The 71,725-nt window shown below is 46.0% G+C and overlaps 2 protein-coding genes across 3 annotated transcripts; one reads left to right on the forward strand and one right to left on the reverse strand.

Moving 5' to 3' along the window:
• Nucleotides 1-6,105: 6,105 nt before the first annotated feature.
• On the reverse strand, nt 6,106-17,364 carry NABP1 (nucleic acid binding protein 1). 2 transcript variants are annotated; one of them, XM_054972906.1, is made up of 7 exons: nt 16,847-17,364; nt 16,328-16,466; nt 13,872-13,943; nt 11,182-11,254; nt 10,919-10,985; nt 9,549-9,620; nt 6,106-9,321 (listed from the first exon to the last, which is right to left on the reverse strand). In XM_054972906.1, exons 1-7 carry the CDS (start codon nt 16,929-16,931, stop codon nt 9,206-9,208), a joined length of 624 nt encoding a protein of 207 aa, XP_054828881.1. In that variant the 5' UTR covers nt 16,932-17,364; the 3' UTR covers nt 6,106-9,205. The 2 variants fall into 2 exon arrangements, with proteins under 2 accessions (XP_054828881.1, XP_054828880.1); XM_054972905.1 differs by having other exon boundaries at nt 9,231-9,620.
• Nucleotides 17,365-27,146: 9,782 nt separating this feature from the next.
• LOC129325059 (testis-specific serine/threonine-protein kinase 6-like) lies at nt 27,147-27,980 on the forward strand. The gene has a single exon (XM_054972567.1). It carries the CDS (start codon nt 27,147-27,149, stop codon nt 27,978-27,980), a length of 834 nt encoding a protein of 277 aa, XP_054828542.1.
• Nucleotides 27,981-71,725: the final 43,745 nt, after the last annotated feature.

Raw genomic sequence — 71,725 nt, forward strand, 5'->3', positions numbered from 1 at the left:
ACCTCAATAAAAACCTGGTTATTTAAAAGCACAACTCACTACTAAGGATGCAGCCCCAAGAAAGCATCAGTTCCATGGCAGGAGAAGGGAGTGTTTTTAGATGTCAAGTCCCTTCCAGATACTGACAACTAGCCTGATTTTGTGAATAAGCCCGGGGGGACTCGGGTTCAAACATCATGTCAGACGCAAATCAAGCAGCTACAACAGTCCTGAATATGTTATTTGCACTTTTCCACCCAGTTCCTAGTGCCTTTCAATCTTTTCTGCTGTACCATAATGGCTAAGTGGTTGGGCTGTGAGTTCAAATACCACCACTGCCCTGAGCTCAGTAGGCGGACTTGGGTAAGTCACTCCTCTCAGCCCCAGCTCCCCAGCTGGATTGTGGGGATAATAATAACTCTATGTTCACCACTCTGAGAGGGCACTAATCTGCATAGAAGGGTGGTTATGTAAGCATACTGTTATTGTTGTTGTTACCAGGGCTTTTTTTCAGCTGGAACGTGGTGGAACGGAGTTCCGGAACCTCTTGAAAATGGTCACATGGCTGGTGGCCCCACCCCCTGATCTCCAGACAGAGGGGAGTTGAGATTGCCCTCCACGCTGCTCAGCAGTGCGGAGGGCAATCTAAACTCCCCTCTGTTGGGAGATCAGAGGGTGGGGCCACCGGCCATGTGACCATTTTCTCCAAGGGCAACCCACTGAGTTCCACCACCTCTTTTCCCAGAAAAAAAGCCCTGCTTTAGGCTGACCCTGCACTGGGCCGGGGGTTGAACTAGGTGGTCCGTTAGGCCCCTTCCAACTCTAGGATTCTAACCATGGCAGTCAGTGTACACAGAAACGTACATAACTGTAGCAGGGATCCACTGTAATTTAGGCTCATGTACAGCCTTCTCTCCAGGATGAAGATAAGCCAACATCGGTTTTTCCTCCTTCAGCTGAAACCAGATTTTGCACGGATTGATTGGCGCATCATTTTCTAATCGTGCAACAATTTCTCCTCAGAACGGGACTCTGCAGAGCAGCAGTTAGCTGGCGTTCACTTCACACCCCATCCATCAAAAGCCCATTCCCAAGGGAAACCAAAGGCAAGTCATGGTATTAAACCGAGACTACTTGGTTAAGGTGTCAAGTCATTTAACATGGGCAATTCCAACAGCAGCACCCGTTCAGTTTGAAAATGGCCAAACAACCACACTGACAGGTTAGAATAGTTGCCACCGTTTTTCACTTCCGCTCTTACCAACCTTGCTTGGAGTTCCCCCCCCCCCCCCGCCCCGCCCTGGGACGTAAATCATTGGTGCAACTGGTGTGTCTATTCATTGTTCGTTCCTTCTATAACTCCATTAAGGATGCCATCTTTCTTTTCTGCCTTTAATGACTGCTTAAGAGGCTATTTTCTAACATGAGTAAATAAATACAACTTTCTCTGGCAGGAAGAAATGCTGGGCTATTCAAAGTTGTGTTTACATGGGGGGGGGCAGCAGTAACCCCTCTCTCAGTAATAACAAGCTCCGGCCACTAGAGGGAGTGGCCACCTTAATGTTTGGCGGCACTGCTGTGGGCAGGTATTTTTTCATTTTCATGAGTGCATATAACTACTCGTTTTCATTGTCTGCCTTAAATGTTTGAAATTACGCACCCCATGATACAAATCCAGGGAAATGCAATTCTTAATGCCTTTCCATCCCCTCAAGACTACAGGAAATCACAGATATACTTCATCCTGCACTTCTAAACATTGCCGGGAGGGGCAGGGGCGGGAATCATTTGTGACAAGGCCGGTAAGCCCCAGAGGATGCCCATAGCAAAAAGATGAGCCCAAGTCATGGGTAGAAGCCCCTGACTAGCAATTCACTTAAGAACTATCCTCAACTAATAGTAATATTTGATTTATATATCACCCTTCAGGACAACTTGCCACACTCAGAGCAGTTTACAAAATGTGTTAATATTATTACTAGACTAGCAACGAAGCCCATTGTGTGAAAAAATACAACAGGCTCTAGAAAACTGTTGCTGGTCATTTTTTTAAATATTTTATGAAACGTAACAATCAGTAGAGTTTACTCCGAGGGAACCGCCTTCAGGATTACAGCCAGGCTTTTTTAGGAAAGGGAGAATAAACTCTATAGGATCCAGTGGGGACCCCTCCCATGTGTGGACAGGCATCCAACGGCGCTAGGACTTCCACCTTCTCCTCAGCGACCCTCAGGTGAGGCACAGGGAGGAGCACTTAGCCTGTCAATTCGGCGGGCTCCCTCCTGGCCATGCGCCTGACCAGAGACTAATCTGTATTCTACTCTTCTTCTCCTCAGTGGCCTCCCACTCTGGCCTGGGGGCCACCCTAAAGCTCCCGCTTGCTGCCAGTTTGGTGGCAAACTGAGAGCCAGTTTGGTGTAGTGGTTAAGAGCGGCAGGACTCTAATCTGGAGAGCCGGGTTTGATTCCCCAGTCCTCTGCTTGACGCCAGCTGGGTGACCTTGGGCTAGTCACAGCTTCTAGGAGCTCTCTCAGCCCCACCCACCTCACAGGGTGTTTGTTGTTGTGGAGATGACATACTTTTAAACCATTCTGAGTGGGTGTTAAGTCATCCTGAAGGGCAGTATATAAATAGAATGTTATTGTTATTACAAGGGGGCCTGGTGAATCGACAGCTTTAGTATTCCTCCCAGCAGTAAGCGGGCATTTTGCAGCAGCCCCCAAGCCAGAGGAGGAGGGCACTGAGGGGAGGCATGGGGAGCAGTGCTTAAACCATCCATTTGGTGCGCCCCCTCCCAGCAGCAAGCAGCCACTTTGCAGCATCCTCAAGGCCAGTGTGCGCCTCTGTGAGGATAAAAAGTGAGTCGTCACCAATACAGCTCGTCTTTTATATAGTATGATAAGAGGGATAGGAAGTGGTATTGTGTAGTGGTTAGAACACTATTTATGACTTGGGAGTCCCAGGTTTGAACTCTTCACTTTGCCACAGATGCTTGCTCAGGCCAGTCATTCTTTGTCCACTCTATGCACCCACCAGGCCACTTTTCTCCAAGGAAGTAAACAACTCACTACCCATTCATATTTCTATGGCAAAACTGATTCAGACATCCTGAAGTCATACTGAAATTTCCCAGATTAAGCGTACCAACTCAGTTTATAAAAAACAGGAGTGCAGTTTCCCCGCGAGAACCTTCTCAACTAAAACTGACACACTTTGAAAGATACTCCCCCACAGAGAGGAATTTTCTACACGCGGTCCTGGGCCATGTTTGGCTAGTCCAGAGAGGAAAAGAGGCTAACTATCCAACCTCTGCAGCTCCTATGATGTTTTTGCTTAGCAAAGGAGTAGCTGAGGAAAGGGAAGAGTTCTTCAAAGGTGTGAAAGTCCACCTCTGTTTATATGTGTACCTGTTGTTAAGTCACAACTGACTTAAGGTGACCCCAGTAAGGGGTTTTCAAGTGGTGGCTTGCCATTGCCTTCCTCTGCAGAGTCTTCCTTGGTGGTCACCTGTACAAGGTCCGACTCTGCTTAGCTTCCAAGGCCTGACACCATCAGACCACTTAGACCATGCCTGTTTGTTTCTCTTGGACACTTAAGAAAATGGTTCTACTCAGCCGGGAGTCTGTTTTTAGTTCAGAGCAGATGGCTACTTCCACCCCTTCTGGCTCCAAGAGAGGATCGCCTATGTTGCTGGGGAAGATGGAAAGGCTGTCCATCACGACAGTCCTTTGGGAACCACAAGCACAGGTGTGCCCTTACTCCTCCTTCCGGAATAGCCCGCTGCAGGCTCTGGCTTCACGTTAATGACCAGCTCTCTTTAAACGGGATGGCTTCACCTGCTTTACAAGGCAGCTGTTGCTCCACGTGGCAAGAAAGCACTCCCGTGTGCTTAGCGTCGACCTGTTATGCAAGTCATTCCATCCATCCCATGATTGCCAGAAGCACTCTGCATTGCCGGGCAAAAAAGTCACGAGCCACACTGCAATTTAGTCTGGCTTAATTGTACAAGGCCTGACAGTGACACTGAGAATGTGCAACGTGAACCAGCTCCTCCAGTGCAGCAACACACAGCTGTACACATACACACGAAGCAGCCTTATACTTAAATCTTTCAAGGTCAGTGTTGTCTATTCCAACTAGGGTTGCCAATTTCCAAGTAGTGGCTGGAGATCTCCTGGAATTGCAACTGATCTCCAGACCAGAGATCCGTTCCCCTGGAGAAAATGGCTGCTCTGGAGAATGGATTCTAGGGCATTATACCCTGTTGAAGGCCTTCCTCTTCCCAAACCCTGCCCTCTCTAGGGTCCTCCCTCCATATCTCCAGGAATTTCCCAACTTGGACCTGGCAACCCGAACTCCCAACAGGCAGCAGCTCTCCAGGGGCCTCCGGTGGAAGCCTTTCATATCACCCACTGCTGGTTTTTTTATCTGGAGATGCCACAGATTCCACTTGGAACCTTCTGCACGTCATAGCGAAGGCTCTACCACTAAGCTGCAACTCTACCTTCCTTCCACCCAGCGTGCGGCTATCCAACAATTCCTCCAAGAAGTTAAAAGATGGCACCCACGATTCCCCCTTCATTTCAGACTCACAAGTCTGCTAGGTAAGCTAGGCTGAGATAGGCAGGCAGCCCAAGGTTACCCAGCCAAGTTCATGGCAGATTGGATGTGGGTCCCGAGAGCTCCTAGTTTGATACTCTAGCCCAGTCGCACTTGATGGCTCTGAAGGTATCTGGGCCTCTTCTGAGCACCCATCTCTCAACTAGGGCATCGAGGCCTGAAGTTAAGTATGGGGCACCCCCTCCTCAAAACTCTACATCTTACAAAGGAAGCCTGGCTCTCAAAAGCTCACATCTTGGGAAACCTGTTGGTCTTTGCAGGATACCGGCCTCAACTTTTGCTCCTCTACCGCAGGCCAACATAGCTACATACTTGAATCCAACTCGAAACAGCCACTGCTAGAGGGAATGGAAGACATCTAAGCTCTGAGCTGCTGGCCCCATACAACGGAGCTTATTATAAAAGGTATCAAACTCTCCCGCGACCATTATTCAACATTAGTCAGTCAACAATAAGTCAGTATATGTTGTAATTTATTATCTGTGATATAAAACAGAGTGCTCTTGTGCAACAAATAGTCATTTCCCTTAAAAGGATATCCTCATCTAAATTCTCCATCTCAAAGTCACAATATAAACGAATACATTCCTATACAAAAGTTCTTGTGGCTGCAAATAATTGGATTTTGCAGCTACAAGAACATTTGTAGATGAATGTATTTATTCTCTTTTTATATTTATTATTGTGACTTTGAGATACAGAATTTAGATAAGGACATTATTGCACAACAGCACTTCATGTATCACAGACAGTAGATTACAGCATATACAGACTTACTGTTGACTCTTTTAATGTTTAATTATGGTCACAGGAGGGTTTGATACCCTTTATAATAAAGCTTTATTCATACCCGTTGCCCATGTTATGGCGGGCAGCGACGGTCCTCACAGCCCTTCCTCCACGCGACAAACAGTAATGGAGATACAACTTTATATGCGGTTACACTCCGGTCATTTAGAAGTTATACCTAACATATGTAATAATATACTTTATTTTATGTATGTGTTTGGTGTGCATACTGTTTCCAGGTGGCTTCTTTGGTTTGCTGGTCACTGTAGGCACGGTCCTCCGTGAGCCACAGCATATATACCACTGATGTAGCCATGACACCACACGGACTTTGTAGGGAACCACAGCACAAAAGGCGACCAGTAAAGGTATATAAATACTTACCTTGTTGTGTATTTACTGGAATAAGAGGAACAATCTACATGCTATCTAAATCTGTCTACATGCCCATCTAAATCTCTCAAATTTTGAAGTTCTAAGCAAAAATAGTAAAATTTGATTTATATACCGTTCTTCAGGAAAATTTAACACCCACTCAGAGCAGTTTCCAAAGTGTGTTATTATCCCCACAATAATCGCCCTCTGAGGTGGGTGGAGCTCAGAGAGCTCTGAGAGAGCTGTGACTGACCCACGGTCACCCAGCTGGCTTCCGGTGGAGGAGTGGGGAATCAAACCTGGTTCTCCAGATTAGAGTCCTGCCGCTCTTAACCATAACACCAAACTGGCTAACTCTATCTGCCTGCAAACAGCAGCCATTTTCTGCCTGAACCCAGTTCAAGCCCTATTCCATGGCTCTAGAGCATGTCGATTCTTAGGACCCGCCTATCAAGACAGAGGAATTCCACCCAAAACTCGACCCACCTAGCCAGAGCTTCATAAATAGTATGACAAAATGAGCTGAACACCCTGCGTGCAGTTGTATTCCACGCCGGCTCGGACTTTTGCCCTTCAGGAAACAAAACAAAGTGATTAATCAAGCAGCAATAAGAAAACAGAAATAACACATTAGAGCATATTTCTTACCAAAAGCCACTAGGACTTAGGACCTCTGACAACCAGGTATGACTGAGGCAGTCCTTAAGCGACTCCACACAAAACCGACACGCTTATCTAGAAAATCTCTATCAAAGACCTGCAACGAGCAATTTGGTTACCTCATCCATATACAAGAGTTTTGACACCTACAGCGCACGGGCAAGTCATGTTTTGTGAGAAGCCTGCTATTACGGCTTCTTGAGCATCCCACCGAGGAAGACAGGTTAATTCTCATTTGACCCTCACCCACAGATTAGCAGAATTACCACAGAAATTGCTGTTGAAAATAGTTTGTCTGAAGACGGCTTCCTTTTTCCGCAGCTATTACTGCTGGAGTCGTGTTTGAAAAGGCTTTATTCTGCAACTTTGGTTTTTCCCCTTTGTAGCCAACCCAAGGGCTTTTAGCATCTAAATAAAATATGTGCCCAACGCAGAAGTCCCATAACTGGAAGAGTCTACGCTCGACCACGGTGCGATTGTTTCAGCAAACGTTCTTCCCAGTTCTGTTAGCCCTGTGAATTACTGCTCAAGGTAACAAGTTATTCCAGACATTCTTAATAACAGAGACGATAAAAGTTCCTAGATAACAGAAGAGATCCAGACACCACCAAAAGTGCTCTAGGGCATACACAGCCTGAGCTATATTAAGAGAACTGCTGCAACATCCAGCTTAGCTTTGAAATATGACTTGGGAGTTCACACAAAGCATCAAACATGAAAAGTCAGTCCCAAAGCTGCTCAGAATTGCAGCAGCAAAGATAAGACTCCCAGCCAAACCCCCTCCCCTGTCCTCTTTAACAGCTATGCAAGGAGAAGGGGAACCAGGCAAATAGTTTCCTCTGTTCTGCTAGTCTGAAGAGACAGTTTTGGAAGTTATGCTTTCCACAAATACCACTTACCTAAAGCATGAGTATAGCATTTTGCGGGAGCAGAACGGAAGTCTATGCGTTATTCAAATTGGTTCAGGCAAAAATAAACATTCCACTGAAGGCGGCGGTATTTTTTTTCCTCAAGATGAGACCCACAAGCGTCAATTCCCAAGTCGTAGGCAGCCCAGATCTGCTTGTGTTGACTCATGGTGGGTGCCCCCTCATCAACAAATCCTTTCCACACAAGGCACACTATAACTGCTTGAATCTTAAACCAAAGCGTGCTGCTTTAAAAAATTTAAACATGACCAAAACAAACACAGCAGGAAAAGCAGCTTTCTAAAGCATGTAAAGGAAGAACCATCAATAGCATAAATAAATAAATCAATGGGATACATTTCCGAACAAGTACAATCAGGCCTGACACCAAAGAAAGACGGGAGGAAGGCATCCCAAGTCCAATTTCACTGAAGGCAACCTTGTCAAAGGAAAAAAGTATGATCTGTTATTTTTAAATATGGCTAGTGCAACTTTTATTTATGAGGTCCGCTTTGAGGAAAACCGTAACAAAAATAAACAGGAGGGGGACAGTCGTTTTACAATATTTCAGTGGATTCCAAATGTGATTCCCTAACAACATGAAACTTAATTCTGAAGATTATTTGGGGCAAAGACCCAGGAATGTGTTACATTGCCAAAAAACTACAATTGTCTTACAAAGAGAGAAAATCTTCGGAGATTGGAACTATTCCTCTTTTTTAATATACTTTGTAGCTTGAAAACAATCTGCAGTAATGGCAGAAAAGTTGCATTTTCAGCAATCGTAGCATTGGTTAGTCCTGTAATTGAAACCAAGAGTGAGTCAAACGGGCACTTGAGAGTTCAGTTGGATAGGCTGGGAGGTGCGGTGGGTTCAGTTTTCTTTGCACTGACCATTTTCTTGGCAGCTCCTCCCTTGAGCACACCTGGGCCCGGTTTAAACAAACAGCAGAATAAAACGGTAACGTTTGTCTCTTTCACTGCAGATGTGAGTTTTACCTGTGCCATCCTAAGTAGAGTTAGCCTCTTCTAAGGGCTTAGAAGAATAATCCTGCTGAGGATTGCACTGGAAGAGTCCAAAATGCTCTCCCTATTGTGAAACAGACTATTGTGCAAAGGGGAAAAGCTAGCCTGCCAGAATGTTCAGCTTCTGTACCACGGGTTGGGTTTCTCCACCCCTGGCACAGGGCAACACGCAGATTTCCAACTTTCACCTAGAAATGATACGGTCCAGTTACAGCTGCACCACAACTGACGATGACTGTATAACTTGCCCATTGTACTACCCTTAACAATTTCAATGAGACTCCCACTGATGTCATAAATATTCTGAAGAGGGGGATCAGAACTCGGCTCAGAAGCACAGTCAGGATTTATCTGAACTTTCCTAACCATGTTTAGTATTTCTTGCCCTCTGAACTCTGTTTCTCAAGGGTTACAAAAGGAAGCCGTTACTAGAGAGTATTTCACATTGGACCATGGAAGGAGCAACAAGCATGTTTCGGCAAGAGAAATTCGGCTTTCTCCAGTCAAACGAAGCCATCCCCCAAACCGGAGAACTTATCACTCTCCTCCACGCTTGCCGCACTAGATTACCCTTCAGCATTTGTTGCCTGGTTACTTTAACAACTCTGGACAATTCAGGAGGAGATGTGGGCCATTTATTTTGTTTGAGGGGCTCCCATTAGCCACATGGGGGTCGAAGGACCAGGAAAGAGAAATCTTAAGGCTGTACGGCTGGGATAAGCAAAAATGGAACCAAAAAACAACGCACACCAAAACAAGCGCCCAACCAAATTCAGCTTTCGTTTCAGAAAACAACTTCTAATTTTCAACCAAGAACCTCTGATTTTTTTATACTAGGACCCCCTGCTTTAAGACATTTCCCTCCTTCGAACGTAACACATTAGCAGCTTCTCTGCGTTTTCTTGCAGGGTGGGAGAGGAGGGCCACGACAGAATCCTTCTCTCCATATAACAGAAAGCAGGAACTGGAAGGAAGGACAAACCGTTTTCAGTTACGATAAATAAAAGTGCCGTAAGTGTTCAGGTCGCGCGTACAGCTGAGATGGAAAGCGAGGCGTCTGGCCTGGTCATCTTTTGGAAGCTCTGCGGGGATCCCTCCCGTTACTTATTGGGCCTTGAAGGGGGCGTGGGTTATTGGACCGCACCGGTGTGGATGAAGAAGCGCGGTCCCGTCCGCCGGCCCTCCCTGTACCTGCATAGGAGGCGGTGTGATTGTACGCCACCGGTAATCCGCTCAACTCAGATCCTGTTTGTAAGCCATTTGCTAAAAAAGAAAAAGAAGGAACCGAGAAAGCGAACATCAGAACACCTTCGCGTACAATTCTTAGCTTCCTCTTTCTCAACTAGGGAACATTTCGCACCAGGGCAATTAGAGGCTGGCGAGAGATCAGCAGAGACCTGAAATCCCAGAAGGCCGTTTGCTTTTTTCAAACGCTCACGTGAGAGTTGCCAGCTCACGGCAAAAACAAGTTGCCGCATGCCACAGAGAGTTTGGCTTCTCTTCAACAAATTCAAAAGGTACTGATTTATAAACTGGAACAGGTGTCCAAAGGAAAACCAACACAAAATCATTTCGTTAGCCAGTAATTTACTCAATGAGCACACAGCCAAGTGGGCAGCCGAATAGCCGAAGCGTTCACCCAGCACCGTGGAGGGAATTTCACCTCAGCTTTGTTCTGACTTGGTGTCTGGGAAAGCGTAATATTCTCCCGACAGAGAAGTTTGTTGCTACCCTGAACCATCTTCCGGCAGAGCAGCAAATTCACTGGGGATGTTAACATGTGGCAAAACGGTTCTAACTTCTTAGCCACTTCTTCCCTACCAATCAAGATCCTAAACCATCATTTAAGCACAGTTTCAAACCCTGACTTTAGATCCAGAGGAGTCAGCCGTGTTAGTCTGTAGCAGCAAATAGAAAAGAGTCCAGTAGCACCTTTAAGACTAACCAACTTGACTGTAGCATAAGCTTTCCCTGACTTTGCAGATGAAAAAAGCAAACAGGTTATCTCATAAAGCACCCCATGTGAGTGTACTAGTACAGCAGGAGAGAGGCAGACCAAAGGGCTACCTGACTCATTTTCACCACAAGCAAGCTAGGATTTGTTTGTGACATCCAAACGCTGCTGACGTCTGTTAGCTTTCATTAAAAACCGGAAAAGGCTGCACACTGGAATGCCAAATATTTTTCGTGGCTGGCTAGAACACCAAACAATCCTTAAAAAACTGTTCCTGGGCATATTGGGCTTGGTTCCATGGAACCCTGCAGAAGGAAAATAGCTGCTAATGTTGCTCTAAAAATTAGCGTTAAAAGAAGCTCATAAAAACGGAAAGGTTTTATCACTCCACCTGCCTAAAGGAAAGAAATCTTGGCATTTATAATCCAGACCCATGCATATTTAGAATAGCGCTGTGCCCCGTGGCATTTATTCCTAAGCATGGTTTCACATTTCTCACACTAGCAGAAGGTAAAGAACGATCCGTGAGCAGAAGACACGGAACACAGCTTGGATCCAACCAGGGACATTCCCGACTGTTTCCACAGATGAAAAATGAAAGACTTACCAGTTGGTCCAAAAGTGCAAGTACTGATATTAGTTGGCAGAAGGGAATTGCTCGGTTCACTTTGCCCCTTTAGAGAAATGGAGAGACACGCACAAATTAAAATAACCAACTCCTCAAGGAGCATACGGTTCCCCAAACATCTATGAAAGGTGCCCAAATGATCTTCGTCGCCAGTCCTTATTTAAACACCCACTTATTTAAAGCTACATCTCCCAACTCATATGCCCCCCCTTCTAATCAGAGTCTCTGAGAAACGAGCGTACCGCTTTATTGGACTGCCCAAGATCGGAGTTGGGTTCGCTAAAGTTGGGCACTTCAGAGTACACCATACAGAACCTGTGCAGATAAAAACACGATTGTCAGACACAGCAAACAGCCTTGACCACGGATTCTTGTCTCATTGCGTTTCTGGAGACAGCACATTCTTTTTAGCTCCAAAAGTCTGGGGGAAACGCAAGCATGTTTGGCTCCATCGTGGCTCCCAGCAGAACTCTAAACAAGTCTAAAATCCCAAAATGGTCATTTGACCCCTCTAGCAACTGAAGCCACAAGATACCAAGGGGGGGGGGGTATCCACTGATGGCAAATTTAGCTTGGATCCAACTCCAAATTCGTACCTAAGCCTGTGATACTATGAAGTAATATACTATTACTATATGAAGTAATATTACTAAGCAAGTATTTTCAGCAATGGTTTTAATGCAATGTCTCTCAGGGATGCTCAGTAGTACAAGCTTAGAATTTCACGCCAGATTACATTTGGGCATGATGTAAAAATACATGTGTATGAAGTTCTTATCACTGCTTTGTTTAATATATATTAATTTTACACCATTCAGTGGTAGAGGATGAAGTTATCTCTTAACCAGCCACTTTCTAGACCAGTTTCAATACGCAATTAAACCGAGCTTCTTAACGCAATCATGAAGTTATGAGAAATTGGGGTGGAGCTGGGTTAGATGTTAGCTTTCAGTTGTGATATCAGACATGGTGATCCTGTATTTATTTACATACTACATCAATTTCATCATAGCTTTAATGAAACTGTGAAAAGTTTAGGATTAGGTTTTGGTGGTAATAATATGGTTAATTAAAGTACAAAACCCCAAAGGATGGGAAACAAACCTGGTTCTTAAATTTTTGAGCAGGCTCCAAGCCAAAGAGAATTTGGGTCAGATTTTAATAATCATCCTTCCTCTATGACTGTCCCAGAACAGCTAATGTTACTAATCCAGAAGGAACATCTTTGCCCGTATCAGTAGACGCCACCACCCATCATTCTTCCTTCATGTAATGCTGTCGCAGATGCCTTGTTTCCTTAGCCGTTCTTTTCCAGGCCTACATGAACGAAGAACTCTGCATACTTCTACCTTGCTCAGCATTCCATACTGCCTACCGTAACTTTTTTTAAAAAACCAAAAAACAGGAAGAGCCGGTAATTTGGGAAACTTGCACTAATTTCCCACAACCCTAAACTGTGTCACCAGGAAAGTACAAATTCTGCAGCAGAAATATCATTCCGGGATCCTACGAAACCTTGCCTATTGGGATATCAAACCATTTCATTACCAAAAAAGGTATATTACTCTTCCAAGGAATTCATGAAGCTAAAAACTTGCTCTCGCTCCCCCAAAACATTGAGTGAAGTAGTTCTCTAGATAGTCATCATCTTTTTCTTCTCCTCACTTCCCCCCAAACACTTCCCCCCCCCCCACATTTGAGGTAAAGCAAGGAGGCACAGTTACTTTGTATCAAAGGGGCCATAGCATCGAAATCGCAGGAGGTCATAGCCCCTCTCTAAACTGCCTTGGTCAGGCCACACCTGGAGTATTGTGTGCAGTTCTGGAGGCCTCTATTCAAAAAGGATGTGGACAAAATCGAGAGGGTGCAGAGGAGAGCAACGAGGATGATCAGGGGTCTGGAGACTGAGCCCTACGAGGAAAGGCTGAGGGCCTGGGGAATGTTTGGTTTGGAGGAGGTTGAGGGGGGACATGATTGCTCTCTTTAAATATTTGAAAGGCTGTCATTTGGGCAAGGAGCTGTTCCAGTTGGCAGCAGAGGGTAGGACCTGAAGCAACGGGCTTAAATTACATGCACAAAGGTACCGGCTGGATATTAGGAAGAACATTTTCACGGTCAGAGTAGTTCAAAAGTGGAATCAGCTGCCTAGGGAGGTGGTGAGCTCCCCCTCACTGGCAGTTTTCAAGAAGAGGCTGGATGAATACTTGTCAGAGATGCTTTAGGCTGATCCTGCACTGGGCAGGGGGTTGGACTAGATGGTCTGTATGGCCCCTTCCAACTCTGTGATTCTACATGTGATGTAATTTCTGCAGGGGCTATTCACTTGTGCAAGTCACTATCAGAACACGCGTTTGTGGATGGACACCCAAAGTGGACCTCTTACGTTCGCTAGCTGACTGATTCCACCCAAAGCACATGCTTAGTAAAGCCAGCCAACTGCTCTGCCTGCAGTCTGTGGATACGCATTATTATGACCCACTAGACAGAGGGGGAAATTTACCTTTACACCCCTAGTAGAGGCTGGCTCCTCCAGAGTAGCGTGGAAACTCGCACTGTGGCTGCCTCTACCGTGCCTAGCCTGCGGATAAATAGAGGACTTCAGTTCTTAATGCTGCAAGTCCTTCAATCGTGATAATGTGTTAACCCAGTGACAGCTGGTACATCTAGTCTTACCTGTTTAGGAATGTATTAAGGCAAGGAACCTGGGCAAGACAGGACCAAATTGTCCCTTCCATCCAAGTGGGACTCCCATTTATTTGAGCCATTTGACGCTGACAACCTAAACTCCTAGGGGCACGGATATTAAACCCCCTTAAGCCAGTTAAAGAGACTGTGGGATTCACGTTTCTTCAGGCCTGCCCAAAGACCCCCGTCGATACCTACCAGTTCAGCCTCCAAGATGCAAAGCGTCAGTGTAAAACAAGATACTCACTCGCCAATTTTTTGAAGGTCGCCTCCCCTTCCGGTGTAAAGCGTAAGGCATCCTTTCCACAGAGACGCATACCTAAGCAAAAGAGCACCGGTAGCGTTAGAAGGGAAACGGAACAGCGGACAGGTGAAAAAGCGGGTCCCAGCCAAAGTTCAGCTCATCTGTATCCCATTGATCGAAACAGGAAAGTTTGGCGCACAATTAATTCTCTGCCACTGAAATCAATTCTCTGCCACTGAAATCAATCAGGTTCTCTGCGACTTTGGATGGATCGTGTCTTAAACACAACAAAATAATTTACCCATCAGTCAGCAGATAATGGAGTAACTCCGCTACTCAGCTCAGAAGTTATTCAAAATGTTCTTTTAATCAGCAATAATTCACATAATTCACATAACAGAATATCCTTCCCTTGCATCTGATGAAGAGAACTGTGATTCTCGAAAGCTTATGCTACAATAAAGTTGGTTAGTCTTAAAGGTGCTACTGGACTCTTTTTGATTTTGCTACTACAGACTAACACGGCTAACTCCTCTGGATCCACTTCCCTGGACCTAGGAATCTATACAACACAAAAGACAAGACATATTCCCCACCCTCATGCTTACAACATCAGCCATCTGACTTTTTAAAGTGGGGAAACTGAAAGTAATGAATTTGCTAATGAGACAGGCAAGAAAATATATTTCACAATTGTTTTCCGAAAACAAACACGGCAACTCAGGTGATTTGCTTGTGTTCCTTTGCATTTGTCACAAATGAAGCTACAGCGCACTGTAAGAGAACATAATGCTTGCCCTGCCAATTGCAAGTTCTGTGTCTCTTATAAAGCACATCAGATTCTTGGTTTTGCTTAAAGACAGTCAACTAGAGGAGGAGGTAGAAATCTGATTGCTTCTGAAAAAAATGACCTCTTAAAGATTACTACATGATACCCGAACCTCAGTCATCTAAAATACCGTATTTCAAAAGAAGCATACAATACAGTGAGGCACATCACTTCTTTAAGTTATATAAAACCTAAATTGCTTTACTATATAAAAAGACTCAGCTATTTCTGCAGATTTTACTGTACAAGACAAATGTTCGAACAGTTGGGTAGAACGGGCATTGCGTTTTCACCTTAGTAATGGACCACACATAAAGCGAATGAAAACATTACGGTTTTTAGGCATATCTGTAAAATATTTCGAAGTGTGCATGCCACCAAGCTGCCTACAAAACTTCCACAATCATGCACGTAAACTGCAAACTCATCATGGGAACTTAAGTTAGCTGCTGCAATTTGAAGTGTCCACACAAGGCCAAAGTAGATGATACAACTGAAAGCCATTTCATTAGTATCGCTGATAGACAGGAGGAGGGGGAACGAAGCAGAGCAGCTCTCACACACCCCCACTTTTCTTCCTGGTGGGAAATCAATCTGGCAATAACCTTGCCAGGAGAAAAAACGGCCAGCAGAGGAGAGAGGGGAAAAAACGGTCTCTTCCCCTTTTGCCAGCAGTGGGGTGCAGTGGTTGGTGTCAAGACTAGGATCTCAGAGATCCAGGTTCAAGCCGCCACTCTCCCATGGAAGCTGGCTAGGTGACTTTGAGCCATCAGTCTCTTACAGCCTAACCTACTCCACAGGGTTGTTTTGAGAATAAAACGGAGCAGGGGAGAAAATTGTCACCTGCTTTGGGCCCCAATGGGGAGAATGGTGGGGTATAAATGAAGTTAAAGGGGAAGGAGCTGAAATTCCCACTTCGGCCCAGTGGAGATCTGCGCTTACTGACTCAAAATAACTCAGCAAAGAAAAGGAAACTGACAGAGGAAGTTCTTTTTTTAAAAAAAAACCCACCTCATTGTAAAGAAATGAGTCATGGATCACACAAGCCAGGCATGTTGGATACAGACCTGTCTCTGGAAATTCAAGTTGGCCAAACCGGCACCAGCCCCAAGTCTCTGGGGCAGACCAAATTTTCAGCACACAAGACCACTAATGTCTCTGGCCCTAGATCCCTATACTAAATCAGCCCCGTAGGCCCATCAAGTCTATTCAGACTGGCGGCTGCTCTCCAGGGTCTTTCACATCCCCTACTGCTTTGTCCTTTTTAAAATGAAGATGATGGAGATTGAACCCAGGACCGTCTGCATGCCAAGCAGAGGCTCTTCCATTGAGCCACAGCCCCTCCCCAACATTTGCAGAAGCAGTTTGTGTTATGATAAATGTGTAAGCTTTCAAGGTGACACAGGACTCTTGTTCTTGCGGCCTGGAACCAGTTTGGCTCTGTCAGTGCCCGACGAAGGTGGCCTGTTCTTAATATTCTCCTTCTTCCTCATAAGAAATTCCTTTCAGAAAAAGAAGCAAGTCAAGGCAGACTTCATTTCCCCCCAAGGCACAAGGGGAGTCAACAGGAATATTCATCAGCGGCTTGAGGAGGCCAGGGTTGAGGCCAAGCCACCCCACTGGAACATACCCTTTGGTCAGCCGAATGATATCCCCCGGCTGGATGAGGCTGCCGAGTTCGTCCCACACCGAGATGGTGACGCTGCCCGTCTTGTCAGCCACTTTGCACGACCTCACCTCGTGCCCGTCTTTGGTCTTGGTGACCCGCCCTGCACAGGAAAATCCAAAGCGGGAGAGAGAACATGAACGGGTCTAGAACAGCATCAACCTAGCAGGCAGCTTGCTTGCTTTCCTTTTCTTCCCTTCCTTCTTTTTTTGGAAGAAAAAGTTTGCTGCCAACTAAAACTGGGGAGCAAAATTGTTTTTAAAAAAAATACATGAGAAATGCAAGTGTCTAGAACAGGTGGAGGGCAATTGAAACCTGCTCTCTGCTCCCAATTCAGAAGAAGAGAGGAAGGCAAGGTAGGTGGCTCCGTCCCACCCCACCTCTGCCAAGCCACCACGTGTCACCAACTCTTTACACACCACGTTACTCCCAAGGAAACCTGGAAAGGAAAGCGGGAGGGGTAGCTGCCACGGGCCCACTTACCAATCTCCAGCACTATAAAGACGACATTTAAATTTTTCAGTCCGGGCTTTATGTCTTTTATGAAGTGGTACGTTTCATTGGCCATGGTGCTGCGGCTTCCTCGGGAGGAGGAAGGCGCAGGTGCTGCGGGAGGGGAGGGGCGGGCAGAGCCAGACAAAAGCAAGCAGGGACGACCCGCTAGGTACGTTGGAAGGGGCTGGAGCGGGACCGAGGCAGGCAGGGCGGGCAAGTGGAGTCTTAGGGGAGGGCACGCGCGCCTCCTTGCGAGTAAGGCCTGCGCAGGAGGGCTTCGGGGAGACTCAGCCAGGGAAGGAACCGGCCCCTTCCAGGTCCTTCCCCGGGCAGCTCTCTGGTTCTTATTCTTTGACAGCGCCCTTGGGGGGCTTCCTGGCTGGCTGGCTGGGCCCCCCGGTGCCTGCTTTCCCCTCCTCTCCCCCCTTGCTTAAGAGCAGCAGCAGCACCGCCGCTTCCACACGTGCTCCCCAAACACACACGTACGTCCACCGATTCCAACTGTGCCCCCACTCTCTAAGCCGAGCATGTGCTGCGCTCTGCTTTTATACCGGGAGGGCCTGACCATTCCTCGGAATCGGGAGGGGGGGCAAGAGGAAAGCTTTTAGGGAGGGGAAGGGGGGCCGGGAAAGCCAAAGGCGGGCGCGGCACGTCTCGGCCTCCCGCTGCAACTCCGCCTCCCGTCCTGCCCCCCCTCGCCCTTGAACTGCGCCCGCTTTTAGGCATGGGAAGGTCGGAGGTGGAGCCCCCGCCCCCCGGAGTCCGAATGGACGCGCCCTTTGGAACGCGGAGACATCAGAATGGAACTGAATGTGACAAAGTGCCCCGTGAGAGGCGCTGATTGGCTGGCCGGCCTCCTTTTGTCCTATGACCGAGAATGTGGACTCGCCTCCCTTTTCCCCTCTCCGGGGCAGGTCGGCGCCCGTCTCGCCAGGCGGGGAGGGCTACTGCGGACTCTTTAAATGGTCGCAGGAGACCCGGGCCAGAGGGGCGGCTCTTTCTTCGCTGGACTCGCACTCTCTCCCACCCACCCTTTTCCAAAGGAGCGTGAGAAAAGGCACCTCTTATTTCCTCTGCGCCCACCCTCCGTTTACTGCAGGCTCCTACCTTTTCCCGCTCCTACTCTCGAGAAGAGTAAGCTCCGGAGCCAGTAACACCTTAAAAACCAACCGATGGTCGTTAAGGCGTCGCTGGACCCGAATCTTGCTCTTATGCTACAAAATCGAAAAGAGTCCAGTAGCACCTTCAAGACTAAACTTTACTGTAGCATAAGCTTTCGAGAACCACAGTTCTCTTCGTCAGATCTGACGAAGAGAACTGTGGTTCTCGAAAGCTTATGCTACAATAAAGTTGGTTAGTCTTCAAGGTGCTACTGGACTCTTCAATTTTGCTACTACAGACTAACACGGCTAACTCCTCTGGATCTTTTACTACAGACCAACATCTACCCACCTGAAACTAGATTTCCAAGGAGGAGCTTTCAAGAGTCAAAGCTCCCTTCGTCAGGTACAAAGGGGTGGAAAGGAAGGGAGTTTTTGAGATGGGAAAGCTCACGCCCTGGAAATCTAGTTGGACTCTAAGGGGCCACTGAATTCTGGAATCTTGCTCTTCTACTGGAGACCAATGTGGCTACCCACCTGAAACTATCCCAGGAAGCGGCAGTCAAAGATGGAAGGCGGGATTTGAGTCCAGTGGCAGCTTAGAGACCAACAAGATTTTCAGGGTATAAGTTTTTGAGAGTCAAAGCTTCCTTTGTCAGAAACAGAAACTTTAAAGGGAACTTTACCATGGGAGATTTCTGAAGCGGGGAGTTGATTTGCAAGTTAGGAACAATGGCGACACACACATGCATCCAATGAATCAGGATTTTTTTCACACTACAGATGCTAATTTTCTGCACTTCACACCCCTGCTCGATCAAGCCTGGATTATTGTTTGTTTTCTAGTTTGTTTATGTTATTTATAGTCCGCTTTTCTCACTGAGACTAAAGGCAGATTACACAGTGTGAGATTAGTACAATAAATAATGCAATAGGATATATAAACGTGAATTTGCAAAGACATAACATCAGTTGAAACCCAATACGGAGTTGAGAAAATGCTGGAGCAGAGCATAAGCAATTCTAAGACTGCTATATTTGCTTCTCCACATGACATTTGCGAGCAAAAGATTGAAAAAATGGCATGTATGCACTGAGGGTTTTTTTTAAATGAGAGATGATTTTTCTGATGCAATTGTCAAAAAAATGTAGCTGTACTATTCTCATTGACTCATTGACCCACACTCCAAATAACAATCAAACTTGGGGAATGTGTGATTGATGTGCGACCCATGACTGTGCTCATTGGGAAGTATGCCCCACAGAAGCCAACCAGACTTTCTCCCAAATAAATGGTTGGCTTTCCGCAAACAGTGCAAAACCGAATGATTCAGAAAGGCTTTTTTCTCAGATAGGAGGGCTGTATTGTAGGGAGGGGGGTCTCAGATGTTTCACTAATGAGTTAGGAACCACAAACTTCACCATTATGTTGCCTTACATATTATCTGTTGCTTTAAATATGTACTCCTATATACTCTCTGTGCTTCATGTGGTTTAATGTCAGTCCTAGAATTGATTCTGTTCTGTTTCAGCAATTCTTCAACCCCATACTGGATCCTTGCTAAGGCTATGTCTTTGTAAACTTGTATTCATTTACCCTATGGTATTGTTTATGGAAATGTTCTTGACACTGTATGGAAATGCCTACCTTTGGCCTTGCTATTGATTGTACTAATCCCACACTATATTATCCACCTTGAGTCTCAGTGAGAAAAGTGGACTATAAATAAATAAATAAATAAATGTGCATGAATACCACAGATTTTGCTAAATAGAAAACTGCAGGAGGAATGGGGGCTCTGGCCCAGTGAGTTTATGTCTGGGTATGTCCAGACTCGTACTAACTCAGCTGCATTCTGAGTATACCAAAACAGGTAACGTTGCCAACCTCCAGGTGGTGGCTGGAGATCTCCCAGGATTACAACTGATCTCCAGGCCATAGAGATCAGTTCGCCTGGAGAAAATGACTGTTTTGGAGGGTGGACTCTATGGCATTATACCTTGCTGATGTCCCTCTGCACCCCAAACCCCACCCTCTCCAGGCTCCACCTCCAAAATCTCCAGGAATTTCCCAACCTGGAGCTGGCAACCCTGACAACAGGTCACCTAAAAATGAGAGTCCCTTCACAAGTATTCTGCACATACAGCTTCTGAGCATGGGCAAAGTGCTCAGATATCTGCAGGGCCTGAGAGAACCTTAAAGAGTTCAGTGTGAGGAAGGGGAGAATAAGCAAGGGGCAGCCGTCACTCATCCTAAAAGCCTGACAAGGAGATGAGGAAAGTAGACAGACGATAAATTTGTGTGGTTGTCGCTGCAAGTAGCTGGAGTCCAAGCCCACGCATTTCTGGGAAAATCAGCCTGAGCAGAACAGGAAATACGATGTGTCATTGAACCCAAAGTGCTGAGTTGTTAACCTGAGTAACCCAGCTCCAAACCCACGTGCTGCCTTTAAGGAGGAACCTCTGGATTCTAACAGTGAAACGCGGAGCAGAGTCAAGACTACGGTTGCCAACTTCAGGTTGGGAAATGCCAAGGGATTTGGGGGGTGGAGCCTGAAGAGGGCAGGGTTTGGGGAAGGGAGGGACCTCAATAGGGTACAATGCCCACCCTCCAAAGCAACCAATTTCTCCAGAGGAACGGATCTCTGTTGCCTGGAGATTAGTTGTAATTCTGGGAGATCTGCAGCCAACACCTAGAGGTTGGCAACCTTAGAACTTAACACCCCTTGAAGTGAGTGAGCTTAAATTGGGTAACATTCTTTAGGACAACATTGCAGATAATTGTGAGCTGGCTTTTTATCTAGGGGATGCTCAGGGGGGGTCCTTTTTTCTGTTGGGAACTCTTTTGAAGTGAAGCATCACAGAGATGTTCACTTCCATCGTGAAGGTGCTGGAAATTCTTTACTGCTTACTGCAAAAAACTAAGGTTCATCCGGGAGCAGGGATGGCTATTAAGGCTGCTTGAACGCTTGGTCTTTTCCTCTACTATTCATCACCACACGTTCACACTCATTTACAATTAGTTGTATCCTTCTAAGCAGGGTTGCCAACTCCCCCAGTGGGAGATCAGGGCCCTGTACTTATCTTGGTGTGTTTCTGCTCACATGAGCAGCACATGCATGCTCCCACGGAAGTCCTGGAAGTGACATCACTGATGTCCTGGAAGTGACATCATTGTGCGGGTCAAGGGACGGCCTGGAAGCGCTCCTGCTCTCACCAAGGGGCCAATCAGGCCACTGCAGGGTATGATTTGGCCCAAATTGGGCCGCTGTGGGCGCAGGAGCACACCGTGCCACCCAAGGGCACACGGTGCACCCCAGGGGCACACCCCAGGAAGCACGCCCTGCCCCAGCCAGCCAGGTAAGGGGAATGGCACCCCTACTTCTAAGTCCATTGAAGTCAATGGGTTTAGAAAGGTGTAACTCTACTTTGGACTGCATTGTTCTTTATTTAGAGAATTTATTTATTCTTTATTTAGAGAATATTTATTTAGAGAATGTCTGTGCTTTTTCTCCATAGATCTATGTAAGCCTGTTCAGTAGGCTAAAAAAATACAGCAACATTATAAAAAAAACAAACTTTCAAAAATTGCCAGTGCTAAAACCAGCAAGAAAACAGGACTGGCTTTTATTCCATACAGTGTTTCTGCAAAGACATTGCAATGCTCCCATTTCCGCAGGTGTTCTCCCAGTTTTTCAAAGTGCCAGTTTGTAGCAATTGTGACAGCTTCTTTTGTGATTGTAACACAATCCTTTCAGGTGCAAATTGATATCACTCTGGTGTCAAAAGAACACAGGGGCCCAACTGAATCAGTAAGAACCACTCAAACTAGGTCAATGAATATCCTCAAATTGTCAGCCGTTTTGCAACAATTTGTGCACTAAAAGCCAAGTATCTTCCCTGAAATATGTTTGTGGCAGATTTTACTTCTATCCCTGTTCAAGGTCTTCAGTGTAGCTGGCCCATGAAAGATACCCACAGCCTCCAAGGAAGAATTCAAACTCAAGAATTCAAACTCTGGATTTTTGGTAGCACAAGTGGGACTATAACTAGGGTGGTGGAGAGTGCCCTCAAGTCATAGCTGACATATGGCAACCCCTGGTGAGGTTTCCATGGCAAGAGACAACCAGAGGTGGTTTGCCATTGCCTGCCTCTGCAATCCTGGACTTTGTTGGAGGTCTCCCATCCAATTACTAACCAGGGCCAACCCTGCTTAGCTTCTGAGATCTGATAAAATCAGGCTCACCTGGGCTGTCCAGGTCAGGGCATAAACAGGTACTTATTTTTATTTGTTTCTTCACTTGTGGTTTAACCAAGAGATCACAAAGAGAAGTTTGCATTGGAATGTTAAACTAATCTAGAAGGGACTTTCTTTGCTCAGGTAGGAAAACACACAAGAGTCTTTCTACTCGAGACACCTGGGTGCATGTTCAAGTGCTGGGGGACACAATGTTAGCCGGGAAAGCATAGTTTTAAAAGACAGAGCCAGTGGAAATCACTCCAGAGAGGAAGGATTTTCTTACAGCTCTCTGCTGCCTCTGGCATGCCAGACTGTCTCCCCTTCCAGAGCTTTTACTCTGCCACCCTCGCTGCTTAAAACTTTGAATTAACTGAGCCTCGACAGGGCAAAGTCTCTGGAAAGGGAGACGCCAGATGCAGCAGAAGGCTGTGAATCTCCCCCCTCCCCCGAGCAATCTCTGCCGGCTCTGTCTTTTAAAACTACACTTCCTGGCTAACATTTCATGTCCTGACATGTGAAGAACACACGTCAGAAGTCTTGCGTAGAGAGACTCACACTGCCACTGCCAAGCTGAGGACCTCAGGCCAAAATTCTACCTTTCTGTTATTTAAATAATTTAAATTTTTAAAATTCTTACTGTGCTTTGGGCATTCGCACATACAGATTTCCTCCTGTACTTCAGACCAACATGGGTCTCAGCCCAGAAGGGCTGCCAACTGCCTGGAGAAAGAATGTCCTGTCCCTTTGATAGAGGCTTAAGTGGATGTGATTTACCTTCATGCCATGAGCAGTTTTGGAGGCCCATTTCCCCACATCAATCCTCTGTTAAAGAGGCAGGCCATTTTTTCCCCAGGCCTTTTGGGAACCCTACCCTACAGCCCAGAAATTTGACTCAGCGATTTAAGCAGGGTAACTTGCCGAATCCTGTATTTCTGCTATGCTGACGATCTATAAAAAGAAAATTAGAAGCAGAGTCATACCCATGTATTAGGATATGAAGACCTACTCCTGAGACTTTGGATAGCTACTGGCAGGCAGAATAGACAATATTGGGTTAAGTGGATGAAATATAGGACTCAGCAAAAGGTAACGTCATCTGTCCTCAGGAATCTTCCCTCCCTTTATGATTGTTCAAAGCATTTCAAATCCATGAGCTCGGTAAGCCTTACATCAGCTCTGTGTGATAGGCCAGCATGTAGCAGACTTGCCGAAGGCCACCCAGAAAATTCTTGCCTGGGGTAAGATTTGAACTGGGATCTCTGTGAGCTTCTGGCGCAGAATTTGCTGCCTGCAACCGGTCTTCTGCTTTTCCGGCCTGATAGTTTATTCTCCTGGGAACCAACAGTATGAGGAACCTGTGGCATCCAAAAGCTTGCAACACAACATTTATTGTAATACTTCCTTGGGTTCTTATACTATATCCAGATGCACCGGGCTTTAGAGCCATGATTCTCAAACGTTTTGAAGTGGGACTGGTTTCTTGGTTTCTAAGCTCACTGTCCTTTTCGTCCCCAGCTTGCAAAATATCTCCCGGCTATTTTGCCCCTCCCTGACATCAAATGTTATTTATTTATTTGCTTTATTTATACCTCACCTTTCACCCCAAAGAGGACACAAAGCAGCTCACATCGTTCTCTTCCATTTCATCCTCGCAACAAACTAGTGCGGTAGGCTAGGCTGAGAGTGTGTATTTATTATTATTTACTATTACTATTTTGTACTGTCAAAGGCTTTCACGGCCGGAGAACGATGGTTGTTGTGGGTTTTCCGGACTGTATTGCCGTGGTCTTGGCATTGTAGTTCCTGACGTTTCGCCAGCAGCTGTGGCTGGCATCTTCAGAGGTGTAGCACCAAAAGACAGAGATCTCTGCCTTTTTACTATTACTATTACTATTTTATTCAGTTTTTAGCCTGCCCTTCCCACGAACGGGCTCACGACAGGTTACATCAAAAATAAATACATTTTAAAATCACAATAAAGTCATAATACCCATAAAATATACAGCCTGCAGTCCCCGAGATGGCAGGTCCTCAACATGAATATCCACCTGTTTATAGTAAACAGGGAGGGAAGGGAAGGAGAGGGCAACATTCAAGTTGGACTGGTTCATATGAGAGGCCAAGATGATAACGCAGGAGGCTGGTAGGGAGGCTCACGAGACAGCACAGTGAGACTGGTCCAAAGTCACCTAGCGAGCTTTCAGGGAAGAAAGGGGATTCGAACCTGGGTCAAATCAGATCCTAGTCTGACACCCTAATCGCTACACTGCTCTGGCTTTCAATGCAGGAGTAAAATGCAGGAATCTCACATCAGTTAGTGCATAGAAAATTGTTTCCTAGCCAGTATCTAACTGCCTTACTGGATCACGTGTCATTAGATGGATATAACCTCCATGGAAATCAGAGGAACTTAGGCCGTTTCCAGACGGCCCCCCACCTCGCGAAACGTCGCGCGTCGTCGCGCGTCGTTGCGCAGAAAACGCGAAATATCGCGTTTTCTCAGGCGAGTTTTGCGCGACGTCGCGCAAAACTCGCGCGAGAAAACGCAATATTTCGTGTTTTCTGCGCAACGATGCGCGATGACGCGCGATGTTTCGCGAGGCGGGGGGCCGTCTGAAAACGGCCTTAGTTTCCTTAAATGAATTTACGAGTAGAGATTAAATCAAGTTTCTTCCACAGCTGACGTAGGGCACAGTCTGCTCTCTTAAGTTATATATCAGATTAACGACTGTGGTTTCCCCTGAAGAATGCTAGGAACTCTGGAGATGGTGCAGAGATTCTCTGATAGAGATCTGTCCCTTTTCCCACTCAGCTCCCATACACACTACATTTCTCATGGCTCCTAGAACAACCAATTAACTCTTAACATGATTTAAGTAAATATTGTAGAGATACGTTCAGTCAGCAGGGTTGTGAGCAGGGCTTTTTTTCAGCTGGAACGCGGTGGAACGGAGTTCCGGCACCTCTTGGAAATGGTCACATGGCTGGTGGCCCCGCCCCCTGCTCTCCAGACAGAGGGGAGTTGAGATTGCCCTCTGCAGTGGTGCGGAGGGCAATCTCAACTCCCCTCTGTCTGGAGATTAGGGGGCGGAGCCACCGGCCATGTGACCATTTTCTCCAAGGGCAACCCACTGAGTTCCACCACCTCCTTTCCCAGAAAAAAAGCCCTGGTTGTGAGTAACAATTTGTGAATAAGAATATGACAGTTTAAAGGCCAAATGTCCTACAAATGTCGTCTTGTATCCACAGTGTTCATGAAAATATGTGTAGTGATTTTTATGTTTATGATACATTTATATGTCACTCTTGAACAGTGCGTCCCTAAATCTCTGCCTTGAATGAAGTGTTTTTACAGGAATGAATATCAACCGTGTCTTTTTAAACTAGCCTTCCCAGCTAACATCGCCTCTCCCGACACATGTTCTTCCCATGTCAGATGTCTCGTGTAGAATATGCTAGCTCTATAAAAGAGCTAGCATATTCTATTGTGAAGTGCTAGGAGTGGGGAAAGAAGGGAGAAAAAATGTTAACTCCTCAAAAAGAAAAAAAGGCACGTTTTTCTTCAAACATTTTCTTCAAACAAAGGTATGGCTTCATGCATTCTTAGAACCTAACTCCTATTCTTCTCAGGAAATTTAAATTAAATAAAGAATTAAGCTGTTCTGGAGGAAATTATTGTTTCTTCCTTTGAAACAGGTAAGATTTTTAAAATGTATTTTGAATTATGATGAAGAGCTGTGATTTTAAAAATGTTTTTTAAGATGTTTTTAAAAAATTATTTGTGAAATTTCCTGCAGAACTAATTAAAGGTTTTACTTTTACCTGTTAGAAGTTTGACCTTGAGGCCCTTCGGAGACATTTTTTAAGTTTTCCATGTTGTCAGGATGATCATTTTGCTGCGATAAAGCCGGCCGCCTTTATAAATAGTCCACGTTTGAATAAATTGTGATGCTAATGTATATATTAGCATAAAAGATTTCAAATCCTCCATCTTCTTGCTGAATTAAGGACCTATTTATATAACCTAGACTGCCTAAACTCCATAGAATGTGACATTCCCGGCATAAATTGGTTTTGTAGTTTCAAATAATCTGGAAAGCTGTTCCTAAAGCATTTCCAAGTAAAACAAAATCCTTATAGGACTTCCTGAAATATCTAATAAACCAACAAACAAAATGCTTTACAGGATACAAGGCCTGGTTTCACACTGACCATGGGAGACTTAACTTTGGACTGCGGGTCACATGACGGAATGCTTCTCCATGAGAAAGAACATCACATTCCTACATAGACAATTAGCAGGAAGAAAATTATAATCCTTTTCCTTGACTTAACTGTGAAGGGAATTGCTTGTTGGCCAGAAGACCAATATCTTTCAATCTCCCGGTGTGGCCTGGAGATCTCTCAGAATTACAACTGACTACAAAACTCAGTTTCCTCTGGAGAAAATGGTGTCTTTGGAGGGTCACTTTATGGTATTATGCCCCCCTCTCTCCAAACTCAACCCTCCCCAAGTTCCACTCCTCAATTCTCCAAGAATTTCTCAACTCAGACCTGTCAGTCCTGAAGACAATTCATATATGAGCCCACAGTTGGAATCTAGTAGTACAGCCTAGTTTCCGCAATAAGAATTGGAGTTAATAGTAACTGAAAGGACTTGAAATTAGTGAAGGGACATCAACATTTACCATGGGGGAAGCTAACCTGAAATTATTAGCTCAGTTCCCCAAGGGATTAGTTGCCTGACACCACTGCTTATGCGCAGGGACGCATAACACATGACACTCCCAGCACTTCACAATACTTATTTGAGTAGTGATGACCTCGAAGCCAAGACTTCAGTGGGCACATGGGGAGTTAAAGTCTGGAGATGCCGATCATAATGGGTTGAAGCACTGAGTCCCAAGAAGAAAAAAACCTAAAGATCTGTCACCCTTACCAGGTCACCATGTCAAAGGGTTCCAGGGGAGACAAGCTACTAAGTGACCTAGGTTACAAGCTGGGCCAAACCCTAGGTGAAGGCAGTTATTCCAAGGTCAGGGTAGCCACCTCTGCTAAGTACAAAGGCCCGCTAGCAATAAAAATGGTGGACCGACGTCGAGCACCTCGAGACTTTGTCGAGAAGTTTCTGCCACGAGAGCTCTCTATCTTGCGAGGGATTCGGCACCCGCACATTATAAAAGTCTACGAGTTCATTGAGGTATACAATGGGACACTTTACATTGTGATGGAAGCAGCATCAACAGACCTGTTGCAACTGATACAGCAATCTGGGAAACTGCCCTGCGCTCCGGAAGCACGGGACATCTTTGCCCAGGTCGTGGGTGCCGTGCGCTACCTCCACGACAGGCACCTGGTGCACCGCGATCTCAAATGTGAAAATGTGTTGCTCACTTCTGATGGCCGTAGAGCAAAACTGACTGATTTCGGCTTCGGCAAGGAGTCCCGTGGATACCCAGAATTGAGTACCACCTACTGTGGGTCCGCTGCCTATGCCTCCCCTGAGGTGCTTATGGGCATCCCCTATGATCCCAAGAAATATGACGTGTGGAGCCTGGGCGTCATGCTTTATGTGATGATTACAGGATGCATGCCCTTCGATGACACGAATATCCATAATATGCCCTGCCGCCAGAAGAGAGGGCCCACGTTCCCTGAAGATCTGCCCAATTTACCAGAACCCTGCAAAACTCTTGTGAATCAGCTGCTCCAATTCAATCCAGAATCCCGACCCTGTGCGGGACTAGTAGCAAAGAACAGCTGGCTGAAGGGGGACACATAAGTGGGACGGCTTTCCCTAGTCCTCCTGTATCATTGGTACAACGAGGACATATACCAGCAGCCGTCGCTTCAAAGAGGAACACGTTAATAGAACAATGAAAATGTATAGTTGCTGGGGAAAGGTTTCTCAGATGTTGATCGTGGGAAGTAAGTAGGCAAACTAGTTTTGCGGGGGGAAAGACTACTTCGACACAAATTCCTCTGAAATTAAGCAACTTACTTCTAAGCAAATGGATTTAAGTTTGGGGTGCCTATGAGATCTTTTAAACCTTCCCTTCTTGTCTTGGCTGTGATTTTATTATTTCTCACTTGTTTGGAGCAAAAGGCATGTTTTTTATAGATGGGGATTACGCAACTTTTGTTTGTTTTTGACCAACATAGGAATGTTGTTCAGCAGTTTCTGTTTTGGCACTCCGGCGTTGCTGGATGGGACAGCACTCTACTTGTAATAACACACCTGATAACATGGTCACCGTTTTGTGAGACTGGAGAAACGTGTATATTTTATAGCTCTGGTACACACAAACATGTACTCTCAAAAAAGGAATCCCCGCTCTGCCATGGAATCTCGCTGGGTGACTTTGGGCCCGTCACACACTCTCAGCCTAACCTACCTCACAGGTCTGTTGAGAGGATAAAATGAAGGGGAGAATTATGTAAGCCACTTTCGGTTCCCATTGAGGAGAAAGGCCTGACATAAATGAAGTAAATAAACAAACACAAATGCATCGCCTCAAAAATCTGGCTTTGCAATCGCACACACGGAAGCTGGAAAATATGCATGTTGCCCTATTCACATAAAATGGAGATTGCGTGTATTAAAGAGGATTCTGCATCGTGCGATATCGCCTTATACACAATTGGACCACCCAAATCATAACCGGTGATCAGAGCTTGAGAGAGGAAAGCATCCTATAGCAAAAGAAAATCCCAGAGGATTCTAAAAGGCAGAATCAAGTTATATAGGAAGCCAGCCATACTGGAAGCAGCACAGGAAACAGACTTTGCGTGCTGCCCCTGATACCATGCCTCAACAGTTGTGTGACCCTAAGCAGCAACTTAGCGCGCTTGTCGGTCAGGCATTTCCTATTCGAATACAGAGGACACTTTCCAGGTTGATTTTAGTAACAACAACAACAACAACATTCGATTTATATAAAGCCCTTCAGGACAACTTAACACCCACTCAGCGGTTTACAAAGTGTGTTATATTATCCTCACGACAATCACTCTGTGAAGTGGGTGGGGCTGAGAGAGCTCTGAGAAGCTGTGTCTGACCCAAGGTCACCCAGCTAGCTTTAAAAAAGATTCCGTTCCAAAACTGTGTGTATGTGCCCTAGAAGCTCAGATCCAAATATTCACAAAGTAAATGGGTTTATTTAACATACAGAATTTCCACACAGCCCTCCTTTACAGCCATATGCCTTAGGTTTAGGCAAGGATTCCTAAATGCAGACAGCAAAGTCATTAATAATAGGCATTTGTCCTTTTTGTAAAATTATTTAGCCTGCCCATTCTCAGACCATTTACCACTAAGGAATCCCATTGGCTTTGATGAGATTGTTCCTTTGAGTGTGAGGTTTGTGATCTTTGTAATACCTTACTATGTTCAAACACTGCATATGCAAGAACAATAAATATCCTTTCAGAAAAGATAATAGTAAAATCTGAATAAACATGTACACCAGGTGGCTAAATTCAAAAGCAAAAGTCATGTTGGCTGCAGTCATATGTATACTTATGTGGAAGTAAGTTTTTGTTAAATGAAAAAAGCCTTACTTCTGAGTAAAAGTGTCTAGGATTGGGTATTGTGACCCTTTTTTAGTTAAATCTGACTTGTAAATTCTCAGGCATGATCGTGAGCCTACAAACCAAAATATTCTAAGTATTCCAGGACAATCCCTTTTATTTTTTTAAAACCAGATATTTACAGAGATTCTTGAATTAAGATTGTTTCACTAATTCTCTTCCGTTACGGGAATCATGTCCCAAAATTACGTTAGGATGTCCTGCAAACGGCAGGAGATGAAAACTACAAGAAAGCTTAAAAAGTTGTGAAACACCTGAAATCCAGTTGTTAAATGTTGGGCTCTTTTGGAGGTGAACTGCAAACAGGTATGGAGTAGCAGTAAAACACAGTTACACAACATTTAAGTCACATTCATTTTGAAGTTTTCAAGAATCCTGCCCGGGAGTGGTTTTCAGCCTTGACTGCCTTGCTCAGTAGCATATCGAGAGCGATATATATTTACCTCCCACTTTTCTCCTGCATTCTGTCCATCACATCATACCCCCTCTCATGATCAGTAAGGTTATAGTACCAGAAAAAACATAACAGCAGCAGCATATGATTTATATGGCGCCTCTCAGGACAACTTAACGCCCACTCAGAGTGGTTTACAAAGTGTGTTATTATTATCCTCGTGACAATCACCTTGTGAGGTGGGTGTGGCTGAGAGAGCTCTGAAAGAGTGTGACAGACCCAAGGTCACCCTGCTGCTTCAAGCGGAGGAGTGGGGAATCCGGTTCTTCAGATTAGAGTCCTGCTGCTCTTAACCACTACACCAAACTGGCTCATCATAAAACTTCTACACAAAAAAGCAAAGCCTTTTCAGTTCATTGTTTTTCATTATAGCCTTCAGATCTTCATGTCTTGGGGACGAGAAGAGTAGTAACATATCGTGCTAACTGCAGTGACAACATTGTCCTTCCCACAAATCTAGCACATCTCAAATGGCCAGTGGCAATAACGGTATGTGCCCTTTGGTATTTGGACCTCTTAAGCTATGGTTTTGAATTCTTTGTCAGTGTGATCTAGTCCTCCTGGATAGGCAAAACATTGGACTTAGACCAGGAACATTTGGGTCAAAACCGGTACTCGGCCACATTCTCCAATCGCTCTCAGCTTTCCCTTTCAGGATTGCTACAAAGACAAAACGGGGTGGCCCCTGGGTATTCCAATGTGACCTCCTTGGCAGAAAGCTGGAACAGAAATGTGATAGGCAAATACTTTACATAAGTATAATAGTCTCAAAAGGGTAGAATACATTTGGTCTTGAATATATTTATATTTATAATTGCTCTCAGAAACTCATACCCTGGAAATCTAGTTGATCTTTAAGGTGCTACTGGATACAAGGCCAGATTTTGATATTACCTCTGGCAACAGAGAGGGTTTGGGCATTGCAAAACAAATCCTTATATATCATATCACACCAAAGTAGAAATTTTATTCATACCCAGCCATGCAGAGAGAGAAACAGTGTACAGGAGGGATTTAATTTTATACCATTTCTTTGTATGGTTCTAACACCTTTATGTCAACAAAGCATATTAAGGCCTTCTTCACATCGCTTCAGTAGCCACTGCAGGGGTCTTGATGTTATGTGAAGTGAAGGTGTCATACCTCAGGTGGGGTGAGCCACCTTACGCTGCCACCACTCTGGGATTTAGGGTCCCCTGGGAAGGCTCAGAGTACCCTCCCAACCCTTCTGACCTCTGTAGCTTGGCCAATAAACAGGTGTGAGGCCCCAGCAGAGTAACAACAAACAAAATAGTTTATTTATAAGGAGGTCAGTTAATATCAAGCAAACAAGCAAGCAAGCAAGCTGCATTAGCAACAATAGATGGGTGAACTAAAGGCCCTAGCGCGACTGAACTCCCTGTCCCTCTGCCACGCCTGCTGTCTCACCCTCCCTGGATGAGGGCCTCTCCCCCTAGCAGGAACCGCACTCTGGCCTGCTCCCTGGGAGGAGGAAGAACCCAGGCTTTTCCCCTCCCAGACTTAGAGCAGAACCACAAGTGACAAAAGGCACAGATTGGACACTTGTCGGCGTCCCTCAAGTTTTGATGGGAAATGTAGGCAGCTTGGCGGAATGTTGGACAAGTGACAGTTGGAAAGTCCACTGGACAGCAGTTGGAGAGCCAAGCTGCAAGACCAGGGTGCCTACATTTCCCATCAAAACTTGAGGGAAGCGGACAAGTGTCCAACCTGTGCCTTTTGTCACTTGTGGTTCTGCTCTTATACAGCACTAGCCCCCTGTGTTCTGATTGGCCAAAAAGGACGCCAAAACGGCCCAGGGGCTCCTGGGAATCGTAGGCAGGCCTACTCTCACTGCTATCAGGCTTCTGAGGCCTTGCTAGGCTTTCCTGGCACAGCCCGTTCATGACAGAAGGTAACATCGGCCTGAAAAATAGCTGCCACCTCCACCAATATGACCACAGATCCCTACATTACCAGAGACAGGCAGGAAGGCACTTCCACGCTGCTGAGGTAATAGGGTAGGGCAGCCACTCGTTTTGATTTTATCAGGTCAGGAAGTTTTGCCTCAGGAGCCCGCCCTTTTCTTCGTCGCCACAATAAATGTTTTGCTCATGACACAACAAACCAGTTAAGCCACTCAGGCCCGGGTGCCACGGGTGCTCTGCTTAAATGTCTGTTTCTTTGTTAATGTATTCCTACCCCCACTCTCCACTTCGCAGAAAGATTCAAACTAACCCAGCTAATAGACTAACCCAGCTAATAGAGCACAATGAAATGACTGTCCATTGACAACAATGCTGAACTGCGTAACAACCAAAATATGGCAGAATTCCTTCAGTCTCAAGGAATATGAAGTAACGAGCGGATGAATTCAATTAAAACACATGTGGCCTGTTTTGCTTTCGTTGTGTCATGTTGTTTTGTCAAAGACGGCATAACTCTGGCTCCTATGAGACCTGGCATCCAGTTTTACCAGTTCCACACTGGGTCATGATGGCTTACACATTTCTGCCGAAGGTCCGAATAAGTGGTTTGGCAGGATTAGACATGAACAACCTTAGCTTGTCTAGATTTGGTCACATTCCAAGCAGACAACAGTGGAAAGGCCTGAGGGCCTAAAATGGGAGGTCAGGACCGGAGAGAGGTAATCTGGGGCAAAACCAGGGCTTTTTTTCGGGGATAAGAGGTGGTGGAACTCAGTGGGTTGCCCTCGGAGAAAATGGTCACATGGCTGGTGGCCCCGCCCCCTGATCTCCAAACAGAGGGGAGTTGAGATTGCCCTCCGCGCCGCTGAGCGGCGTGGAAGGCAATCTCAACTCCCCTCTGTCTGGAGATCAGGGGGCGGGGCCACCAACCATGTGACCATTTTCAAGAGGTTCCGGAACTCCGTTCCCCCGCGTTCCCCCTGAAAAAAAGCCCTGGGCAAAACATACCTTTGGGGCAATATGTCAGAAGTTAACATTAAATACATGGGATATCAATATAATAAATTATTACATTGTTAGTACAAAGTGTTTAGTGATGATTAAATACAACACACTAAATGTAAGGAAGAGGCTTTCTATTTGATCCTTTAAGCCATTGCCCCAATTCAAAGATGAAAGATCAGGTGGGTGCCATCTTGTTCATCTACTAAAGCAGTATGAACCAATACACTGCGAACTCTCAGCCTTCTGGGGGTCCAGAGCAGTTTTCCCCTTTGACCCTCTCCTGCTCCACGCCCCTGGGTAGGATAATGGGGCTTCTGGCTGTTTTCATAAGACCAGCGACACAGGGAAGGCCCTTTTCTGTGACAAGTTCATCTCCTCCCAAGTCAAGTACCATCTTCCTTCCTAAGACAACCAAAAGCCTTTTATTAGGGCTTAACTAAAACATTTGTGAACAGTATGCATCATAAAACAGCTCCAGGTGGAGGATGCTTTGACGCAACAGAAAGGCGGGAGGAGAAGGAAGTAACTCAGCAGCATGGCTGAATATTTGTCAGAGATGCTTTAGGCTGATCCTGCTCTGGGCAGGGGGTTGGACTAGATGGTCTGTCTGGCCCCTTCCAACTCTATGATTCTATGGCTGGACAAGGAAAGCCCCCTGTACTGATGCCACTTTGATTTTGATGATGATGATGATGATAACGTGATCTTTATTTATTATTGATTGTGTTGTGTGTAATTTGAATGATAATGATGATGATGATAATAATAATAGTAATAGTAACTGGTGTCATCACGCTTGTTGTAAAGCCAGTTTGGTGTAGTGGTTAAGTGCGGCAGGACTCTAATCTGGAAGACCAGGTTTGATTCCCCACTCCTCCACTTGAAGCCAGCTGGGTGACCTTGGATCAGTCACAGCTTCTAGGAGCTCTCTCAGCCCCACCCACCTCACAGGGTGTTTTGTTGTGGGGATAAGTGACATACTTTGTAAACCGCTCTGAGTGGGCATTAAGTTGTCCTGAAGGGCGGTATATAAATCGAATGTTGTTGTTGTTATTATTAATAGTAATATTCAATTTATATACCACCCTTCAGGACAACTTAACACCCACTCAGAGCGGTTTACAAAGTGTGTTCTTATTGTGTTCTTATTATCCTCATGACAATCACCCTATGAGGTGTGTGAGGCTGAATATTAATAATAATAACCCAAGATCACCCAGCTGGCTCCAAGCGGAGGAGTGGGAAATCAAATCCGGTTCTCCAGATTAGAGTCCTGCCGCTCTTAACCACTACGCCAAACTGGCTTTACAACAAGCGTGATGACATCAGTCCACAGCAGGAAAGGTACTGCTGCTTAACTATCCGTTTGGAGCATTATACAGGGCCACAAAAGAAATGCTGCCACGGACACTCTCTTTGCTCAAACAACATGACTGGATTACAGCAGCTACCGGCTATCAATTGTGCTAACCTGGTAGAAAGATCAGATCACATCCTAGACTTCTGTGCCCTGAGTGACAGCTTTGCAGAGTTCAGCAGATGCCATAACACAGCTTGCCATTAGGTGGCCTGAGGGACAAAAACAACTCTTTAGGCCCACAAAGGCTGCAAAACTGAGCAGGGAAAAGGGGGAGGGATTTAACCAGCCACCGCCCTGGGACTGTAGAGCCTTGCTAAGCCAGTAGAAACAATGTGTGCAGCAAACCGCCCTTCAGATGACTGCAAGCCCCCCACCCCCCACCCCCTCAGCCAGGCCTTCACTGCTGCTGCTGCTGTAAGTACCCTCTCCAAATAAAGTGAAAACAGCAGGGGAGCCTAGATAGACTGGAGCCCTGCAAGGGCTGGGCCTAACACTGCTTCAGCCCACCTGAGTGATGGACACGGATAGCCCAGTATTTCCCTCCTCCCCTTGGCCACTTCATCATCCTCAAAGGAAGAGTCTGCAGGGCTGCTTTGCAGGAGGTCTATTAAGCCGGCTGCTTGCCCTTAGCAGGGCTACTAGCCTTTTTGGGTGGCATGATGGAAACGTACAGTAAAGTAATGTAATGTACTGTAAAATGACTGCTTTTAGAACTTCAAAGCCCAATAGGAACACAGCACCCCCAAAATGGCAGCCCAAACACTGTGTAGTCTGTAGAGGCCTCTATAAAATGGCCACCAGTGCCAGGAGGCTAAGCAGGCCACTGTGAGACTCAGAGCAGAACTACAAGTGACAAAAGGCACAGGTTGGACACTTGTCTGCTTCCCTCAAGTTTTGATGGGAAATGTAGGCATCCTGGTCTTGCAGCTTGGCTCTCTGACTGCTGTCCAATGGACTTTTCAACTGTCACTTGTCCAACATTCCGCCAAGATGCCTACATTTCCCATCAAAACTTGAGGGAAGCTGGCAAGTGTCCAACCTGTGCCTTTTGTCACTTGTAGTTCCACTCACACTCAAAATGGTCACTCCCAGCACAGGATAAGCTGCAAAACCTCCACAAAAATGGCCACTACTGCCAGTAAGCAGGAAGCAAATCAGGCCACACAAAGCCCACACTCAAAATGGCCACCACTGGTGCTATGCATATTGCAGATACCTTCACAACATGGCCACCATTGCCAGGAAGCTAAGCAGACCACTGGGTGTCACTCTAAAAATGGCCACCCTGGCACAGGATTAACTGCAAAAGCTCCACTAAAATGGCTGCTACTGCCAGTAAGCAGGAGGCAAATCATGCCACACAAAGCAAACACTCAAAATGGCCACCCCTGCTCAAAATGGCTACCCCTGGTGCTGTGCATACTGCAGATGCCTTCACAACATGGCCGCCACTGCCAGGAGGCTAAGCAGGCCACCAGGTGCCACTCTCAAAATGGCCACCCTACCCCATGATAAGCTGCAAACACCCCACTAAAATGGCTGCTACTGCCAGTAAGCAGGAGGTAAATCAGGCAACACAAATGCCACACTCAAAATGGCCACCTCCCAGAGCTCTGCATATTGAAGATGCCTTCACAACATGGCCACCACTGCCAGGAAGCTAAGCAGGCCGAGTGCCACTTTCAAAATGGCTGCACCCAACTGAATAAACTACCAAGCCCTCCCACAAAATGGCCCCTGCTGCCTGAAGGCCTTAGGCCAAGCTATTGCCGCTGGCAATGCTCCCTCCCAAGTAAGTGGAACGGCAGGGGAGGGAAAAAAACTAGACCAGGGGAGGGAGGCTACCAGCATCCACTGGAGAAACCTGGAGAAAGGGGGGTTCTCCAGCAACCTGGAGAAACCTGGAGAAAGGGGGTTTGGAGAGGGAAAGGACCTTGGTATGGCATAATTCCATAGAGTCCATCCCCAAAAGTAGCCATTTTCTCCAGGTGAACTGAACTCTGTGGCCTGGAGACCAGTTGTAATTCTGGAAGATTTTCAGCCACTACTGTAGTAACGACACGAGACAGGATCTGGATGCAAAGTCTGCCCCTCCAAGACACACACGACCTGGAGGCTGGCAACCCTATATGTAGCAGCCAGAAATCCAGAAGGTTTCCCCACTGCTACATCTCCGTAACTGAGAAAGCCACACCTGTTGAATTTTTCATCTAGCATGTTGTTCTTAAAAGGCTCCAGAAACCTGCCGGGGGGAAGTGGCAAACTTACTAGATGGTACATGCAATGAGAAATCCAGCCTGGATGTGAGGTGGGGTGGGGGACAAATGTTGCTCGTCTCCACATTGGGTGTATTTTGGGCCAAGTTAAAATCGAGAAAAAATGTTCACAAATGGACTGAACAAAAAAAACGGTGTCCTTCTGCCCAACGGTGGTGTTTTCAAAGTTAATCATCTCTGTGTATGCTCCTCTAAACAGGCGACTTGATAATTTCCAGATCTGGCAATTAAATCAGCTTTGCCAGACCGAGGATTGTTTGCTTTGATCAAAGGAAGGCCAGCAAAGCTACCTAGAGTGACTAAACAGGCTTACCTGGTATATGATAAACAGGGGTTGCCATGGTAGCAAGAACCTTCCGAAGACCTACACCTAAGTGCTCATTAGGCACCGAGAGCCATTTCCCAGTTGAGCCAGATTGCACAATTAGAAGCAGCAATTGCTAAAGCATCGTTGTACCAAAAAAGAAAAATGATTTTAGCTAAACAACACAACAGTTACATACACTTGGGCCATGCAATGCTGAAGAGCCACTTATTTTAGAACCAACTCATGTTGAAATCAGGGTCTCTGCTTGCGGCAGGCGGTGTGCGGAGAGGTCTAATACTGAAATTCAAATATCCTGTAATCTTAATTTCTTCATAAAAAAAAAAAAAAACGTCAGTCCCTTTCTTTCTCATCTCAAACCCTGTCTGTACACATTTTACAATGAACAATCTAGTCATTTCCTCTTCTTATGGCTCCATGGACTAGGACTCCATCAGTCAGGAGTTTGGTATGCATATACCCAGGGCTTTTTTTCTGGGCAACTCGGTGGTGAAACTCGGTGGTGGAACTCAGGACCGCACGATGACGTCACTTTGTTTAAGCTGGAACAAGGGGGGAATTTTTTAAAGTTTGAATTGCCCTTGGCGAAAATGGTCACATGGCCGGTGGCCCCGCCCCCGATCTCCAGACAGAGGGGAGTTTAGATTGCCCTCCGCGCTGCACGGAGGGCAATCTCAACTCCCCTCTGTCTGGAGATCAGGGGGCGGGGCCACCGGCCATGTGACCATTTTCGAGAGGTGCCGGAACTCCATTCCACCACGTTCCTGCTGAAAAAAAGCCCTGCATATACCAAGGCCACTTTGTATTTTGAAGGTTGAAAGATGTTTTGATCATTTGCTTTATTTATTGAGATATTGCATCCCTGAAAATTGTTGGTTTGGTAACTGCTTTGATAAAGGAGTATCCGGAACGGGAACTTCTGGCTGGCGAACCCATCAGCAGTTACTTTCATTGTGAGAATTCATATGTATTTGCTTATGTTATGAACTATTGAATGGTCAGTGGGCAGTACACCCTAGTGGTTGGAAAATAAACACACAGTTTCAAATAAGCAGTTACTTTCATTGTGAGATATATATGGAATCATAGTCCAGTTGCATATGTACTTGCTTGTTATAAACTATTGAGTAGTTAGTGGGCAGTATACCCTAGTGGTTAGAAGATAAACACACAGTTTCAAATACTTATGAAATATAAGTTGTGGTACAGTACTGGTGACTAAACAAGTGATTAATTCTTTGACTTGTGAAATTATTATTGTTTACACAGCCAGTAGGCTGCTTAGTTAGTCGGGCACGGTTGATACATTGTTTGGCTTACGCTGCATATACCAAGGCTGAAAACACATGCCCCTTTCGGACAAAATGGTGATTGCGTGGATTCGAAGGATCAAGTATAATGTACCCTCCGGCTATGATGGTAAATGTAATGACTAAAAAGGGCTTGCTGTGAACATAGAACTTTTCTTTATACGCACAGTGAGTAATTAGGGTTGCCAACCTTGAGGTGGGGCCTGGAGATCCCCCAGAATAACAACCGATCTGTTGCTTTAACTATGTGTTCCTCCTATGTACTACCTGTTTCTTTAAGTATGACTTTAAGTACTGGGTAGTCCTATGTTGTCTAATGTCAGTCCTAGAATTGCTTATACTCTGTTTCAGCATTTCTTCAACTCTGTATAGGATTTTTGCTGATGTTATGTCTTTGTAAACATGCATTTATTTACCCTACGGCATTGTTCATTGAAATGTCCTTGATACTGACTGTGCTAATCTCACACTATGTAATCCGCCTTGAGTCTCAGTGAGAAAGGTGGACTATAAATGAGAGAGAGAGAGAAAGGCACCCGGCTGGCTGGCTGGCAGGCAAGCAGAGAGAGAGAGAGAGAGAGAGAGAGAGAGAGAGAGAGAGAGAGAGAGAGAGAGAGAGATTCCCTTGGGAAAAAATGACTGCTTTTGGAGGGTGGGATCTATGGCATTATACTCCTTGAGGTTCCCCCCTCCCCAGGCTCCACTCCCCAAATCTCCAGGAATTTCCCAACCTGGAATAGATAGCCCTATTAATTCTTAGGTTACTTTCAATGCACGGACAGTTGAATACATCATTTAAACCACACATGTTCCAGGAACTGGATTGATTTTTAAAGGGAACGAGCACAGGCTCTTTCTTACGTATGTGCATTCACTGTGATATGAATAAAAGGCAATGGTATTGTCCAACAAGCATCGTACAGGCTTGAACTGGACTTGTGGGGGGGGGGGGACACCAATGTTCAACTCCCTGCTTACTCACTAACAGTGAAATTCTAAATTTTCAATCCACATAATACTTAATAGCACAAGTACACTTGGCAATCCATGATTTCAGTGGGCTTAGACTGGAGTAACTCTTCTTAGGATTTCAATGTGAGAGGCTTTAGGCCAGTCACTCTCTCAGCCTAACTGACCTTACAAGGTCGTTGTGAGGGGAAATGATGAAAGGAAGAATCATGAATAGAGATGGGCACGAACTGAAATGCAAACCAAAGTTCATCACAAACTGGGCTGGTTTGTGGTTCACGAGCCAGCAGTTTGTCTGAGCCTGTTTCTGACGAACCGCCACAAACTTTGGACCAGTTCATTTGGTTTGTTTTTCGGTTCATCAGTGCAGACAGCTTGGAGCTGATCAATCAATTTCCTAGGCAATGGGGGGATGGGCTTTCTGCAGACCTTCTGCTGTCCCAGAAGTGACATTTTCACAAACCAAATGAACTGGTTCACAGACTGGAGCAAGTTCGTGGATCGTGGTTGGTGAAACGTGAATGTTAATCAGAACTACTTGGGGGGTGGGGGACTGGAATTTTAAAATGTCCTAAACAAATCCCATCAGTCCTTTTACTGGTTAGTGATATGTTCACCAACAAGTACTGTGAATAACCTAGTTTCCAAAATACATCATGCAAGAACTTTGAGAGTAAAGGCACTAGGGAAGAAATAGAATAAAAACTTTAAAGTGGGGGTGGGTCTTGTAGTACTTACAGGACTGAACAGATTTATTGTACTTAACGTCCACTTTATCTGAAGTGTGTCCTCATTTGGCACATTACACACGCTTATAGGCATACTGAAAAAATGTAAACAGTAGGTCAACAGGCCATGAACACACAAGGAACAAGCTGTGACATTTCTATGTAATGGTCAAATGTTTATAAGATAAGCAGGCTATGGGTGCAAAGTGCCCTCGACTGACTTACGGTGACCCCACAGGGTTTGCAAGGTAAGAAATGTTCAAAGGTGGTTTGCTTTTGACTGCCTCTGCATAGCAACTCTAAACTTTCTTGGTGAAGTCCTATCCAAATACTAAGTAGGGCCAACCCTACATAGCTTTTGAGATCCTAACCCGAATCACCCTATAGCCAAGTACATATACACATGGGGATTTTTTCTGGGAAAAAAGGTGGTGGAACTCTCAAGAGGGAAATGAGTAAGAAACACACAGGATTCTTTGAAATAATATTATTTTCAAGCACTATTGCTGAGTATTTTCAAGAAGTGCCAGAACTCCGTTCCACCGCATTCTGCCTGAAAAAAGCCCTGTATATGTATATGTATATGTATATGTATGTATATGTATGTATATAAATCCTAAAACAAAAGCCATGTGCCTTTTATTAAGACCAATGAAAATAACAGCACACAGTGTTACTTTGTACGGTCAAGTGCAAGACAAGACAATGCAAAAGTTTTCCATCCACATTATACTTAATAGCACAAGCACACTTGGGAATCCTTGAATGTGTGGTCAGGAGGGGTGGAGGGGTGTCCAGTAAGCATGAAGATTCCATGAAAGATGGGCAAAAGAGAGAGGTGTATGGATGAACCGACAAAGTCAAGTACTCTTATGGGCCACAGATATGTTGCATTCAATGCACACATGCAAAAGAACTTGGAAACAGTTGTGTCTCTAAAGATAACCAGTTTTGAAAGGTTGGGGTGGGGGGAGTAATTTATTTTCATTTATTAAAACATGTATATCCTGCTTTTTAATTTGTAAATATCCTAACATGGTTAAACAATATCAGTTAAAATCCAACCAAACCAGACTAACCACAGCAAACAAACTAATATACCAAGATTGTAATCCTATGTGTACTTATCAGAGAACAAAGAGAACTTACTTCTGAATAAACACGCATAGGATGGAAACAACTGACCAGTTTAAAATGAAGGTGCTGCAGCCGGTGGTGGACTTAACCCTTTCCTCACCTGCCACTTCTGGGCTCCAAATTGTTTCATTTTCTCCAGATTATATTATTATTACCTCCAGGGCTTTTTTTCAGCGGGAATGCGGTGGAACAGAGTTCCGGCACCTCTTAAAAATGGCCAATGGCCCCGCCCCCCTGATTTAGGTCTAAACTCCCCTCTCTCTGGAGATCAGGGGGGCGGGGCCACCGGCCATGTGACCATTTTTGCCGTGGGCAATTTAAACATTAAAAAAGCCCCCCCTTGTTCCAGTGGGCCCAAAGTGACGTCATTGTGCGGTCTTGAGTTCCACCACTGAGTTCCACCACCTCTTTTCTCAGAAAAAAAGCCCTGATTACCTTTATTTTCCACAGTCTACAAGATGTTTGGGCTGGAATTTTTTGTCCCTTGCTGACTTGGATTTTACCCAAGAATCTAGTGAGGTATTGCCTAGTATGTGGCATGTAGCAAGTAGTAGTAGTAGTACTTGTTGTGGTTGTTATATCATTATATCATCAGCATATACAGCCTCTCTTTCTTACTGAGACTCAAGGCAGCTTAAAAAACATGAAGAGCAATTCCATCAGACAGCCAAGACCTCCAATAAGCAATGCCGTAGGGCTAGCGTTACAGAACTAGAAAACAAAGCAAACAAAAAACTATTTAAGGCAACAGAAACTGTTGGAGCCATGACATAATGAAGAAAAACAGTTACATTGGTAGAGGATTATGGTTGCCGGCCCATTAAGGGGCCACAGGGAAGGGGGGGCAGTTGGGAAGTTTCCCACTAGAGGCCATTGTAGTTAAAAAAAACCAACACGATGTAATACAGAGTGTCTCAAGGAAGAAAAAAGGGGTGTGGGGGGGGGGAAGTCCCCACAAACTCAACCCAAACAAGCAGGGGAACAAAATAGAGGGGTTAAGTAACAACCTAAAAATATATATTAGAAAATATTTATTATAAATATATTTATTGTAAACCAGACACGTTTCGGCCCTAAGGCCCTCAGTGGTCAATTGTAAACAATTTATAATCAAACACACCCACACTGAGGAAGGCCTTAGGGCCAAAACACGTCTGGTTGGGTTTTTTTTACTGTACCTTGGTCTATTTGTGTTGGCACCATTATCTGTACCTTGAGATGTTTTAACAAGTTTTAGCATAGACATGCAGCCTTCCATTCAGGCCTTATGTTTTAAACTTGTTTTTAATCTACATTTGTGCACATTTATAATAAATATTTTCTAATACAGAGTCTTTCTACACGAGACATCTGACATGTGAAGAACACGTGTTAGGAAATGCAATATTAGCTAGGAAGGGTTGTTTAAAAACACAGAGCCAGCAGCAGGGCAAAGGCATTCCTATACACTGGAGCTGTGTGAAAGGGGCTGTGAAATGCCAGAAGAGCAGAAGAGAAACATCAGCCCATTATAACCTCTCCAGGTCCAAGCCCAGCTCTGGAAGGCAGTTCTCGCCCATTTCTGTTCCTCACTGCCCTCTGGTTGCAATCCCACACAGTTTTAGACTGAAGAGGTAAAATTGACAGAGCCTTTGGGGAGGCAAAAATGAAATTAACAAACCCTCTGAGGAGTGATTTCCACCAGCTCTGTCTTTTTAAACTATGCTTCCTGGCTAACATTGCATCTCCCTACACTTGACAAACACGCTTCCTTCTTCCTGCTAAGATCCCAGAATTTGGATGTTTGCCCTGTCCTCTTTCTTCTTATTTTGGGGGTGTTTTCTCCCTGTTTGGAGGGTCATGGGTCATATTTTTCTGCATCTTTGGGGGTTCCCCAAGTACCCAGAACCTTCTCTCTTTTTCTTTCCTGGCCCCATTGTGTTGCTTTTGTTATCCGCATGGGATCCAGACAGTTTAGCATTAGAAAATATGTATGATCAGACCTCAGCTTCTTATGGACCCCAGGCAGGATCATGACTCCAGTGTACAAAGGAGCAAATTCAAGGTTTTGGTTCTGATGTTTAAAGTCTTAAGTGGACTGGGAACACGGCTTTTTTCTGGGAAAAGAGGTGGTGGAACTCAAGACCGCACAATGACATCACTTTGGGTCAGCTGGAACAAGGGGCGGTGCAGGGGGCAATCTAAACTCCCCTCTTTCTGGAGATCAGGGGGTGGGGCCACCAGCCATGTGACCATTTTCAAGAGGTGCCGGAACTCCGTTCCACTGCGTTCCAGCTGAAAAAAAGCCCTGACTGGGACCAATATATCTGCAGGACTGTCTCTCCTATATGTCCCTCAGAGGCCCTTGCAGTCCTCTGATCAACATTTTCTGGTTGTCCCTGGCCCTAAGGATGTTCGCCTGGCCTCGACCAGAGCCAGGGCTTTTTCAGCTCTGGCGCCAGCCGGGTGGAACACTCTCCCAGTTGAGATTCAGGCCCTGCAGTTTCACAGGGCCCATAAAATGGAGATGTTCTCCCAGGCTCATGGTTGAGGCTATGGCAATTCATCCTCTTGTCCTCCTCTATTTGCTTTCCCCGCCCTGATCTTTTGGTGGATTTATGTGTCCGTTCTTTATCTGTCTTGTCATCTTCAGTTGCCTCTGTCTGGACATGTTTAGCAGCTGCCATTCAAGCGGCTATTACTGTTTAATTAGGTATTTTAGTTTGTGCTATTGTATGTTCGTATTCTTTTATTTTGTGCTATTTATTATCCTGTATTTTACATTTTATTATTTTTGTACCCCTCCCTGAGCCTGCTTGCGGGGAAAGGTGGGATAGAAGTCAAATAAACAAAAGGAAGCAAAACTGAACTGAACCGAACCGAACTGAACTGAACTAAACTAAACGAAATCAGGCTTCCTGCACAACAGGATCAGCGGTAACAATATGCTCGTGTGAAACAGGAACTATTTTGTTCCCTGGGGCTGTGCCTGCTTTTGCACTTTAAGGTTATTGGGTGATATACTGGGCTTTTTTTTCTGGGAAAAGAGATGGTGGAACTCAGTGGTGGAACTCATGACCACACAATGACGTCACTTTGGGTCATCTGGAATGGGGGGGGGGGTTAAAGTTTAAATCTCCCCTAGCGAAAATGGTCACATGGCTAGTGGCCCCACCCCCTGATCTCCAGACAGAGGGGAGTTTAGATTGCCCTCCACGCCAGTGGCGCAGAGGGCGATCTAAACTCCCCTCTGTCTGGAGATCGGGGGCGGGGCCACCGGCCATGTGACCATTTTTAAGAGGTGTCCGAACTCCGTTCCACCACATTCCAGCTGAAAAAAAGCCCTGGTGATATATATTTATAAATTCAGAAATTGTATTCCTCTCGGTAGAGTTTTCTTTAGTTGGTTTTGTTTGCACTAGTGGGGGGCAGGATGATAAATGACGAGTGTGACAGCATCCACGCAAGAGAAGGGGTGATCTGTAGCTGTTGTGTTTTTCCACTGCTATTTTATCCCTTTCCCCATCCGTAGAATTTGCTTAAATTTTTTTGTTTTAGGCTGCTATTTACCCTGTTTTATTGTTGTTCAATTGCTAAGTTTATTTTGTTTTATTTTTAGAAGCTGCTGCAGGCATACGTTTTGGAGAACTGGCTAAGAAATAGCTTAAATAAATATCCAAAGTGACTATTGGATTCATTAATTAATACGACATTGTTTTCATTCTGGTTTCGTAGAAAATTAGGTTTTGAAAACAATAAAGCTCCTAATTGTTTTCCCCCGTACTTGCTCAGTCTTAAATGCTGATTATGTTTGACAGCAACCAACCATTTCTTAAAATGGGGGGGGGCGGGGATTAATTCCTGAACTTTCAAAATAAATGATCCTATAGATTAACATATATCAACTACACATCTTTGGAAGAAGATTTGGCGGATTCCTCTACTGCAACCCCCTCCTGCCCTCTATACTGTTCCTGAGGTCCCACAGCCCCCCCCCCCCCGGAACAAATTTTGGGGAGGAGGTGAGTAGAAAGGGAAAGTAGGAAAGTTCTACTCTGTGCAGTCTATGGATTGTTGGACACCCACCAGTATTATTTTAAAGTATATATCTAATATATAATTTATATCTAAATGCCCATAGTAGGTTCCTTCTCTGTGCTTCTATCTAACTCTATTCATTTTAAAGCTGAGAATCTTTGCTAAACTTGCATAATCCAACTCTTCCTTGGCATATAAGCTGAAAAGATGGTTGTCATACATGCAATTAAGCACTGGCAGGAAACATCTCTTTTAGTGCGCCTAAGGAGTCAACACTGTGTTTCGTTGACGTGGACGTCACGTTCTGTGCAACCAGTAGACATTTATTGTTTGCAAAGCATTGCAAGTTTTCTCCACCTATGACTTCTTCAATCTCCCCCTGTATTCCATAAGAACTCCATAATGCCAGTGACCCTCCACCTCTGGACTGTCATTCTGCCCCTCTATTTGCTCCCAGTTTTATAAGGCTGGGGAAAAGAAGAGGCAGCTTGATGCCTTTGTTTTGCAGCCAGCATCGTGTAGTGCAGCGATCCTCAAAGCGGGCATCATGGCACCTACCAATCTCTTTCCTGGCAGCCATTTACTTCTTTCCCAAAGCAAAGAGTTGTTCCTAGCAATGTTCTCCCTCCCTGCGGCAGCAGGAGCTTCGGAAGAAGCCAGGAGACCTCTTCTGTGTGTCTTCAGGGAGCAGCCGTATGGAAACCATTCTCCATTGAAGGAGACTGCTTGGCTTGCACCTCCTGGCATTCAGTGCCTGGCCCAAACCCACGTGGCAGCCATTTTGTAGTGGCACCCCACATTCTCAAAATTCCAAAAGTGCCCACAGGTTCGACAAGGTTGGGGACTCCAGCATAGTGGTTAAGTGTGTTAGACCACACAGACCGAGATTCAAATCCCTACTCAGATATGAAGCAAACTGGGAGAGCCTGGAACACTCCCAATCTTTCTCTCCGGCCTTCCTCACAGGGATGCTGTAAAGTCCGACTCGCATTACCTATGGCTACTTTTTTCACATACCTGATTTCTCCTTCGGCTACAGCTGAAATTACCTGGCGTTCATCATCCCAAGTGTTTGTTTTCCCCACATAGATAGTTTCCTCTCAGCGGTCTCTCTAACAAGTGCTTCATCTGGCAACTATCTCACACGCAGTGATGATTAACATAACCAGCATTAGGGCTGATTGGGGGAACTCCTGAATTTGTTGGCTGTACTCGAATCATGATGTTTCAAAACAATTCATTTATGGTGAGGGAAGAAGCACTGTTCATTAAATGTATTTCATTCCCAGTCATTTGTATGTCCCACAACGTCTATTTTTCACTTTTTTTGAAATTTGTTTTCCTTTTGTTTTGGGCTCTTTGTTTCCTAAAAGCAGGGCTTTTTTTCTGGGAACTCAGTGGTGGAACTCAGGACTGCACAATGACGTCACTTTGGGTCAGCTGGAACAAGCGGGGAGTTTTTTACAGTTTAAATTGCCCTCAGTGAAAATGGTCACGCTTGTGGCGGCACGGAGGGCAATCTAAACTCCCCTCTGTCTGGAGATCAGGGGGCAGGGCCACCAGCCACGTGACCATTTTTAAGAGGTGCTGGAACTCTGTTCCGCCACATTCCCGCTGAAAAAAGCCCTGCCTAAAAGAATTGCACATGTAGCTGGCTCCCTTAAACTCTGTCTTCATTCTTTTTAATGTGTTACACAACAACAATGGGGATACTGCTGGCCAATAGAACAATATTGTCCAGTTTTGTGCACGCATGCATTTGCGCCTTGCCTCAAAAGCTCATTGTCATTAGTAATAGTATTGTCCAACTAAAGTGGTCTATTCTGTAGTACCTGCAGTGGATTGTTTGGTAATGTAGACAATGATATTCACTGAGCAAAGGTTTTTTATTTTTTCTTGGTGAGATATATAAGAAACACATCTTTTTCAGTGCAATCCTAAGGAGAGTTACTCCAGTCTAAATGATTCTTAGGACTGTAGTGTCTGAAACATAAAATATGTTGTAGTTCACTTGATAGAACCTGAGAGTGAAGTGCAGAAAGCCTTTTGCTGTACTGTGGCTCAAAAAGAGAAGGAAACATGGTTTATGTAGTCTTTAGGAGGAGGAAACATGGTTTATGTAGTCTTTAGGAGGAAGTGCCAGGGTTCATGTATACTGACTTGGCTACCATTGATAATAATAATAATAACAAAAGCATGCTTATATACCGCCCTTGTGGATAGATTAGTGCCCATTCAGACCGGTGGACAAAGTCAATGTTATTATTATGCCCACAATCCAGCTGGGGAGCTGGGGCTGAGAGAAGGGGCTTACCCAAGGCTGCCTGCTGTGCTCATGGCAGTAGAGGGAATCAAACTGTCAGATAAGCTTCCAGCATATCTGCCATGTATTAAGTGTCTCTTGCTAGAGTAATATGCCTCTGAGTACATGCAGAGTAAAACCTGATTTCTGTTGCGTTGTTGCTAACTGCTTATCTTGCAGGCAAGGTGTTTTGATTTTGAGTTCCTGCTAAAGCCTGTGAACCTGACCTTGAATTCAACAGAGACACTGAACTAATCTCCTCTCTTCCCTCCTCTCCTCTTCCCAGGCACTGCGCACCAAAACTCCTAACAGACTTTTCTTCCCACTGGGGGGTGCAGAGACCTATAATTGACCTTGCTTTACTACCTTTAGGCATTCCAGCCAATCCCCCTGTCATAGTATCTTGATACTGGTATCTTTCTTTAATAGAAACATCTTTAACTCATACACCTGAGCGATGCAGTGAAGTGTTTGGGGAAGTACCTGGCAAGACCTGACACACACTAGCAGAGTGCTGATTCGCAGTCCAGCCACTTAACCACTAAGGCAGCTTTGATGCTTGGGCAAGGTTTGGACGCAGAATATGGGAACCAGTATAGAGGCAGAAGCGGTAGAGTAGCACGTGGTTTTCAGTTAGGTTCGGGATCTCTGCCTGATCTGCCTGCCGGCTCAGTCCTGTCCTGTTCCCAGCAGCTTTGAAACTGTGGCAGGGTAGAGTAGATGGGACCAGCCACAACTGGCAGCACATGCTGTAAACTTGCGAGTTCAAGGGCATCGCCACGCACAGTTGATGCTATGCCTATGCATCTCCTAGCGAAGTCTCTTGAAGTAGTATAAAAGCATACAGAATGGTACACAATTATCCATAAAAAAATCAATCAAATCAACAACAATCTATACAAACCACAAAAGCAATGAAAGGGGCGGCAATAAATTTTCTAAAAAGACATCACAGGAGATTTTAAAAAGTTATGTGGCAGATACAATAGTAAAGAGTCCTGTAGCACCTTTAAGATCAACCGACTTTATTGTAGCATAAGCTTTTGAGAACCACAGTTCTCTTCGTCGCAATGCAAGGCATCTGACAAAGAGAACTGTGGTTCTCAGCTTATGCTACAATAAAGTTGGTTAGTCTTAAAGGTGCTACTGGACTCTTTACTATTTTGCAACTACAGACTAACACGGCTAACTCCTCTGGATCTATGGCAAATACAAGAGATACAATTTTTAAAAGTTCGTTAGAAGGCAGAAACCAAGAGAAGTTAGAAGACAAAATGAACAGGCAGCTCAGTTAAAGAGGGATGGGAAAGAATAACCCTTAAATGCCACACAGAATCATAGAATCATAGTTTGGAAGGTACCTCCAGGGTCATCTAGTCCAGCCCCCTGCAAATGCAGGCAATTCACAACTACCACCCCTTCCCCCCCACACACACACTCAGTGACTTGGGTTGTCAGCTCCAGATTGGGAAATTCCTGGAGATTTGGGGGGTGGAGCCTAGAGAGGGCGGGGTTTGCAGAGGGGAGGGGCCTCCTCAGGGTATAATTCTAGTCAAAGCAGCCATTTTCTCCCGGGAAACTGATTTCTGTGACCTGGAGATCCATTGTAATTCTGGGAGATCTCCAGCTACTACCTGGAGACTGGCAACCCTACCAGTGACCCTTGCTCCATGCTTGGGTTAATAGAAATGTTTTGACTAGGTGCCAAAAATGTATCAAGAAAGTCTCCAAGCAGGGAGCAATGTGGCCGAGGTGCCTCCACTGAAAAGATGGTGTTACTGCCACTTGCTCCACAGGGCTTCTGAAACACACCTTAATGCGCTGGCAGGCTTGGAGGTAAGGTTGCCAATGCCAGGTTGGGAAATTCCTGGAGATTTGTGGGTGGAGCGTTGGGGAAGGATGTCATTTAGTCCACCCTCCAAAGCAGCCAATTTCTCTGGAGGAACTGATCTCTGTACTGTGGGGATCAGTTTAGGGTTGCCAGGTCCCCGGCCGGGTAGAGTTCCCAGCACTTACCTTCTGCCGGGCATGTGGTCCTCCTTCGCCCTGGGACTGAGGCACTGATGTCACTTCCAGAAGTTACATCACTTTTGGAAGTGACTTCCAGAAGTGACATCACTGCACCAGCCACATGAGCACTTCCATGCTTCGCATGAGGCCGATCAGCCCCAGACGAAGCGCGGGAATGCTCCCACGGCCAGCACAACGTCACTTCCAGAAGTGATGTCACTATTCCTGTTGGGAACGTGTGCATGGCGCGTGTCCCTGAGGTGCCTCGCAGTGGCGGGTGATTGGCAGATGAAGGGGCAAATTCCCAAGAGTTTGCCTGCCGCCAGCAGGCACCTGGGAACCCTATCTGGAGATCTCCAGCCCTCACCTGTTTGACAGAGGTGATGGGGCCTTACCTTCTTATTCAGCTTTTTCTTCCTATTCTTCAAATAGAAGGTGAATGCCTTTTCTTTAAACAAAGCATTCTTTGTATGGACAATACGTGTGTGTTTGTTATTTAAAGGTGTAAATCACACATTGTTTTGAATTGGCTGATTTAACCAGTTTTCCTCACCACAGCAAATGGTCGCTATATCGTATTCTGTGGCCCAACGTATAATCTCCTCACTGTGGATTAAAAGTGACTCCTGTTGGGTGAAAACATTGACGTGAATTTCTCGGCAGGGCCTTGCCTGGTGCAGCATGACTTGCTGAAATGGCTTGTTCATAGAAAGCCCTGCCTCTCGCTGTGCCAAGCGGATTCTTTTCAGACACTGATTTCTCTCGAGGGAAATCCTTCGTAGCTTTGCACTCGGGCCCGATTTCAACGTGATGCTGGCTCAGCATCTCGTATTCAGCAGTGCCGTAACACGTGCAAAGGAGTGATGCAGTCTTTGTTGGCAAGCCAGCGCAATATCCACGGGGGCTCCGGCTCTCTGCGCTCAGAAACTTAATTCCTCTGCACAATTGAAACGAGACCGTGAGCTCAGGAAAAGTCACAGGTTGAAGCCTCACATATAAACCCGGCCTCACTGCAGCCATATCGAGAATTCATCCCTTCACAGAGAGAGCTTATGGTTGTCAACTTCCAGCTGGGGCCTGGAGATCTCCAGACTCCAGAGCTCAGTTCCCCTTCACAAAACACTGATCCTCACCCTTCCTCTTGCATGCTGCTTCTGAGCATTGCAAACTTCCAGCATCTTTCCTTATCTTGAAAGAAGCAAGTCTTGAAATTACGAAGGGTTGCATGGCCTTGTTTCAGCAGCAGCTGTGGCCTGACTTAAGTGCTCTGAAACCAGCTGGGCTTGAACAAAGCCAGCCAAGAATCTTTCCACAAGAAATCCTCCTCTTGATTTGGGTACCTGCTTGATGAGATGAGCACAGGGAATTATTTTCCCAGGCTCCCTTTCAAGTGCCTGCCTGCCTGCCTGCCTGCACAGCAGCGACACAGTTGGCTCCTGACTGGGTTGTCGTTGACTACAGGACGGCCAGCCGTGATCTCTGCTTCTTGAAAGTGAGGGCAAAGGGTGAGAGAGCATTTCAGGCCAGCATAATCAAATCCTTTGGAGGGTGGACTCTATGGCATTATACCCTACTGAGGCCCCTCCCCAAACCTTGCCCTCCCCAGCCCCCCCCCTTTCTAGGAATTTCCTAACCCAGAGTTGGGATTGGGAACCGTAGAAGGATAGATTGCTGCTCACAGACAGTTTTGCTCTGGGTAGATAGATGGCTTTTTCATATAGCCAGAAAGGTTTGCAAGAGATGTGGGATGGGAGGAAGGCAAAACGGGGGACATTTGAAATAGCAGAGAATTCAAACCAGAGAGGATAGGTGGTAGGACAGATATCTCTTGCTGTGATGTTGCAGATCCTATCAGGTTTTTCTGCATGGAGTATTTGATGCAGCTTAGCTTCTTTACTGCGTTGAGTTTTTTTCCTCCCTTACGCACTGGTTGTCGCACACCTGGCTTTAGTTTTTATTTTTTTTCCAACTTTTTTTTTTCAGATTGCCGCAAAACCAGTCTGAAAAGAAGTGAGAAAAACTCGAAGAAAAACGACAGAGCCACAACCGGCAAAGAAGACTATATGTGGCAGGAGGGGAAGAGGAAGCAGCTAAGAAGCTGAGCAGTAACAAAAACGTGGTGTGGAAAAACCCTGTCCAATAAGTGCCAATCACTAGCGAAGTCAACCCTTATGCTGAACTTCTTCACTTGCTGGGACAAGAATTGTGGGGACATAAATCCAACAGGAATGACAGCTACAAGTCCATTCAAAGAGGTTTTGCAGATTTTTGATGGTTCACAAAGCCTATTAAAAAAAACTGTTGACAATTCAGTGTTATGTGTATAGTCTCACATGAGTTTATTACAACAATTGTAGGCAGAAAGTAGGTCACAGTACAGTGAGTCCAGTGGCACCTTAGAGACCAACAAAATTTTCAGGGTAAGCTTGGAAGAGTCACAGCTCCCTTCAGGCACGGGTCGGAAGGAAGATCCCTGAGCCTTTATATCTCAGCCAAAAGTTGGGTGTGGCATTACAAGGGTGCAACGTTACAGCAGGTTGTTTGGAAAGATCAAGCAGGGAGCTTTGACTCTCAAAGGCTTACATTCTGAAAATCTCGTTGGACTCTAAGGTGCCATGGGTCTCAGTTTCGGCCCTTGGGAATACCATGCCCACCGGCCGCAATGACATCACTACCAGAATTAATGTCATCACACCTGCTCAGAAGAGCACCTGCTGTGTGCTGGCCCGGGAGGTTTTTTGCTTCCTGGGCTCATTCCCCAGGTCTTCCCCCGCCCCCCACTGGCCAGGGGTGTGACGGCAGGGGGCAGAGGCTGGGAGCAGGGGATCCCCCGCCCCCACTGGGAGGCCCTGGCAGCTTTGCAAACCAGCACAGCTACCCACCTAAACTATCCTCATGAAAGATACAACTGATGTAAAGGTACAACACGGCGGTTTTTTAAAAAAGTTTATTTTTTTAATATTTTCAAAATAAAAGGGGTACAGAAAGAAGAGGGGGAGATACAGGGTCAAAGGAGGGGTAGGATTTTGTACTACAAGAGTTATTAAAATACAGAGTGCTCAAAACATATCTTATCCAGAGTTAATATTAAAATAAAGAATACATATACTATCCCAGCTACTGTATATTTTCACATTTGCCTTCCCAAACTAAATACATCATGCAATTTACCTCGTCATTAATATTTGCCCATTTCCATCTTATCATACCTTTATATTCAATATTTAACAATAAAACACAGCTTGATTAGCTGGGAGGGGTGTAGCAAAGGAAGATGTTAGGATGTAAAGGTACAATGCCGCTTGATTAGAACAGAAATTAGCATCTGTAGTGAGAAAAGAATCCTAAGTCTCCGTCACACACACACACCGTGAGGGTCCATTGTTCTAAATTTATGAATGAATTCCATTTCAGCAATCTCACATTGTAATCTCCTCTTGAAGTTTCTTTCCTTGAAGACAGGCACTTTTAGGTCAGCAATGGAATGTCCTGGAAGATTTAAAATGTTAAAAGTGTTAAACCCTCTCTCTTCCTTGTCCAGCTCCAAGGCAAACTGAGGCTGCCCAGGCCTGCCATCTGCCTTTTATGGACATGATCTTCATCTTACCTGTTTGGGACCCAAGGCTGAAATCCTACATGGATATATGTAGGGTTGCCATTCCTCCACTGGGGGCGGGAGATCCCCCACTCCCACCCTCCACCCCCACCCCACTTACCTGGCCAGCAGGGGGACAGGTGGGGGAACACGCCTACAGGGCACACTCTAGGAGGCATGGCACATTCCTGCGTGCCACACTATGCCAATTTCAGCCAGAAACTGGCCCAATTTGGCCTGCTGTAGAATGCAGAAGCACCCCAGGGCCCATCACGCTGCCCTGGAAGCGCTCCCGTGCTCTGCAGAGGCCTGATTCAGCTTCGATTTGGCTCAAATCCAGCCCAATTCAGGCTGAATCAGGCCGCTGCAGAGCACAGGAGGGTTCCAGAGCCCGTCGCACCACTCTAGCAGCACTCCTGCACTCCGTAGCGGCCCAATTTGGGCTGAATTGGACCTCATTTGGCCCACTGCAGAGTGCAGAAGCGTTCCCAGGGGCGGCCCATGGCCTGTGCAATGACATCACTTCCCGGAAATGACATCATCACAAAGTCTGGGAGTATGTGCGTGATGGCAGCAATAAGGTAAGTGCCAGGTCTCGCCCCTCCCGCCCAGAAAGTAAGGGAACCTGGCAGCCCTAGATATACATGGGAGTAGGCCCCATTCGATTTAGCAGGACTTATTTCAGAATGGATTGTGCTGCATAAGAAATTATAATACCGTTTTTAAAAACTCCGTGGGGTTCTGCTTTCTGAGGAGGGACGGGATTGCTGAATAAGAGATGAGCAGTGCCATCTATTGCATGCAATGAGACTGCACTTAGCTTGCATGCCTGAATTGGCTTGATACTGGGAAAGGGCACAGCTACAGTTAAAAATCTCTGGTCATTGGCTTGATGCCAGGAACTCTGGGAAATGTAGTTCTGTGAAGTGGGCTGCTCTCAAATTCCCAGCACCCTCATCCATAGCCAGGATTGTTTGAGGGAAAGCCATGAAATGTAAAAAGATGTGAAATCTGTTGTCAAATGAAGGCCACAAATCAATTTTAAAGTTTCCTCTCCCTGAATCTGAGGACCTACACAGAGTTCTCAACTGCTTAAAAAAGGTAAAGGTGCAAGCACCGAGTCATTACTGACCCATGGGGGGGACGTCACATCACGATGTTTTCTTGGCAGACTTTTTGTTACGGGGTGGTTTACCATTGCCTTCCCCAATCATCTACACTACACTTTTTCTCAACTGCTTAGAAGACAAAAAATATCCTACCGCTTTAATAGAGACTTAATGGAATATCATTTACCTCCATGCCATGAAAAGCTTCCCCGGCCACTTTAAGACTCCATTAAAGAGACAGGATATTTTTCTCCAGGCTTTTTAGCAACTCTACAAATACATTCGTGAAGTTTCTTTGATGCAGTGTCTTCACTGCGGATCTTACAGACACTTTTTTCTTGCCGCATGTCTTTTATAAATATCAATTTATAGTTTCATACATTTTATAATTTAAGTGTTATAATAAGAACTAGAGATTGTCCAATTTCTGCATATGCACAACATTTACTTTAAAGGCTGCCGAACAACTTGACGCTTAGGAAGGGAGCTGTATTTCTCACGTGATGGGCAAGATACTCGCCCACTAAATTTCTGCTCCACCAGAAACATAAAAGTCAGCCTTACCTGGAGATGCATTTTTAATGTAGTCTGTACTTAATAATGTACAAGACTTATCTCGGAAACCACTTTTCTTTTTCCTTTTCTTTTGCCTCTGTTTATTTCAGCAGGGATATCTGCATTTAACAGGTGCAAGCACCGAGTCATTACTGACCCACGGGGGGACGTTGCATCATGACGTTTTCTTGGCAGACTTTTTACGTGGTGATTTGCCGTTACCTCCCCCAGTCATCTACACTTTACCGCCAGGAAACTGGGTACTCATTTTACCGACCTCAGAAGGATGGAAGGCGGAGTCAACCTTGAGCCGGCTACCTGAAAGCGGCTTCCGTCAGGATCAAACTCAGGTCGTGAGCAGAACTTGGGCTGCAGTACTGCAGTTGCTAGACTGGAAGAAATCAGTAACTGTGGCTAGGCTTATTTCCATGCTGTGAAAAGTATCATCTACTGATTTCTTCAGATCAGCCAGGAGTGATCAGTGAACTTCCTCCAGGCTCAGTTTGGGACTGGGTCGAACAAGTGAGTCTTTTTTTCCCCAAGTTGAAAAATAGTTCATCCATTCACACACCACCACCACCACCCGCCCTGCGCCGCCCCTGCCTAGGTCTACAATGTAGGACTGCCAACTCCGGAGTCAGAAATTCCTGGAAATTTGAGGATGGACACTAGGAAGGGCTAGGGTTGTCAGTCCTCAATGTGGGTGGGGGATTCCCCACTCCAAGCTTTCCTCTCCCACAGGGTTGCAAGGTCCCTACAACCCTCTCAGTGGGAGGGGGGACCCGACACCTCGTGTTGTTCGTGTGTTGAATCCCGGAAGTGACATCATCATGCCACCCGTGGGAGTGATTCTGTGCTCTGCACAGAGCCGATTCAACCCAATTGGAGCCCAAACCATCCCCAAACCGTCACTCCTGGAAGTGATGTCATCACACCACGGCAGGATCGTGTGTGCAAGAATCCTGGCAAGTGCTGGGTCCGTTCCACACCAGGAGGGTAAGGGCATCTGGTAACCCTAGGAAGTGTGATTTTTGGAGAGAGAGCTCAGTGGGAATATGATGCCTCAGTGTCCACCCTCCAAAACAGCCATTTTCTCCAGAGGAACTGATTGTTGTAGTCATGGTGATCAGTTGTCATTCTGGGAGATCTCTAGGTCCCTCCCAGAGGCTGGCAATGGAATCCTGTTTGCATTATCAAAAACATCACCAGAAACACAGAGGGGTCTGAACATTTCCTTCCAACCCGCTAAACTCTGCCCCTCTGCTCCTTTCTCTTTCCACTTACCAGCTAGTTTGGGTAACGACAAGTCCTCTCACTTAGGGCCTGTCTGTAAGGCCTAACAGAATTTGTGGTAGGGTATGAGCTTTTGTGAGTTGGGTATCTTCAGATACCCAAAGAAGAAGCGAGCTGTGAAGAAGTATCTGAAGAAGTGAGCTGTGGAATTATGGATAAAAAATTGGAAAAAGAATATGGTATTTTAATTCAATATATGGTAACAGCAGCAAGGCATTTATATGCTCAAAAATGGAAATGCAAGGATCTACCTTCATTGGAAGATTGGACTGGACTGGAAAGATGATGGACTTTGCAGAGATGGCCAAACTTGCAGTGTTAATCAGAGACAAAACACTCAATATTCATGGCAAATTGGAAACCCCTTATGGACTATCTGCGAGAAATGAAGAAAAATGAATTAATGATTTGTGGTTTTGATTTTTAAGAATAAGGATCTGAGATATCAAGAAGATGAGATATAGAAAAAAGATGTTAATTAAACCACAAGCTGATTGAAACTAAAGAGGAAGTGTTGTAGGCGAAAAACGGTAATGGATTAATAATATGTTGGTTGTTGTGTATTTTCTGGGCTGTATGGCCATGGTCTTGTCATTGTAGTTACTGACGTTTCGCCAGCAGCTGTGGCTGGCATCTTCAGAGGTGTAGCACCAAAAGACAGAGATCTCTCAGTGTCAAACTGTGGAGAAGATGTTAGCAGGTAATTTATATCTACTCAGCAAGGTGGGTTTGGGTTTGGGTTTAGCATTCCACACCCTGGGAAACTCTTACAAGATGACGCAACCCAAACCCACCTTCCTGAGTAGATATAAATTACCTGCTAACATCTTCTCCACAGTTTGACACTGAGAGATCTCTGTCTTTTGGTGCTACACCTCTGAAGATGCCAGCCACAGCTGCTGGCGAAATGTCAGGAACTACAATGCCAAGACCACTGCGATACAGCCCAGAAAATACAAACAACCATAGTTCTCCAGCTGTGAAAGCGTTCGACAATATATCGATTAATAATATGCTTATGCTTTTTACTGCTTTTTTACTTTGTATGTAGGCCATTGTTGGCTCTTTGTAGTTGTGTTTTTGTTATGTTTTACTTTCCTTCTTTTGGTCTATCTTTTAACTTTTCTACAATAAAAATAAAAATAATTTAAAAAGAAAAGAAGTGAGTTGTGGCTCACAAAAGCTCCTACTCTACCACTAATTTTGTTAGTCTTATAGGTGCTACTGGACTCTTGCTCTTTTCTACTGCTACAGATAAACTGTCTTGACTAATGACAGTTTCTTATCCAAAGCTTTCATCCAAACATATTTGAAAGTATCACGTTTCTAGGCAGCCAATAGTGTTTTTAACATTTGCACAGGGTTTTGTTTTGTTAAACACCATTCTAAATTGGGGATTCCACAATATGTCTGCTGAAAACAGAATTGCCAAATAAAAGAAGGTCCTAACTTGCTCAGTATTAGACCCTTTTATTGACTATTGTAATGAGGACCATCTCCTACTTTTGGTGAAGACTAAAACATTAGATTTCTGGTAGTTAATTTAATTTAATTTATATTTATTCCGCCCTCCCCGCTTTCTTAGGCTCAGGGTGGATAACAAAATTACAAGTATCAAATACCATTAAAACTTTAAAACACTACATCTAATCGATTAAATTACAGCTATACAAGCATATAAATGTCATATATTTACATATAGATAATTAAAATGATTAAAAAAACGGCACATAGTTTAGATTTGATGTTCTGCACAGCGGTTCTTACAGAGCAATACATGCAGTATTAAGTGTGGACCACAGCATCCGCATTCACATATGGGCAAAATGGTTTAACCCCCCCCCTCCACGGCGGGGGGGGGGCACCGCCCGGCATCACCCATATGCCTGGCGGAATAGCTGCGTCTTACAGGCCTGGCATAATGCAAGCAAATCTTGCTGGGCCCTAGTCTCGTACAACAGAGCATTCCACCAGGCCGGGGCCAGGACCGAAAAGGCCCTGGCCCTGGTCAACACCAGGCGGGCCTCCCTAGAGCCAGGGACCCTTAAAAGATGTTTCCCGCCTGAACGGAGAGTCCTCTGGGGCTCATATGGAGAGAGACGGTCTAGTTAATGACCAGACTCTCATGCAGACAATAGCTGGAACAAATTTGCAAGGCCCTTTGCAGATCAACCCTCATCCGCCTAAAGCAAGACGGAGACACTGGTCTCAGCTAATTTGGGTAGATGGATCATCAAAATTTAATGCTAAAACATTTAAATATCGATTAAACAGAAAGGGAGCTAGTAGGCAGACCTATCTTACCCCTTTCCAGCTTAAATGAGTTTATTAAATGCAGGGCTGGATCTAGGGTTGCCAGCACCCAGGGCAACCGTAGTCCGACCCCTCACACGCTCGTGCAGCACGCGCGTGCTCCCTGCGCTGTGTGATGATGTCATTTTGGTGACATCACGCAGGGCGGAGCAGCGGAGGCAGCAGGCAAACGGCGCTGCCTCCCTGCAGGCGAATGGCGCGGGTGACCTCGCAGCCCCCCACGCTGCCTTTTGCCTGCCCTGCAGGACAGGGGGTACGTGGCAAGCCGGCTGCCCCCTGTCATGCGGGGCAGGCGAAAGGCAGCGCAGGGGGCTGCGAGGCTGCCCGTGCTGCCACCCGCGCGCTCCCGGCAGCTGGCAGCTGCTCCTGGTGCCCCCTCCCTGATGGCGCCAGGGGCAGACTACCCTCCCGCCCCCCCCCTCGATCCGGCCTTGGTTAAATGCCCTTCATACTCACAGCACACTTGAGCAGTTGAGCCACAATATAATTGCTGTATGAGCCCTACAAGCCTTTTATCTGTGTTAGTTGGGGAAACTTTACTCCACAATTTGGGGTCATTTATAGAGTCAAAGGCCCCTATGAGATCCCTAAAGGCCACGTATAATTGTCCCACCCCCCTCCGAAAGATCATTATTTCTCAGCCAGGTGGTAAAGAACTGGGCAGTGATCATAAGTCAAGGAATTCTGTTTGAAACCAACCTGCTCATGGCCCAATACAGCTTCCAATTCCATCCAACCCAAAAGTAAGAGGTGTACAACTTTCCCAGTGAAGAAAGAAGGCTAATTGGATGTTAACAACACGGTTCCAATCTGGATCCCTTTTTAAATATTGGGACTACAATCAAATGTCTCCATGAGTTAGGCATCTGGGCAGAAGAATTAATTAAAGTGAACTCAGGGGCCAGAATTTTAGCCCACCATTGAGGATCAACCTTTAAAAGCTCATTGGGAATTAAATCGGGGCAAGTGTCAGCTTGTGGCTAGATAAGGCTCTTCCTACAGGTTCCCTTTCAAAAGCAAACAGGAGTCCATTGATTGAACAAGGAAACTTTACTGCAGAAAAGGTCCATTATAGTCCACTGTCCTGAATAGGAGACTCAGGATGGTACACAGTCATTGTTACCAATGAAGGGCAAAGCATGAGGTACAAAGTAACAATACCCATCTGGATTTGCCTCCCCCCACAGTTCTCAAAACAACATCTCTCAGTCCTGGGAAGCTGCTCTCCTTCAAGGCCAATGCTTGGTGGAACGGTGTTAGACAAAACAGTCGCCTCCGGTGGGAATGCTGCCTGGGAACTGGTGCACCTGGGAAGAAAGCACTTAAACACTAGAAGCATTAGAAAATGGAGTCAGTACAGTTTAGATATACACTGGACCTGACATTCTGCCCCCCTTAAAACAGATCCCCCCCTGGTTTATATGGGTAGCGAGTATGAAAAGCTTTGGTTAATCTAGGAGCATGAACATGTACAGAGTTCACCCACTCATCGTACCCAGAATCAAAGTCCTTCCATCTAATGAGGTAAAAAAGCTGATTTCGTTTGAGTTTAGAGTCCAAAATTTGTTGCACCTCATAGTGTATTTGGTCGTCAATCAAAGTTGGAATGGGTGGAGCTTTGATGTGCCACTTGTCATCGGTAGGAGCTCTTTTTAAAAGACTGACATGAAACGTATCGTGTACGTGGCGTAAGTTCTTGGGCAAGGTTACAGCAACAGTCACTTTATTTATTATTTTGCGCACAGGGAAAGGTCCCAGGAATTTCAGAGCGAGTTTGCGGCTGGTCTGAGCTAGTTTCAGGTTCTTTGTGGAAATATATACATGATCTCCAGGTTGTAAATCCCATTCGGCCACACGATGGCGATCTGCGTATTTTTTGTAATCCAGTTTGGCTTTTTCAAGATGTTTCTTAATAAGAGTCCATTGTTGCGCCGCCTCCCCCCACCACGAAGATACATCTGGCAAATTAGAGGAATGGAGAGGGGGAGCGTCCAACGGGAAGGGATTGAAGTGAGCTCCATAGACAATTTTGAAAGGGGCCTCTCCAGTTGAAGCGTGTACACTGTTGTTATATGAGAATTCGGCCAGAGGGAGAAGGTCTACCCAATTATCTTGTTGGAAATTAATGTAGCAACGAAGAAACTGTTCTAGTATTTGGTTTGTTTTTTCGGATTGTCCGTCGGTTTGTGGGTGGTGGCTTGAGCTGATGCCTTGCTCAATATTCAACATTCTCAAAAGCTCCCGCCAGAAGTTGGCAACGAACTGTCCGCCGCGATCCGAAATCACCTTGGACGGAAAAGAATGTAATTTTACGATGTGTTTTAAAAATAAATCGGCTAGTTTTCGAGCGGTGGGTATAGCAGTACAGGGAATAAAATGAGCTTGTTTGGAGAACAGATCTACCACGACTAAAATGCAATTATGTCCTTTTGAAACAGGTAGATCAGTGATAAAGTCCATAGATATTATTTCCCAAGGTCTGTTGGGTGTTTCCAATGGTTGCAGGAGACCCGGAGGTTTTCCTTTTCTGGTTTTGGCGCTGAGGCAAACGGGGCAGGAACTAACATATTGGGAAATGTCTTTGCGCATGCCCGGCCACCAGAACTGCCTTTGGATTAGATGCAATGTTTTCAGATACCCATAATGACCAGCAGTGGGAGCATCATGACAGCGCTGCAAAACCTCCAGCCGGAGGCTGTCTGGGACATAAAACTTGCTCCCAGCTAGCCAATCCCCCTGGGGGGATTGGACCAGTTTGTTTCGCGGAGCCTTGTCCCCCTCCTTTTCCACCTCAGTTTTAAGTTTCGATTTCCACTCCTGGTTGGCCGGGAGGGGCTGTTTGGCTCGACTGCGAGTAGTCACCACGCCCCCCAGTTGCGTAGGCGAGAAGACCGTGTCGACAGTCTCCTCTCGTTTGCTCCTGTGTTGGGGCATGCGCGATAGGGCGTCCGCCAAAAAGTTAGTCTTGCCCGGGAGATAGTTTAGAGTGAAGTTGAATTTGGAAAAGAATTCCGCCCATCGCAATTGCTTGGCATTCAGTCTGCGTGGGCTTCGGAGGGCCTCCAGATTTTTATGATCTGTCCAAACCTCGAAGGGGTATCGCGCCCCCTCCAGCCAATGTCTCCAATTAGTAAGGGCTGCTTTTACTGCAAAAGCCTCCTTCTCCCACACATTCCAATTCCTTTCCGCCTCCGAAAATTTTCTAGACAAGAACGCACAAGGCCGCAACTTTCCATCCTCCCCCTTCTGCAGTAAAACTCCCCCTATCGCCGTATCGCTGGCGTCGACTTGTACTACGAAAGGGGACTGTTCGTTGGGGTGGGAGAGGATGGGTTCCGTTACAAATTGCTTTTTCAGGCATTCGAAAGCAGTTTGGCAATCGGAGGTCCATTGTAGTTTGGAGGAAGGTTTTTTAGCTTGGTCCCCTTTATCTTTTGTTTTCAACAATTCTGTTAAGGGGAGCGTGATTCGGGCGAAATTTGCTATAAAGTCTCTATAGAAGTTGGCAAAACCCAGGAAGGATTGTAGTTCTTTACGGGTGGTGGGTGTTTGCCATTCTTGAATCGCTTGTATTTTGGTTGGATCCATTTTTAAACCCTCTTGGGAGATGCAATACCCAAGGTAAGTGAGTTCGGTTTTATGGAATTCACATTTGGACAACTTGATGGGTAGTTTATTATTCATCAAGGTGGCCAGGACCTTTTGTACCATTTGAATATGTTCTTCCTCTGTGTCTGAATAAATTAAGACATCATCAAGGTACACCACCACCCCTTTGTACAGAAATTCGTGCAGAACTTCGTTTATCATGGACATAAATACAGACGGGGCTCCCGTCAATCCAAAAGGCATAACTAGGTATTCATATTGTCCGAGGGGCGTATTAAATGCGGTTTTCCACTCATCCCCTGCCTTGATACGGACGTGGAAGTAAGCATCTTTTAAGTCTAATTTTGTAAAGATCTTACCTTGGGCCACGACGTTGAGAAGGTCTCGGATGAGTGGTATAGGATAGGCGTTGTTGGTGGACACTGCATTAAGTCCTCGAAAGTCCATGCACAGTCGTAGTCCCCCATCCTTCTTTTTCACGAAGAGAACCGGAGCGGCGTGGGGGCTGTTGGCTGGGCGGATGAACCCTCGTTGGAGGTTGGTGTCGATGAATTTCCGGAGCTCTTTTCGTTCATGGAGACTCATGGGATAGAGTCGTCCTTTGGGCAGTGAGGCTCCGGGTAAAATTTCCACCGCACAGTCCGTTCGTCGGTGCGGGGGTAGAGTATCAGCTTCCTCCTCGGAAAAAGCGTTTAGAAAAGGCCAATACGGTTCGGGTATTTGGTTGATTTCTTCTTGAGTAAGAAGGGCCTTTTCAGTATGAGTTGGATCATTGCCCCAGTTTTGGTTCCAACGGTGATTTTTGCAGTTGGCATGACTGAAGGTGATACATCCTTGTGCCCAGTCTATGTAGGGATTGTGATCACATAGCCACTTGCTGCCTAGAATTAACGGGTATTTGGCAGTGGAGCTGATGACAAAAGACCTCTTTTCCCAATGTCGTCCCATGCCTGTGATCACTGGGATGGTCTCAGTGGTAACAGGGTTCATATTGGTGCCATCCATTTGTTCAAAGATTACTGGATTTTGTAATTCCCGAGTTGGTAAGACTAGTCCATTGACTAGAGCTGGGGCGATGATGTCTCTCGAACAGCCCGAGTCGATAAGGGCTTGCACTCGGATGTGCATTTTTCTCTCTGGGTTGATTAGAGTTACTGGCATGAATAAGATGGACCCAGGCGGCCGGTTCCGTGCAGGGACGGGCTTGGGGCGGATCTGTCGTTTGGGCCCTTTTACGACAGATCCATCTCGTTTCCCGACTGGGGGCTTTCTGGATTGACTTCTGCGTTTGGGGAAGCGGGGTCGTATTCCATAACCTCTTCCGCTTCCAGTCCTCTCTCTGAGGCGGGCCTTTGGGAAGCGCCGCGGCCTCTGTTCGCGCGTGGCGCGGGAATCGGGCGTTGGAGAGTAGGAAATGGAGCAAGGGTTGGGCGCCGTAGTTGAAGCGGAGGTCTTTGCACAGGCCGGTAGGGGCATTGTGCTGCAAAGTGACCGGCTTGTCCGCATTGCAAACACAGCCCTTGTTGCCATCTAGCATCTCTCGCTCCACGGGTGGCGTACCCAGCTCCCCGTCCTCCCTTCTGTAGAGTCAAGGGTCTTCTTTGTCCCGTTTGTTGTTGTTGTTCAACCAAACGGACTTCCAAAATGCGATTCTCAACTTCGCATGCAAGTTGGATCCAACCTAACAACGTAGGGGGATTGTCCTGCATGAGGGCTCTGTCCAAAAGTCTCGGGTTTAGTCCTTGCTTGAACAGAATGATTTTGGTGGACTCCTCACACCTAGGGCATTTGGCGGCCAATTGTCGGAATTTCGTGATATAGTCTCTCGCCGACATGCTGCCCTGTTTAATTGCTTGCAATTCTGTTCGGGCCCTGGTTTCCTCTAAGGGGTCTTCATATTGCGCTCGAATAGCATCCACCAACCCCTGGAGAGTATTAAGTTCCGGGGCCCCGATATTGTATAGTCCTACATACCAGTCCGCTGCTTTGCCTTGTAAGCGGGAGCCGAGATGTTCAATTTGACTGGCCTCGCTGCCGAAGAGGTGTCCCCACCGGTTGAAGAATTGCACGACTTGCACTAGGAAAAATCCCAGTTTGGAGGGATCCCCATCAAAAGTAGCTTCCAGTTTCACCCAACCCATCGGGAGGTCTTGCCTTGGAGCCGGTGCTGGGTAGAAGTCCATCGGAAGCATCAATGGCACTTGAGGTATGGGGGGACCCGGTTGTGGTAGCGGTGCTGGTTGCGCTGGCGGCGGCATCACCGGTTGAGCCGGGGGTGGCGGCCTCGGCTGGGCTGGCGGTGGTGCTCTCGGCTGGGCTGGCGGTGGTGCTCTCGGCTGGGCCGGTGGCTGCAGTCGTGGTCGGACAGGCGGCTGCAATCTCGGTCGGGCTGGTGGTGGCAATACAGGAGGTGCTGGCAGTAGCGGTTGAGGTGGAGGTGGCCGGTGCGGCTGAGTAATGACCGGCCGCTGAGGGACGGGTTGGTGGGGTCGTAGTGGTGTAGGCCCCACTGGTTGGTTCGGAGGTGGTATTACGGGCTGCTCAAGTGGCAAATGTATCGGTTGCTGCGAAGGAGTTAGTTGCGGTCGAAGTGGAAGGGGCCGCAGCGGCGCAGGCCTGATGGGTGGTGGGCCGCGCGGGCTTGCCCCTCTCGGCTTCGTGTCTCTGGGACGCAAAGGCTGGTCTTGTGGCGTCGGGGCGCTCGGGGTTTGTTGAAGGGGAACCACTTCTAGCGGTCGTTGCGGTAATTCCTCCTCAGAAGGGGCCGGAGGCTCTTCCGTCTGATCTGGCCGAACTGTCGTTGGAGAAGCGGGAGGGGGTATCACCGTCGTTTCGGTTGGACGGGTTGGCCCTTCTTCCTCCTCTCTAGGCTCCTCCGCTGGAGTCTCCTTGGGAGATGGATCCCCGTCCGATTTAGGGGTTTCCGTCGGAGTCTCTCCAGGTACCTCAGCTGGAGTATCCCCGTGCGGCGGGGTTTCGTCTTTTCTAGGGAGTTCCGCGGGCGACTCTCCCGGTTCTCCAGGATAGTATTCCTCCTCTCCCGAAGGCAGCGGCTGCTGCGGGGCGTCCTCCACTGGATAGGACATGACACTTTGGAGGGTGGCGATTTGTACCGCCATTTCTTCAGGTGAGATTCTCTCCCCTGCCCCCATCGCTGAGATTAGGTGAATGGCATGAGCCAAACTTTCCTCCATATCAATCAGCCTAGCTTCCAACTGTTGCATACGGCTAGGACCCGGTTGCCCCATCACGGAACCTCCTTCGGTTGTACTCACCGGGGAAAACGGCCCCCAAGGCGGAGGATCTCCTTGATCGACTCGTGATCTCGCTGCTAGAATTCCTTTGGCTAGGCCCGTCACCGCCGAGATGCCGGAATCTACAGCATGGGTGCGACTTTGCATTTGCACCCAACTATGTTCAGGAACTTCCGTTGGCTCTTTCCATGGGGCAAGTTCCGAATAATCCCAACTCAGGGCGCCGCGGCGAGATGTGTTCCCGTCCGTCTGTTCGGCCGTCCTGTTCCAAAACAGCCACGGTTGGCTGCTATCCAGCTCAGGGACAGTCTCTAGGCTTCGGCGTCCGTCCATCGAAACTCTTGGATGAAGCCCTCCGGCCCTGCGCTCTCGCGTTTCTCGGGGTCTGGCTCCCCACTCCGACGGGGTGGGTAGCGAGATCAAGGGGAGAGCGGTAGCCGTCGGCCTTGTCCCTTCACTGCTGAGGTCGATGAGAGGCGGTGTAGACGTCGAAGCTCCAGCCCCGGCTGGCACATGAGATTCTTGGGGTTGCACTGTTTGACTGTCGGGGGACGCATACGGATCAAACAAAGGATCCCTGTCCGGGACTACCTTGGATTCCGCTGGGCCCGACTCAGGCATGATTGGTAACAAAATGTCAGCTTGTGGCTAGATAAGGCTCTTCCTACAGGTTCCCTTTCAAAAGCAAACAGGAGTCCATTGATTGAACAAGGAAACTTTACTGCAGAAAAGGTCCATTATAGTCCACTGTCCTGAATAGGAGACTCAGGATGGTACACAGTCATTGTTACCAATGAAGGGCAAAGCATGAGGTACAAAGTAACAATACCCATCTGGATTTGCCTCCCCCCACAGTTCTCAAAACAACATCTCTCAGTCCTGGGAAGCTGCTCTCCTTCAAGGCCAATGCTTGGTGGAACGGTGTTAGACAAAACAGTCGCCTCCGGTGGGAATGCTGCCTGGGAACTGGTGCACCTGGGAAGAAAGCACTTAAACACTAGAAGCATTAGAAAATGGAGTCAGTACAGTTTAGATATACACTGGACCTGACAGCAAGGAGCTTTTCCTCATCTTAGCCCCTAATAAGTTATATGACTTTCTGGATTGACATCTCAGGCCACGGAGCCAATGAGTCAAGAGAAATAATAGTCAAGAATGAGCGGGAAGCACCAGTGTCGTAGAATAACTCGCTGAAATTGTTTTCCCACACCAAAGGGGCAATGCAGCAAGGGGTTTTAAAATCTGAATTAAAAGCAGAATTGATGATAAGCCAAACGGCCCTGTTATCTTTGTTGTTAATAGCTGAGATGATGCTTCCCCATTTCTTTGTCAAGGACATCAATTTCCTGGTTTTAATAAATTCTCTGTAAATCCTCTTAAGCTCCAACAACTCTCAAAGAGCTCTTATTGTGCAATTACTTTAAAACTCACAATGCTTCTGTTGAATGCACCTCTTGATTGCTCGGCAATCACAATCAAACCAACTATTTTGCTTGGTTACAGAAATCATTTTGACGAGATTCTTTTGAATGAAAAGTGGTCTAAACAATTCAAGTAGCTCAGACAAGTTGGTTAAGCCAGCAGAAGTTGAGTCCGACTGCAGGACCTTCTTAACTGAGGTGTTACAAGAGCTGGTACCCGTTATTGTTCGGGCTTTGTCATTAGAGTTGGTACTCCAGCAGTCAACAAATATTTTTGGTTGTTGTGGGTTTTCCGGGCTGTATTGCCGTGGTCTTGGCATTGTAGTTCCTGACGTTTCGCCAGCAGCTGTGGCTGGCATCTTCAGAGGTGTAGCACCAAAAGACAGAGATCTCTCAGTATCACAGTGTGACACTGATCATTGATCATTTCACCCAATTTGAGTGTGTGTGTGTGGGGGGGGGGTCCATCTGGACACTGTGACACTGAGAGATCTCTGTCTTTTGGTGCTACACCTCTGAAGATGCCAGCCACAGTTGCTGGTGAAATGTCAGGAACTACAATGCCAAGACCACGGCAATACAGCCCGGAAAACCCACAACAACCATCGTTCTCCGGCCGTGAAAGCCTTCGACAATACATCGAACAAATATTTTTGTTGTTTGGGGAGAGTGAAAAACTTTGGGCTAGAGCAGGATATCATCAAGAGGGAAATCTGTAAGAAAAGAAACAGGTAGATGATAGCTTCCTAAGTAATCACAAACTTTTAGATGTTTGAAGTGGGTCAAATATTCAAGCGGAGTGAGAACAAAGGCCCTTTTCACACTGCTTACCTTCACTCGCAACGACGTGGAACATCGCACAAAGAACACATAAGATCGTGTTTTCTCGCGTGAGATTGGTGCGACGTCTCACAAATCTCGCGCGAGAAAACACGATCTTCCGCATTTTTAGCGTGACGTTCCGCGTCATTGCGAGTGAAGGTAAGTAGTGTGAAAACGGCCATAGTCTATTATACTAGCTCCCCAGGGGGCTGAGGTAAATGGAGGACTGAGGTAAAATGGAGGAGTGAGGTAAAATGGAGGAGTGAGGTAAAATGGGAGTTGTTCTGGGTCCCCATTCAGGAATACATCAGTAAAAACACAAATTTAACATTATTCTTGGTTAGTCTTTCCATTTTGGAAGAACAGTTTGTTTCTGGAGACAACCTAGAGATTTTGTTTCTCTGCCCCCATCCCCCTGCCCAGGGCTTTTTTTTCTGGGGAAAGAGGTGGTGGAACTCAGTGGGTTGCCCTCAGAGAAAATGGTCACATGGCTGGCGGCCCCGCCCCCTGACCTCCAGACAGAGGGGAGTTGAGATTGCCCTCCGTGCCGCCGAGCAGCACGGAGGGCAAGCTAAACTCCCCTCTGTCTGGAGATCAGGGGGTGGGGCCACCAGCCATGTGACCATTTTCAAGAGGTTCCGGAACTCCGTTCCACCGCGTTCCTGCTGAAAAAAAGCCCTGCCCCCTGCCTCTTCTTGCCAAATTTTTGCATTTATGTTTCTCTTCTCCTATCTCACAGGAAGCCTACGCGCAATCCGAAAATAACTGCCGTCAGGTAAAAGGAGCCTTTCATTTTGTGCATATGCAAAATAATTTGCTCTTATTTTAAAAACACTGATAACAGAACCAACATCCTTTGTCATTTATCTCAGCTCTTTTTTATCGAGCTGTGCTTCTGTTCTTAATCTGGATTGATCAATTCATCATCAAATATAGCCAGGTAGTGTTTTTCAACTATGCCTCTCTAGCCTATTACAAAAAGAATAGGTCTGTGAACCACATTTATTTAGTCCTTATCTATTTGATTACCGATCCCTCAAATATTTGTCTTCTTATATAACTTTAATGGAAAATTTCCCACATCTGCATTTTCTTTTCTGTTTGGTCGAATGATAAAGAACAGGCTTTTTCTACCCAATGCTTCGTCCGAAAACAAATTTCCTGTATCTCCCAAGTACCGCCCCCCCCCCCCCGCTCTTCATTTACTAAAAGAGTGTTAAAGGCTGCCTTTAAATGATAATAAGGCGCACCAGCCGTTCAAGGTTAAGTGTCCATTTATTATTCTTAATTGGAAAGGTGTGTCTGTCAGAGGCATAAGAATTTATTAAGGAAGGTAATGACTGGGTGTGTTGCTATGATTGAAAGCTCTTCCGGTTATACGCCTAATAAGTATCAGATAGCAAAAACCACCTTAGAGTCCTTCCAAATGTCAACTTTGGCCAAAGGAATTAGTGTTGTGGCCCCAGAATGATGAGATTTAGTTGTCTGGTTTCAGGACTTAATTTCTAAAAGCTGTTGGAAATGATGACCTTTGTTTGAAAAACCCGTTCCCACCAGTTCTGGTTGTGTGACACACCTTGCTGTGGTTTCTTAGTGGAGAAGGGGAAGTACTCTGGAGAAGCGTTTAGAGGCAACTATTCATTGATATGTCCCAGGGATTGCAGTTTTCAAAACAAGCTTAAGATACCAACGATGTTAAACGAACCATATCTGAAAATACTCACTGTGATAAAATGCAGTAGTGAAAATAACAGAGTATGTTCTGGTTTCATTATTCTGTTTTAAGAAAGAAAAAATACAAAGTACTCAGAGAACCATTATCCTAATGACAATCACCCTGTGAGGTGGGTGGGGCTGAAAGAGCTCTGAGAGAGCTGTGACCGACCCAAGGCCACCCAGCTGGCTTCAAGTGGAGGAGTGGCGAATTATACCTGGCTCTCCAGATTAGAGTCCCACCACTCTTGCTACTACACCAAAGTGACAAAATGCCAGTAGTGTAGGATTTAGTCCCCTCCCTATCAAGGCATCTCTCTGAGCTTTTTCTTATGACACAGTCTTGTAATCTGGCTAGAAGACCCTCCTGAATAATTCCATTCCCCATAGTTTGTGGAAAGTCCAAACAGTGGGAGCTTTCCTGACCCCCTCAGGCTGGCCATCCCATACGGTGGGGCCATCACAGAGAAAGCACAGGTGCTGGCAGGTGTTGATTTTTCCCAACTGCAGGGCGGTTCCTGCGGAAGGCCCTGACCAGATGAGCGAAGCTGCAGTGGTAGCACATAGGGAGACAGGCACAGATATGAGAGGCCAATATCTTGCATTTATTTATGAGTAAGCAATGTATTAGATCAAGATGGGTAGCCGTGTTAGTCTGTCTGTAGCAGTAAAAAAGAGCAAGAGTTCAGTAGCACCCTATAAGACTAACAAAATTTGTGGTAGGGTACGAGCTCTTGTGAGCCACAGCTCACTTCTTCAGATACAGCTAGAATGGGAGTCTATCTGTCCTTATATCTTGGAGAGTGGAGTGATTACAGAAACCAAATGACAAAAGCCAGTGAATGACAATAGCAAACATGATTGGATAAGGTGGGGTATGAAGAGGTGTAGTGGGTGTAGAGAAATCAGCACTGGTAATTAGACAGGAAGCCTCAGTCTTGATTCAGTCCAGGTGGATGCATTGTCTTGAGCTCATAGGTGCTACTGGACTCTTACTCTTTTCTAAGCAATGTATTATTTGTCATACTCTAAAGTAAATATTTTGGCTTGGATGCGCCGGGCATTGGAGCTGCAGCAGAATGGGGGAAACGAGAAAGTGGCTCTCTGTGAGCAGAAATCCTTCTATCTAGAGAAATGCTCCAGCCATGAACGTTCAATAAATTGGCAGTATGCTCTGTGAGGTTTCATAAAGGTTTTATTCAGTTCTAATCAAGACGCTTGTATGGGGTTAGCAACCAATTGCTTAGGAAGTATGGACAAGTTTGATTTAAATCAGCGCTTTAAATTGCCTTGCAATCCTGAGCAGAGTTATGCCTTTCTAAGCCCATTGATTTCTATTGACTTAGAAAGGTGTAATTCTGCTTAGGTTTGTGCTGTCTAACCAGTCCGTCCAGGCAAGAAGGTGAATGACTGACCCACGGCCATCCAGTGAACTTCAAGACTGAGTAAGCGCTGAACCCAGGTGGTATTAACCACACACAACACTTCCCCTCACCTTATCGAAACAGCTCAAAAAGTGAGGGGAGAGGCCTTTATTTTTGCAGAAGGTCAGGATAGGGTTGCCAATCTCCAGATGGGGCCTGCAGATCTCCTGGGATTACAACTGATCTCCAGGCCACAGAGGTCACTTCCCCTGGAGAAAATGGCTGCTTTGGAAGGTAGGTTCTATGGCATTATACCCCACTCCTCCCCAAACCACACCCTCTCCAGGCTCCACCCTCAAAATCTCCAGGGATTTCCTAATCTAGAGCTCGCTATCCTTGGTCTGGAGCAGCACATGACCACTGTGTCTAGTTTTTCCCAAAGTGAAAGATATGGGGAAGGAAAGATTGAGGGGGGATATGATCACGGTCACCCAAAGGGCTGTCACTGGGTAAAGACTCTTTCCGCGCTGCTCAAAAGATCAAAGCAAGATGTAATGGGCTTTAGTTGCAGAAAGTCAGGTTTCAGACAAACATTAGCAGAAATGTTTCCTCATCAGACATTATGCAACATCTGGTAGAAAGCATAAGGTTCCAGCATCGGCGTATCTCAGAGAGCTAAGCTACAAGAGACAAATTACATGAGGACACGCACATGAAGGAAGTCGCAATGTTAGCCGGGAAGCTGAGTTTTAAAGGAGATTGGAAGGTTTTGTCAATTTCTCCCCTCTACAGGGTCAGCAAAGATGGCTCCTCAGAGGGTTTGCTAATTTCCTCTTTGCTTCCTGAAGGCTCTGTCAGTTTCACCTCCCCTTCTAGGAGGTGAAGAGGAAATAAACCCTCTGAGGAGCCATCTTTGCAGGCTCTGTAGACGGGGGAAATTCCGACCTGTCTTTTAAAACTCAGCTTCCCGGCTAACATTTGCGACTCCCTTCACGTGAGTGTCTTCGTGTAATTTGTCTCTTGCAGTTTAGCTTTGAGTAATGCAGGAAGAGTTATTCATAATGCTCACAG

The sequence above is a fragment of the Eublepharis macularius genome, chromosome 2, assembly GCF_028583425.1.
Source record: "Eublepharis macularius isolate TG4126 chromosome 2, MPM_Emac_v1.0, whole genome shotgun sequence".
Taxonomy (NCBI): domain Eukaryota; kingdom Metazoa; phylum Chordata; class Lepidosauria; order Squamata; family Eublepharidae; genus Eublepharis; species Eublepharis macularius.

Bases quoted from the DNA above. Each gene is read 5' to 3' on its own strand.
- NABP1 (XM_054972905.1), bottom strand. From the start codon at position 16,931: ATGGCCAATGAAACGTACCACTTCATAAAAGACATAAAGCCCGGACTG. The intron at 16,467-16,846 runs GTAAGTGGGCCC...TTTCCTGTGCAG, and splicing joins CTTTATAGTGCTGGAGATTG to GGCGGGTCACCAAGACCAAA. The intron at 13,944-16,327 runs GTATGTTCCAGT...TCTTTTGCTTAG, and splicing joins ATCATTCGGCTGACCAAAGG to GTATGCGTCTCTGTGGAAAG.
- LOC129325059 (XM_054972567.1), top strand. From the start codon at position 27,147: ATGTCAAAGGGTTCCAGGGGAGACAAGCTACTAAGTGACCTAGGTTAC.